General features: G+C 42.8%; 1 long non-coding RNA gene across 1 annotated transcript; it reads left to right on the top strand.

Moving 5' to 3' along the window:
• Positions 1-32722: 32722 nt before the first annotated feature.
• On the top strand, positions 32723-42348 carry LOC311515723. Its single transcript, XR_014710210.1, has 3 exons — positions 32723-32793; positions 34397-34571; positions 42032-42348. It is a non-coding gene; the product is annotated as an uncharacterized lncRNA (long non-coding RNA).
• The last annotated feature ends 29741 nt before the right edge of the window (positions 42349-72089 follow it).

Below are 72089 nucleotides of genomic sequence, written 5' to 3'. Positions count from 1 at the left end.
AAAACTCTCACTGAACTCAGAATTTTGATTGGGGACTTCAGCATTTCACCCACTTACCATTTACATACCAAGTTACAAGTTACCTTATAACTTCAAAGCTCAGACATTAACTGAAGGAGAGTAGAAATACACAGACATATACCCATGAATCAGAATAAGCCTACCATTGTCTTGGTAGTGTCTCTGTAATCCATACTATTTAAATTATCCATACTATTTAAATACTGGATCTGGTGAGTCAATGCATCTGATGAAGTGAGCTGTAGCTCACGAAAGCTTATGCGCAAATAAATTTGTTAATCTCTAAAGCGCCAGAAGTACTCCTTTTCTTTTTGTGGATACAGACTAACACGACTGCTACTCTGAAACCTGTCAATGGGTAGTGGTCATGCAGACTATAGGGCAACCACGAATGCTTCTTTCATAGAGTCCCTGTGCATTACTTTGGAATAATTTGGCCTAATGTTCAGAATTAGAATATCTATTAGAATAGAATAGAATATTAGAATAGAATATCTATTCGAATAAACTCCCAAAAGGTCAGAAGTTTATCTTACCTGTCTCAACTGCCGGAGGTTGCAAAACAAAATACTTTTCTAGCACCTCAGCTCTTCTACTTCTGGCCTCAGCCAGAAGCTAGACAAGCAGAAACATGCAAAAAATAATAATAATTGGGAATGAAGAGGGTGGGGAAGTTGGCTAAACATTTAGGAACCTTCAAGAAGGTCCATCTGTAGTGAATTGACTCTTCCCTAACTGTCACATGTGGGAGGCAGTGTAGCCTAGTGGACAGCGCACTGGACTGGGACTCACCACACATGGGCTCTGTTCCTGGATCTACCACTGACTGGCAAATCACTTCACCTCTGTGTGATCAGATTCCCAATCTGCAAAATGGGTATAATGATAAGACCTTTGAGAACTAGTACAGATAGAGCTAGACATTAATTATTATTGTGACCGACCTGGTTTTCAGAGCACTGCGGTTACCTTGTCAGACTGAAGAGATAGGAACAATCATCTGACCATTATCTCATACACTGCAATAATACATACATATTTCCAAAGAACAGTTCAACATTTCACATTGTTTTAACCACATAGATGAATAAATACAACAACTTAGAGAACAACGAAACGTCACTGAAATGTGGGAAATGGGTGAATTTTCCAGCGTTTCTCTCAAGAATGGTTTCTGGAGTGTTGACACACCTGGCTTCGCCAGGGAGGCCTGGTATTGAGAGTATTTTTCATGCTTAAAAGCTGAGTCATAAATTTAGCACACAGAAGCAAACCTAATGAAAGATTTTTTTCTGGCTACCCTTTACATGTTTCTGTTAAAATGCCCAGTTATTGGAACAACAAGTACAGGCACTGAGCATCCACTATCACACTCCAACTAATTAGACAGAGTTTGTGCCAATATGGGCTTTACTCAAACACATTTTTGTACCTGAACCATTTTGAGGAAGATCTGGGAAGCCTGATAACAGCAAAATTAAGGTTTATTCCTCTCATTCTTTCACAGACCTTATATTATGTCTTTCTTTCTCCTTTCTCTTGTCTGGCACACCCTGGGAATTGTAGTTCCTGAACCCAAAGCTACAGGAAACCCCTAGGAACAAATTTACAAACACAAATGGGGGTAGCTATCTGCAGTAGCTAGAAAAACAACACACTCCCCGTTCAGAATAATCATTGTAAAAGGTGAAGCGGTCTAGCCATCACTCAAGTCCAGTAACAAAATCTTCCAATCTTTTAGGCAGCCTCCTTTGTCTCACACTTCTACCAATACCAGGAGAGTCGGGAACAAGAGTAGGCAGTGGAGCAATTGCTACTACTATGGATAGTCCATCATCACTGTCGGTGTCATCAGTGTCCTCTGGTCCAAGCTGGAAACCAGACTCATTCCTAATTGTCTTTCATGTGCCAGGTGAATCAAATCATACTCTCAGAAGTGTAGGTACCACATGAGGTCAGTTCTCAAAAATCTATTCATTACAAGGGACAGCTCATGTGATATGTGTCTATGTGGCGGCAAGTGTTCTGGTATCATTGTCTTGTAAGGCATGTGTTGGCTATGTAAGTCTTTAGATCCTGAAGTACTTTATCTTCTCTACAATACAGATGCTGCAGAGGCCAACCCAAATGGCATCCATTTGAATTCCAACAAACCTTCTGGAGTGATGAAAGCAGTGTACTTCTGGGATTCTTTCATTAAGGACATCTAGTGGTAAGCTGTGGATAAATCACTGCTCATAAACATTCTTGCCTCCCACAAGGTGAGCAGCATTTCACTGGCATTGTGTGGAGGATGACAATCCATAACAATGTTGAAGTTTAGATCTCTCAAGTTCACATACATTAGGCTTCCTGTTGAGAACAGGAGAAATCCATTCTGAGGAATCAGTCTGTTCAATAGTACCTGCTCTGAACAGTTTCCAAATCTCCTCAAGCAGTTGTCTCGGTGAAAATTGGTACATTTCACAGTTTATGTTGTACAGGCACCACATTGTTTTTTAGCTGGATATTGTGCTTGAACTTTTTTTGCAACATCTGTAATACCGGTGAAAACTTCTGGAAAATCCTGGTTGTAGTCTACCCTCAGTTTACAGGGTAGGTTCTGTACTATTTGCATTTAATATCATCGTTGATGATTCCATCATAAAATAGAAACTCCCTTTGGGTTACATAGATTTTTTTTCCCTTGAGCATTACAGCCTTCATACTTGAGGGAAAATAGCCATTGATGGGGATGGGAGATCCACCATACCCTCTGACATATATGTCTGGAGGATCCAAGTCAGGTTGGGAGCTGGCAAATAGTGTAGAGTTGGATGGGAGTTATAGTGCAAGGCAAACCAGAATCTGCCAACATCCTCATCTCATGGGCATTGACTCACACTTGGCAATGTGGAGTGGTATGGTGATCTCCTGTCACATTCACAACACCATCAGGATTCACTTCGCCATCATTGTTATCTTTTAGAATTTCAAATACAACATTGATGACAGATTTATAGACTTTAGCAAAATGCCCTTTTTTGTTGCACTTCTTGCATACCGATTTCTTAGCAGGACACCCTTGAAAGCCTGTCTCATGAACAGGGTCATTATATCTGTAGCACTGGTAGCAATGTGGAGTGTGGGAGAGTAAAGGCACTGTGGATGTAGACTTAGGAGCTTTCTGGGTTGCAATCTTGTATCTGACTGCATTAACCTCTGCAGTCTGGAAGACATCTGATGTCATGGCAAGTGACTTAGCATAATGGATGGTGCTTTTCACTTGTGGGGCAGTTTCTATGATTTTCTCCAAGGTAAGGCCTTTTGCAGAGGTGAAAGTAAGCCAGTACACCCTGGTATGGCATACCGGCAAGAGCCGGTGCGCCGTACCGGGATGGATCGGCTTCCCCAGGCGCAATTTAAAGGGCCTGCGGCTCCCAGCAGCGGCTGGAGCCCCCAGCCCTTTAAATTGCTGCCAGAGCCCCGCTGCCGGAACCCTGGGGTGGTAGTGGCGGGGGGGCTGGGGCGGCGATTTAAAGGGCCCTGGGAGGTAGCGGCGACTGAGCCCTGGGCCCTTTAAATCATCCCCAGAGCCTCGCTGCCACTTCCCCAGGGCTCTGGCAGGCTCCAGGGATGATTTAAAGACCCCGGGGTAGTGGTGGCCGGAGCCCCATCCCCGGAGCCCTGGGGAAGTAGCAGCGGGGCTCCAGGGAGGATTTAAAGGGCCCAGGGCTCTGGCCACCGCTACTGCCCAGGGCCCTTAAAACCACTGCTAGAGGCCCCGGTTGCCGCTGTTACCCCAGGGAGGGGGAAGGAGGCACTTACCAATACAGGGTGGGCTGGAGCTGGCTCTGACCTCCCCCAGCCCTGCCCCTTCCGCCTGAGGCCCCGCCCCTTCCGGGGGCCAGAGTCGGCCCCAGCCCAGTCCCATACCGGTAAGTCCCAAGACTTACTTTCATCCCTGGCCTTTTGTCATGAGGAGCTGTTCATGAATAGGGCTCTGTATGTGTCACAGATTTCGTGGCTTTTGCAGGGGCCAGTGTGGCTGACCCCAGAGCCAGATGCTCAGGTGGCCCCCAGGACAGCAACTGCTGCTCCAGTGGCCCTAGGCAGTGGTCCCCAACCAGCCAGCTGGAGCAGCCGCAGTCCCTAGCCCCGGGCAGCTGGTGCTGCAGGCTCCGGCACCCCTCCAGCAGATTTAATCACAGGTATTTTTAGGATAAGTCATGGACAGGTCAAAGGCCGTGAATTTTTGTTTATTGCCCATGACCTGTCCATGACTTATCCTAAAAATACTCGTGACTAGATCGTAGCCTTATTCATGAATCTTGGAACCTTTGGTCTTCATGACAATTTGTTCACAGGTTATACCCAACTCACATAATGGTCGATGGGCTTGTAAGGCATCTGCACACAGGAACAGAACTTGAAGTGTTAGGCAACAATATTTAGTAGAGGATTAAAATGATTGTCCAGGGCTCAGAGAGCAGCATCATATGGAGCTGCCTCTTGAGGTAAGTTTATAACAGGAGGAAGATTCGTTGCCCTTCAGAACCAAGGCAATGAAGCCGTAAGGCTTCTGTTTTGCTGGAGTGCAAGAAGAAGTTTCTATAGCAAGGATATAGTTGCTGAAGTCAGACTTCCATTGTTTCCAAGGGAGCACATGATCTTTTGGGGTAGGCATGAAAAACGGTGGAGGCAGAACTTGCATCATGGTAATAAGTGTGGAAGCAAGCTGGAGACATCCGATGAATTGAGCAAGAAGAATCAGCTGGTAAGAAATGCTGCTTACAGAAATGGCTGGTTGGCCCTAGTACGGTTTGTAGTGCAGCTGGGATACTCAGACCTGCAGAGGAATGTGCTGGCTGGGAAAAAGGAGCACTGTGAGAAAAGAGGCATTGCTCCTTTAAATTTCTCTTCTCTGCAAGCTGTAGTTGCAGATAGCAGCAGGCACTGGGCCTATGGAGTCTCCCTGGGGGCAGCAGCAGCAGGTCACAGCAGCAGGAATCATGAGGCACATGGGTAAATTAGGTTTCTGTCTCTGTGGTTCTTTTATGCTCATCACCAATTTGTTTTGTATCTGAATCCCTTTGAGGAAGATTTGGGTAGTTTGATAACAGCAAAGGTAAAATTCATTCCCCTCACTCTTTCACAGAGCTCACATTCTTCCTTTCCTTCTCCTCTTTCTCCTCTCTCACCTCCCTCTTCCCCTGGCACATCCTAGGGACTGTAGTCCCTGGACCCAATGCTACAGGAACAAACTGACAAACACAAACTTGGGTAGCGCTGTCTGCACCTAGCTAGATAGCTAGTTAAGTGTTTTCAAACTAAATGTGTCAGAATCATATAATGGTCTCCGGAATAAAAGAGTAAGAAAAGTAATGTAATAAGAAGATAGGCATTGTTATCCTGGATCAGACCCATAGTCCATCAAATCCACTCCAGTTCCTGTCTCCAGCAGTGGCAAGCATGAGGTGCTTCCAAAAACAAAATTAAAGAATCCTCCCCCTCCAGTGGAAAGATTTGGGATAGTCTGCCCCTTACAGTGGTCTTGTCATGATTCCTAAAAGTCAGAGACTGATTTAAACCCTTTTAAAATTTGTTAGCATTAACTACTGCAACTCTGGATATTCTTGTTATCCAGATAAATGTCCAGTCCCTTTTATAATCCTGCTAAATCCTTGGTCTCCTTAGCATTCTGTAGCAATGGAGTCTCACAGTCAAATTACAAGTCTCTCTAGCTCTGTTACTCAACTCAGTACTGATACAATATGACAAGCAGAGAGTAAGGAGGCATAAACAGGTTAAACGTTGCCTGTAATACAAATGACTTCCTATCAGAAATGAATTCTGAGTGACTTATACTGTACCTAAAGCTTTAATAATGTATTGATATGGTAGGTGTCATTAGGTAGCACTGTTATACACAGGCTTCCAATCTTACAACCTTGTTAGTGCGCAAGCAAGTTTTTAGTCTTTGAAGAAATGCTTCTACTGTATTGTTTGTTTGGTTGTAAGGTTCACAATAAAAGAAAATGTTGCAAGCAGCAAGGTTTACTCTGCTTGAACAAGTTATTGGTGCAGAGTTGTTTCCTCAGTGTGCGAACAGAAAGCATCTGGGAGAATTTCCACAACTTGTGATGAAGTTGCATACTAGTCACTGTGGTGGAGGAAGAGAATCTGAGAGAACTGAATACAGGAGACATATCTGAATGTATGATCCTCTTCCTGCTGCTGCTGTCCCTTTAGTAACTCTGGGCTAAGAGATGCTCAAGAGTGCACTAGGCCTAAGGAAATTCTATTCTTGCAGTTTTTAGAATTAAATGCTCATATTTAGGAATCTGAATATTACCCAGAGGGTATGCTCCCCACAAAATGAATTGTGTCAGTCCAAATAATGGGCTAAATATGCCCATTATTTTAAAACGATCTCCACATGTCTATCTTACTTAAAACCCAACCATCCCCATGGTAACCTAGGCAAGCTTAGCTTCTTCTGCCACACCAGTGGGCACCTATCTCAGTCTGTACTCTGAACAACCTCCTGACCAACTCCCTGGTTTCTTGAGCAGGAATCCTGATTCAGAATGATTTTTTTTTAATTCCAGAGTTCTTGCACTGCTCTACTTACAACACTGCTGTTTAGCCTGAATGATAAAACTATTGTCTAATTTATTGTTTTCTTCTGATTATACACAAATATGATTTAATTCTTTTTGACTTTCTCCATGTTTTATTTATACTGTTTCTCCCACTTCCTTCTTTTTTTTTTTACCAATTTTGTGCTGTTCCAACTTTCTCTGAGACCTTATCAAGAGCCCCAATCAGCAAAAATATACATGCACACTTAAACTATGGTGTCTTACCTTCAGTTTTGCAAACTCAGATCAGACATCAGTATAATCATTTTCTAAATCTCTACCATGTCAGGAATTATTTGCCCAAAATATTACTTCCGTTACTCTCTTCAATTTACACAGAAACATTCCCAGAAAGATTAGGATTTAGTTTATTTTATTAAAGGTAAAAAGAATCATTGACTGAATAAAGCAGTCCATTTTTAAGTCAAGTCAACCTCTGCTGTTCAAAACAAGCCCAGGGATATGTGTGGAGGCCTTACAGTTCCTGAGCTATCATCAGTAATGTTGATCTATGGTTAGGCTATTTTTTTTATATATATATATATATATTTATATATATATATAACGTTGCTGCAGGCGGCATGCTGATGGGAGTTAGACTGCTTCTCAAGCTGTCCAGGTTTCAAGTCTTCTTTTTATAAATGAGACTCGTTTGTAGTTAGGGAGAGTTGGTAGTGGCAGCGCAAAACAATCCTGTCTCCTTTATAAAAGGAGTTTTCTGAAGAGAGCGGATAATGTTTGCAGAGGATGTTTCTATGTAGACAGCCCATCAGAGTCTCTGCAGCAAGCTTTAAACTAACACATCAAAGTGGACTCGCTGCTTTTAACAGTGTCTGGGACACTGGTGATTACAAACCTGCAATAAGATAAAGATTTTTCCTATGGGGTATGTTTCATCACATCTACTGTGTAGAGCTTTACGTTTTGAGCCAAATTTCAAAACAAGGTGGTCCTAAACCTATGTGCATAAACGTTAGTGCAATTGTGTTTCTTATGTAGGTTGTGCATTTTACTGATTTGTATGCACAGTTTTTGCATCTGTGTATACAATTTGTCTTTGGATTGTGTGTGCAACTGTAAGCACTATTTCAGTAAATGAGCATGTTAATTTAAGAGCACAGTTGTGTGTAAACTTTTTTATTACAAGTGTACCTCCACTCACTGAAAAATTTGCCCTCTAAATCTATGTGGTGATAATTATAGTGATCTATATCCTATCACCACTCTTCTTTTAACTCGATAACACTATCTTCAAACACTTCTCGTTCAGGCTGAAATTTTAGATATTTAATCTCAGGGCTTGTCTATGCTGACAGCACTGTAGAGATGCAATTGCACTGTTGCAACTGCTCTGCTGTAGTGCTTAGTCAAGACGCTACCTATGCTGACTGGAGAGCTTCTCCCATTGGCACAGGTACTCCACCTCAGGTTGAGAGGTAGGTGGTAGCTATGTTGACGGGAGAAGCCCTTCCATTGACATAGAGCTGCCTACAGTGGGAGTTAGGTTGGTATAACTGTGTTGTTCAGGGGTGTGGATTTTCCACACACCTGAGTGATGTAGTTATACTGACATAAGTTTGTAGATCAGGGCTCGCTTTCAACTAACTATTGTTTCTACTGTTGTTTCAATGTGTTGTTTTCTACTGTTAAAATAAGCACTTGGGTTTGAAGAAGGTTGTCTATTCACCACTGGTCATGGACTCCTGAAGGGAAGAAACAGGTGCCAAACCCAGCTGGACCTCCTAGGTAAGCATGGTTGATACAGACGGTACTGCAGCCCAGGGTACAGTCTAAATGTGGGAGAACAACAGAATTCCACCACAGAGAGCTGAAGACACAAGGCCTGACACCTAAGGCAGTACACTCAGAGAGACCAGAGTGGTACAGAGTGGCAGCTAACCCTGTGATTGTGATGGCAGGCTTATATTTTTATATATAACATTTTATAGTGCCTAAGAGAGAGGAAGGTTGGTCTTGTGGTTAAAACATCGTACTGGGAATTAGTAGATGTGATGTCAGTTCCTACCTCTGCCACAAATTTCTTGTGTGACCTTGGGTCTCAATTTCCTAAACTCTAAGATAAGAATAATCCTTGGGAGGTGAGGAAGTGAGTTGCGAGGATAAATTCATTAATTTTTGTGAGGTGTCCAGACAGTGCCATGATGTGAACATGAGAAAAGCCTATCAATAAATAATAATCCAAACCTTCTTAAAAACTGGAAAATTGAACCTGGCATGTCAAAATTTTCCAGGAGATGGCCCCTTTAAATGTTTATGTTGCTTTCTCAGAGCTCCTCAAACTTCCCTACTTTTATTTAAGTATCTATGGACCTCACTCCCATCTCCCCAGACTTTGGGACATGCACCATGCCACCACTAGCCTTCTTGCCCGTTCAAAGAAATGCGCAAATATCTCATTTGCCAATGCCCAGTGTGGCCAACTCTTGCCATTTTATCAGCAGTCTCATGTTATTTGATGTTTTTCTTAAAGCCTGAACTTCTAGAGTGGGGTTATTATACAGAATTCTTGGCTTTCATTTAAAAAACGCTTCTAGTCTTCATGGTTGCAGAGAAAAACTTAAAAACCAAGAACCTTAAAGACTCCAAAATCGGAAGGCAAATAGAAAGAATCTAATTTTTATTTTTTAAAATCTCATAATTTTTAAGCCAGTTAATGGGGAGCTCGTGAGTTTTGAACATTTGGGGTTGGTAATACTGAACTCCACTGGCTTTCTCTTAGTTCAGACAGGAGCCAGTTCAAAACTGACTTCCTTGTTTTAAAAATTCTCCATGAACTTGCTCCCACCCACCTGATAAACCCTGTCCCTCCCTGCTCAGCAAGCACTAGCTTCCTTTCTGTCCCTTCCCACATTCCTAGGTCTGGTGGTGCAAAAGCTTTCTTCTCCTCACTTTCCTGAATCTCTCTGCCTCATCTGCTCTCCATCTCCTCCTGGGTGTGCACGTAACTTCTCTGAAAATATCTCTTATCTCCCTAGTGCTTGCACCTCTTAATTTTTCTCCCCCTCTATTAGTGTTTATTATTTGCTTTTTTAACCCTATTCTTCAACTCTGGAAAGCATTTTGGGATACTTTGTGTGAAGGAAGTTATTTTAAAAGTTCTATTATCTAATTGTTATGCTGGAATATAGCAAAAAGACAAAATAGTAAGAATAGAGAGCACTAAGAAGGAAAAAAAACAGCTATAAAACAGAACATTTTAATGCTTCCAGAAAATGCTGTTATAATATCTTCTTCCATTGACAAAATGTCATCAGCACAAACCTGCAGTATGGGGAAGTAAAAGGCTGGCAGCTTTACTTTGTTAAAAATACTGAACTTTAAACTCCCAACTGAACACTGCTTTGTTTAACTATTTATGAGGTGCTGGAAAAATACTCTAGCAAGTTCAAAATTTAGGAAGTTTAAAAACTCTAGCAAGTTTACAATTGTGTGCTGGATACCTCAAACCCCTACCCGTGGCAGCTCAGTGCAGATCCAGGCCCAGAAAGTAGATTGTTGAGGATTGTAGGCAGTGCAGAGAGCATGGAACCTGTAGGGTTTGTTAGTAAACAATATCTGAACTAGCCAGCAAAAGATTAATTTCTTCTGCACAAATGTTACATTAGCAACCAACCTGTGGCTGGAAGAGGGCTAAGATATTGGAGAGTCAGCAGACAACAAAAGGCCCAACGTAAAAGCGAACAGGTTCTAGTACTTCCAGCTTTAAGACTGGCAACCCAGAGCATGATGGAAAACCTTACACTAGTTTCAAAAGCTTTCATGAAAAGGGTTACTGAGGCTGTTACCCTGTATTCAGGAAAACTGAGAATAAATGTATACAGTATAGTTATACGAAAGTGATTCTGTTATGATGATATTGTGGAATTCAGTGTTTATGGTCTTTCACTGACTTGTGCAATAAATGTGATCAGTTTACCTCTTAATTTAACAATTCCATGGATGATGCATGAGCTAGAGTAAAATCCACCTCATTCTCCCCCAGTTGACTCTGCACTACTCACAAAAATAAAATAGCTTATTTTTTCCAGTAAAGCAAACAGATATGATACACAGACCAACTGGATGAGCAAGAAGGTGCACTTTTTATATAGTTACCATTCTGACTACGACCTCTAAAGGAGATTCACTTTCCAGGAGGAGAAGTCTGCCCCAAAACAGCTTGATAAACCAACTTCTGAGTCCTGAATAGATGGTGTAGGATTATTTTTAATAATTTGTTGTTGAGGATTTTAATTTGAAGGTTTGTATCCTGTTTTCTTCTTCAAGACATTCTTCTTGCACTAGTATAAATGTATTTTGTGGCCAGTCTCAGGTATCTGATGTTTTCTGTTCAATTTGTATTCACCTCTAAGTTACACATTTCTCAACTGAGAGAGTATGTTAGAAAAAAATAGTATCTCTGTGCCCAGTGTAAAAAGCCTGCTGTACAGCTGTTGCATGAAGATATTTATAGCCACACTGCATACATTGACCATGGTCATAATTACATCATGTGCTGTTGTGAATACTGGTTGTTTAGTATTCATTATTGCAGTTAGTGATCCTGAGTTTTACCGGCCTTGTAGTTATTTCAAATACAAATTTACCACTCCCCCCACTAAACAGACATGGACATTGCTGTATAGATGCTTGTACTTTTATTTTCATTTCCTCATATATTCAATCAACAATTGGAATCAAAATAAATCAATCCTTAGGTCACACTACTATGGAGCTCACATGATGTGGGGGAGGGATAGCTCAGTGGTTTGAGCATTGATGCCTGCTAAACCCAGGATTGTGAGTTAAATCCTTGAGGGGGCTATTTAGGGATCTGGGGCAAAAATTGGGGATTGGTCCTGCTTTGAACAGGGGGTCAGACTAGATGACCTCCTGAGGTCCCTTCCAACCCTGATACTCTATGATGCCATTTCAAAGTCCCTTCCTGTCCCATCACCGTCACATCCAGCCATCATACTCAGAAAGGGCCAAAAAAGTGTCAACGTCTCTCCTCTTAAAAGCCACAGTCAGCTCTATAATCTCACAGAAGAAGAGGGAGAGTATTAGCCTCTATTTTGTAGGACTAGTTCCCAGGGACATTTTGCAGGGAACTTACATGTGGTTGGGAACAGGATACAGGACACTCAATAGCACCACTAAGGGGATGAACACAACATATGGGCTGTAGTGTGTGCCACCCTCTTGCTCCCCCTACATCAGGGTTTTTCTCAATTTATCTGCATAGGTACAAATCTGCTGGCCAAACCCTTAATCTTTTTCCAACCCATCCCCTTCTCACCCCCACCCGCACCTGTCTGTGGTCTTCTTCCTCTGCCCCTGCACTGCGGAAACTTGCCAGTTTGGGTGCCTTCTACTGCCCTGCCATGACTAGGGGGATGTCTCCACTCCTGTTTAGCACTGAGAACTTCTTAAGCAGAGGTCAGCCTGGACCAAAAGCCCAGATCTTAACACCCTGCACTTAGATGAAATTCCTATGTGGATCAAAACTTCACAGGTCAGGCCCATCTTTACTCTTAAGTATATTAAATATTAAAGTTAGTAACTTTTTAAACATAAAAAATTACAAACTTGGTACATGACTGTTAATCACAAAGAACTAACAAGGGGCTGTGTTCAGGTCATCTTCACAAACCTATGCACAAGCGCTCCTACTATGCCATGGAGCTGGAATAACTCCTGCTGGATCTGGACTGTCGGGAGCAAGTCTTCCTGTTGGAGGGAGAGGCCAACTCTTACTACACATGATAAAGGAGCAGCTAATCCATAGCAAGAAGGCATAGATGGCAGTTTGCCCTGTCCAAAGCACAAGAGATGTAACCGACACCAGTGGTGTAAAGAGAGCTAAGTGGGAACTGGAAAAAGATCTGTTGCACATATAGTAAGGTATGGCGCCTGGACACAGCGGGCACTTTGGTCCTGATTCAAGAAAGCACTTAAGAACGTACTTAGGTCCCTCCCTGTTCAGGGCAGCACATAAGCATAGACTCCAATGGCACTTAAGCTGTCCTGAATAGAGATGCTATTCTTAAATCGGTGCCTGAAAGCGTGCGCAAGGCAACGATTTGCCAGGTACACTTGCCTGGCGTTCTCAGGGCACAATGTTCCCGTTTGGCTCTGGGAATTTAGCAGCAGCTAACAGATGTGTATGTTCTAAACCATATTGACAGAACCAAGCACAAAGTGGGAGTTGCCAGGCACTATCCTCTGTGTATTTAGTTCCCTAACGTCTGCCTGCAATGGGGATTGCGGTGTGGCCATCCCACAGGCAGAATGGATTGGTTATCTACTGCAATGGTGCCCATGCTCGCACAGGGGCTATGGGAACACAGAAAGCTCTGTGCAGTTCCTCTTATTCCAAGTCACTGGTTGGTGTGACTTTTCTGACCAAGGATCCTTGCTACCCAAGAAATAGGGTGTCTGGTGCCTGCATTCTCTGTCTCATCTCATTTTCCTGCCTATAAAGGTAAGAGCACTTCCTTCTATCTAGGGGGTGCAGAGGTGGCTGTGTATTCCTGTGGTGAAAGTGGATTACGGTTATTTCACTGGTTTCAGAGTAACAGCCATGTTAGTCTGTATCCGCAAAAAGAAAAGGAGGACTTGTGGCACCTTAGAGACTAACCAATTTATTTGAGCATAAGCTTTCGTGAGCTATAGCTCACTTCATCTGTAGCTCAAGAAAGCTTACGCTCAAATAAATTTGATGGTCTCTAAGGTGCCACAAGTCCTCCTTTTCTTTTTGCGGTTATTTCACTGCCTTCCTGGAATAATGTGCATTTGAACAGCCTCAGGGAATGCAAAAGCTCGGCATCTGTGCATCTCTAAACTGACCTGGGCCCAAAGGTCAAAGAAAACAGCCTGTAAATAATTAGCAAAATCCTCTAAACACTGAGAGCATATGTAAAATAAGAAGCATTTATTTCTTTCCCTCTTCCAAAGAAAAAAGATAAATGATAATAAAGAGCCAACAATCATAAAAATTAATCCTTTGGCAAAAGATATTTTTAAAAATTAAAACAAAAATGCTACATTGTTTGCTGACCTGTCTCCAGCAGTATTACTGGAACAATCTCTTGCTACTTTCTTCATTGTTAGGTTTACATACTCTGTAATTGTAAACAAACAAGCCCGTTGTATGCTTTTAGATACTCTACATATAAAAAAAAATCAACAACAAATCATTAACTGAATGCAGAGTTAATAGCTTAAGAATATAAAGCATAAAATATTGCAACAGCAATAATAGAAAGGAAAAGATTTAAAGAGCATGGAACTATTACAACTAGTTTTGAGAGAGCTCAATGTGAAATCAACCAGAAAATGATCATTCCATGACTATAAATACCGAGCACTAAAACCAAAGCAAAGTCTCTCACATTGTGAAAATCCATAAATAAAAAAAACTTTCCCCAAAAGCATTTTAGGGGAAAGTATTTAATGTGGCTGTAAAATAAAGAATTTGTTTTCTTTATATTAAGTGTAGCTTTGATTGAATCTGTAGAATTAAGTACTAATGTTATTGTAAGTAAAACACAAAGAACTGGAATTTGTGTTTGGCAAAAAATCAAGAAATAAGTGAGTCACAAAGTCTAAAGATGTGATATGCCTTTATATGGCTTAGTTAGGGTTACTTTTGATACACTGTAAAATGAAAGTATTCCTTACGCAAAGAAACAAAAATCTTTCCTCTTTAAATACACACAAAGAGAGAGGCCCACACTGCAGTGATCTGTATACATAAATTCTCTTTCCAAGTACAAACAGATTAACATATGTAACACATTTTAGGTTGGGGGTCAACATCTTGGATAGGCACGTCCGACTGATAAGTAAGTTCTCAAGTAGCTTGTACTTTACTGTAAATATATATCACCTTGTTTTATTTTATGTAACTTTTTAGAATGAATCAGTTCAATAACGATGGCTGTCTTTAAGCAGTGGTGCCAACTTTCCCAGTTCCCAAGGGGTGGTCAACCCCTGCTCCACCCCTGCTCCCCCTCTTCCCATCCCCACCCTGCCTCTTCCCACCCCTAACCCGTTTCACTCCCACCCCCCGCCTCTTCCTGCCCCAGCTCCATCCCCTCCCACCCCAACACCTCCTGCACACCGCTGAACAGCTGATTGTGGCGGATGAAAGGTACTAGGTGGGGGAGGGGCTGATTGGCGGGACCCGCTGGTGGGCAGGAAGGCTGTGGGGTGAGGGGGAGCTGATCTGCAGGGCTGCTGATGAGTGCTGAGAACACACTATTTTTCTTCATGGGTGCTCCAGCTCTGAAGCACCAATGGAGTTGGAGCCTGTGTCTTTCAGACCTGTTGAGAAACTGACAGAACACAACCAGAGAGAGGCAGAACCCCATGCCAACGTTCACAATCGTATTATAAAAAGAACAGGACTACTTGTGGCACCTTAGAGACTAAGAAATTTATTAGAGCATAAGCTTTCGTGGGCAACAGCTCACTTCATCGGATGCATAGAATGGAACATATAGTAAGAAGATATATATAGAGAGAGAGATATACATACATACACACAGAGAGAGAGAGAGAGAGAGAGAGAGAAGGTGGAAGCTGCCATACAAACTGTAAGAGGCTAATTAATTAAGATGAGCTATTATCAGCAGGAGAAAAAAACCTTTTGTAGTGATAATCAAGATGGCCCATTTAGACAGTTGACAAGAAGGTGTGAGGACATTTAACATGGGGAAATAGATTCAATACGTGTAATGACCCAGCCACTCCCAGTCTCTATTCAAACCCCAGTTAATGGTATCTAGTCTGCATATTAATTCAAGCTCAGCAGTTTCTCGTTGGAGTCTGTTTTTGAAGCTTTTCTGTTGCAAAATTGCCACCTTTAAGTCTTTTACTGAGTGGCCAGAGAGGTTGAAGTGTTCTCTTACCGGTTTTTGAATGTTATGATTCCTGATGTCAGATTTGTGTCCATTTATTCTTTTGTGTAGAGACTGTCCAGTTTGGCCAATGTACATGGCAGAGGGGCATTGCTGGCACATGATGGTATATATCACATTGGTAGATGTGCAGGTGAACGAGCCCCTGATGGCATGGCTAGTGTGATTAGGTCCTATGATGGTGTCACTTGAATAAATATGTGGACAGAGTTGGCATCAGGCTTTGTTGCAAGGATAGGTTCCTGGGTTAGTGTTTTTGTTGTGTGGTGTTTGGTTGCTGGAGAGTATTTGCCTCAGGTTGGGGGGCTGTCTGTGAGCGAGGACTGGTTTGTCTCCCAAGATCTGTGAGAGTGAGGGATCATTTTTCAGGATAGGTTGTAGATCATTGATGATGCGCTGGAGAGGTTTTAGTATTATATATGATGTTTTACTTAAAGTCCGAGCTCCTGAAAACTAGACAAGAATACAAGAATCACAGCTTTCATTTAACAACAATAGTTGCAAAGAAAATCTGGAAAATGTGACCTAAGTGCCCCCTGAAAGTTTCAAAAACCAGTAAGGAAAGAAAAAGGACCACAAATTTACTATTTTTAAAGTCTCATATTTAAGCCCATCTCATACTTTTTGGGGGCCTGACTCATGATTTTTTAATCTTTAGGGTTGGCAGTACTGAGACCCGTACCAAAAGAGGAAGTAATAGCAACACAATGCTACCACCCAAGGTTCAGATCTTGTGTGGTGGTGACAGGGCCGGCTCCAGGCACCAGCGAAGGAAGCAGGTGCCTGGGGCAGCCAATAGAAAGGGGCAGCACTCTGTCAGTTATTGGGGCAGCACGTCTGGGTCTTCGGCAGCAATTAGGAGGTCCTTAATTCCCTGTCTTCCACTTCGGCAGCAGCTCAATCGAGGGGGGGGGCAGGGCAAGTTCTTTCTTCTTTTTTTTTCGCTGCTTGGGGCAGCAAAGAAGCGGAGCTGGCTCTGGGTGGTGAGCACACTCTCTTCCCTTTGAAGCTAACAGCAGTGGGGGGTGCTCAGCATCTTGTAAATTTGGGCACCAACAATTTACACTGGTAACACTGTACTGACCTTAGCAAAACAGCAGCCCACAAATTCCAGTTTGCTGAGCCTTTGGAATAGATCCAGTTTAATCTCAGTCTGCTAGCTCTCTCCCAAGCCATGATTCTCATTCAGACACAGGGTCATTTGTTCCATAGCAGTGGCAGGATTGGATATAATGGATACATAGAGTTGGATACATAGAGCATATTTGAGACACTGCAGTCCATGTCTCCTTCCCAAGTCTCCCAGCAGTAATCAACAGGATAGATGACAAGATGGACTCCTGAGGCACCGTACATAAGAGATCCCTATGGGGCAGAAGAGCAACTCCCCAGAACTATTTGCTGCGACATCCCATGTAAAAAAGGATCAAGTATATTTACAGGTTTCCAATACATGATCAGGTAATACCAGCACTAGAGCACTAACCAACAGGCTCTAGGCTATTTGGATGATGAAATACTTAACCAGTCTAAGTATGCACACGTATCACAGATGTAAGCAGTGTCAGGATGAGCTCCACCCTGACATCTGGTGGTGAGGTGTGGCAAGTTGTGGAAAAGAACTTCAGGGGCCGATCTCATTTGCATAGGCACACCCACCCCGCCTAGAATGAGGCCATAGCTGCCCAAATGGTCACTTTGGCTGCTGTGGGATCCCCAGTGTCTCTGTTATTGGGGCAGGAAGAATAAATTGTTATTACCCTGATTATGGGAACTGTGCTTGGAACTGTACGTGGCCTTTTGTTATGATGGAGGGACTCACCATCAACTAAGTAGCACTCGCTAGGCAAGGGTCATGGGTTCCAAAACTTTATGAATTGAGAGAGGCTGGGGACAAGTATTAATACTTGGTGGCATGAGCCCCTTGGTGAGGCCCTTACATGCTAATTGCACTTCCTCCTCTCGTCACTGTGGAATATCAGAGCTAATTTTGATTCCATTAGGAGTCTAGTTACAGGCTGCTGAGCTCACTTTGAGCTAATAGTGCACCAGCACTGAGTCTCCCCTACTACAGGCTGAATTCACCAAAGAGCTGAACTGACTAAGAGCTGAAATCACTGAGCGTTGTGTTAAGTAGTGGGGGAGCCTGAAGATCTATTGTGGAGCAGTTTATGGGACGGCTGGAGTGCCTTGGGGACAGGCTGGTGGAGCAGTTCATAGGACGGCAGGAGCTGCTGGTGGGATGAAGAGCAGTTTGTGGGACGGTGGGAGCTGCTGGTGGGCCGCAGAGCGGAGCTGAGCAAAGTAGTTTGTGGGGCGGCTGGTGGAGAGGAGCGAAGGCCTATGGAGCTGTGGGGCGGTCAGCTTCAGATCATGTAAGGTGCTTCTTACCCCCGCCCCCATCTCCACCCAGGTTGGGAGGTAAAGCTCCGCAGATAAACTTTTGAACTCTGGGGCTGCCCTGACCAGGGACAGAGACTTTTGGGTCATTGGACTTTTGGGACTTTGGGTGATTTGGGGTTGCTGGACTCAAGAGCCAAAGGGAAAGGGGCATGCCCCAATTTGCTTGGGGTGGGTTTTTTTGCTCATGGGATGTGTTATGAATCCTGTTGGTGGTGTTTCCCCAACATAATGCCACATTGTTTCTCTCTGTTATTAAAAGACTTTTTGCTACACTCAGACTCTGTGCTTGCGAGAGGGGAAGTATTGCCTCTTGGAGGCGTCCAGCAGGGGTGGTATATATTTGTCCCAGGTCACTGGGTGGGGGCTCGAGCCAGTTTGCATTGTGTTATTGGAATGGAACCCCTAGATATTGAACCCGGCCCTTGTTGCTGCCGACTCTGACGGGCAGAAGGGTTACACAGATGTACCCACAAATAATCAAGCAGCTAATTATCTTGATCTCAGAACCAATGCAGCTTCAGCATTTGATAAACCCAATTTGCCACCTGAAAATGATTGGGGATAAAATAAGGACTGAATTGTCTTTTCAGCATTCATGATCAACTGCATTTGCATGAAGAAAGGAAGTGAGGGAAGTAGAGAGAGGACAGCCACGAACCATTAAGAAACTGAGATGAAAGAGGAGCTACAACAGAAAATAGGCATCCTTAGTTTGTGCTGAGGACTCGTACTCAGTCTAATGGAACCATCTGTGAACTCAGTTCAAATAATCGACAAGTTGTGATGGATCAGGAGTGGCATACACAAACAAACATATAACTGTACTGTACCTACTCTATGTGGTGTCCTGGTGTTCACATTCATTTCTCCTCGCTAGGCATCCAGCAACTACATTTTTGCTTCAAAGGGAACATTGTCTGCGGCTGTTGGCACTAATTAGAATTTGAAACGTAAGTGACAAGGGTGCATTGGTAGAAAGCTTGTTGTTAAGACAGTTTTGGTTTGGTGGTGCTTTGTGTGGAGCTTTAGGAATCTAGGTGGATTGTTGTGATGTTGTGAATTCAAAAATGATGCCTCAGAAGTCTGTGCGGAGGGTTACAGATAATTAAACTATTTTTCTTTTAGGCTTAAGGGATGTGTAACTGACTGTGTTCTCAGTGCAGATAACTGTAAATAATGTAGTGTATTCAATGAACGATTCCTTCCTCGTACAGCTCTGATGCTAAAATAAAATCCTACCAAGCCAGGACAGCTCAGTTTTATTATTTTAAATAGAACAAGTGGAGGAAGGAAAGTGAATCACTCAGGATTATGAATCTTTCTGCTCCTGGTTACCTGATTAAATCCACCCTTGATTAGTAGCGACCAAACTCACTTTGCCATCTGATTGCTGTTCTGTGGCCTGTATGGAATAAATTGGTTCACTTTCTTCTGGACAGGTTGTAGAGAATAAGGAAGATAACATCTGTACCTCAGTTTACCTGCTTGAGATTATTCTGTCTGACTACATGGAGCTGAATCAAAAAGGGCTGTTAGAAAGAGCAAGCAGGAAACAAAACAATGGTCAGAGATAAAATATCTCTGGGTAAAAAACTTCAAGGGAGCTAAGGGAACAACGGGTAGGCCATTAATTGGAAAGGGTGCTCTCTTTCCAGGCACCTGCCAAAGGTTTCACGACTATTTTGCCAAGGCCAGAGACTAGAGATCTAAAGGACCATAAACAGTAAAAAGCACCCCTCAGAAAAAAGAAAGGGGAAAGAGGATGGAGTTGCAAGCAGCTGCCTGAGAGGAGATGCTGACAAAGAGAGACAGAGGGGCAGAGTAGGCAAGAGGGCAGTTGGGTACACACCCTGTGGGATGAGTCTGAGGCAAGACTAAGGCATGCAGACTTTTGCTAGTTCTGTTTAGTAGCACTGTTTGTTTTAACCCTTTTCTCTGCTTGCTATGTACTTGTGGGTGAATAGACAAGGTGTGTGTTTGGAAGGAGCTATTTTGAGTTACTTTAGTCAGCTACTGGTCACAAGCTCCTGGAGGAAAGTTTCTTGCAGGTACCAAATACAGCTGAATCTGTCCTGCTAACATGATTGGAGATGGCGGGCTGCCACCCCAGGACCCAGTCTAAGAGTGGTAGACCCACACATGCCCTAGATCAGTCTCATGAGCCCTCCAGACCAACAAGAGCTATTTAACACAGGCAACAATAGGATTTATGTTTACAGGGACTGGAATAATTTAGTTGTGCAGCTAAACATCATCAGTTTAGCTGTAGTACTATTAACTAAAATTAACGGAATAATATATGGTTTCATATAGCGCTATTCATGCCAAGTTATTCAAGATGTCCATTGGCAAGAGAAGGTGATAAGATAATAACAATGAATAAATAATTAAACAGATTAGATTAGATTGATCCCATCAAAGCTTGAAAAATTCAGTGATCCACTCACCTGTGGCAAGTAGGAAGCTTTTCCGGGTGATGGACTTCAACTTCTGCAGAATTTCATCTTTTATTGAAAAAAAGACACCCTGCCCCCCAAACACCCTGGTTGGAAAGAGAACTTTCCACATGTGAACTGATAAAGTGCTGGCTTCATTAATGTATAGGTGTGTCTGCTGCTACTCACAGAACAGCTGCTCTGGGCAAAGTCTTGAGAACTCCAAGGATTCTGGGGCAGTTGAAGCAGGGTGAGCTCGAACCTGGGATATTTTTGGAGGGGAAAGGAAGAAAAAGGGAGAAAAACTTATGGGGTAAAGCAAGTAGCAGCTTCCCCCTCAGAGCGCTGGTGTGAGCAGGCCAAACAGGCGGCAGTGGAAATGGCTGGTGGAGTCTGGAGGGAGGCTGCTCAGAACTGGGCGAGAGAGATAAGCCAGTAGCAAGCAAGGCAGCAACTAGCAGCAGAAAAAAAGGATGTAGTAAGGGGGGAGCCAGTGAATAGGAGCCCTGGTAACGGAGACAACACATAACTGTTGATAGTGGGGTGTGGGCACAATTTAAAGTTTCTGGTTGTATGCAGCAGGGTTCAGGGCAGGGCATATAAACCCTGGCAGAAATCAGGGGGGCACCTGACCTCAGGTATCCCTCCCACGCATTGGCCACTGCCTGGCAGTGGCCAGAATGGCACCAGGAACAAAGCTGAGAGGAAGAAAGTTCAGGAGGGAGGGAGAGCAAAGACCGATAGTAGGAACAACAGGGGTAGCCACAAAAGGGACAGTCTCTAGAAAGAGGAAAGACAGTGGTAGAGGCGGAAAAGAGGGAAAGTTAAAGGAAGAACAGTACAGTTAAACAAGACGAAAAATAACCAAAGAGTCTCTAAGTAATCTAAGAAACTATTAGAAAAATGTTAGAAAATTGTGAGATGAGTAAAGAAAAATGAAACGTGAAGAAAATAAGCTGCAATTAAAGAAACTGTAATTAAAAAGAGAAGCAGACTTAAGTAATGAGGAAGTGAGCTGTAGTAGAAGAAAGAAAATAGCAAGGATTGTAAAACAAAACATCCGGACAGCATCTTAAGGTACACCAGATGAAGTGACAAGAATAGAGAAACTGCCAGAGACCAAAGGGACTGTAAGCCAGAAAGGAGCAGGGGGCGATAATTGTTCAGTCTGGAAGCCAACACATTGCATCAAGGAATACGTGAACTCAGAACAATCAACAAAGATTGCACAAGAGGAATCCTCAAGAGACAACTAAACACCCTAAGACCTTTTCCTCCAAACTCTGGGCTTACAGAGGCTGAAAAGTGAGAAACTGAAAAGTGAATGTACAGCAAAGGAGTTTATGTTCTAGTGCGTTGTATTTTCTAATTCAAAATTCTGTATTTCAGTAAATATAGTTACCTATAAAGTGAGTTTAATTAATATAACAGTTGTTAATATATAGTAGATACCCATAAAGCTACAGTAATTTACTGTGTATGCCTAAATGGCCATTCCTGCTTAAAACAACTAACTGATTTACTTGTGATTATTCCCCACTTAATTGATTTCTACTTCACCCCAACTGATTTGAGATAAAACACAATTTTGCCTCTCCTTATTGTTCTGATTCAGAATGCCCCCTCCATCAGGCTCATTACATTAGCCTCCTAGCAAAACGTCCTGTTACACTGTCCTATAGATATAAGTTTTCACCAGTTTCAGTAAGCCAAATTCAGATGTTAGTCTAATTCTAGAGGGAGTCTAAACTGATATAATTTAAGACTTGTCTACACAAGAAAATTGCACCAGTTTCATCTAAAGAAGTCTTCTGGAAATAAGTTTAAAGCGAAGAAGTGAGTCAGTCAAACTGAAATAAGACTGTCCATTCAGGAGTTTGCACCAGTTTAAAAGTCAGTTCAAGTTAAAAACTGATGCAATTTTCTTATGTAGACAAGGCCTTACATTTTCTTACAGCCCCGCACACTGAGTATCTTACATCAACTAATACTCCCTCTACATACACAGACTAATTTACTGAGGGTAAGATTTTTAAAAATATTTAGGTGCCTAGGTGCTTATTGGGGTTTCCAAAAGCACCTCGGCGCCTAACTCCTATCGACGCATTTTTGTAAGTCCCGCGAGGCTCCTATCAGCATCTTCAGGCATCTCAATACATTTAAAAATCTGGCCCTTAGACTCACACCCGCTTACTATCATTTAATTTACAAACCTGTTTTCAACCACTTCTGAACTGGGCTGAGTCTAAGAGTATGTCTGCACTGCAGTTAGACACCTGCAGCTGACCCATGCCACCGGTCTCAGGACAAGGGGCTGTTTATCTGTGGTGTAGATGTTCAGACTGAGACTGGAGCCCAGGTTCTAGGACCCTGCGAGGTGGGAGGGACCTAGACCTTGGGCTGCTGCATGAGCCGGAACATCTGCACCACAATTAAACAGCCCCACAAGCCCGAGTCAGCTGGCAGAGGCCAGCTGCAGATGTCTAGTTGCAATGTAAACATACCCCAACAGTTTTCAGAATAGCAGCCATGTTAGTCTGTATTCACAAAAAGAAAAGGAGGACTTGTGGCACCTTAGAGACTAACCAATTTACTTGAGCATAAGCTTTCGTGAGCTAAAGCTCACTTCATCGGATGCATTCAGTGGAAAATACAGTGAGGAGATTTATATACACACAGAACATGAAAAAATGGGTGTTATCATACACATTGTAAGGAGAGTGGTCACTTAAGATGAGCTATTACCAGCAGGAGAGCGGGGGAGTGGGGAGGGAAGGGGGTCGCAAAAAGAAAAGGAGTATTTGCGGCTCCTTAGAGACTAACCAATTTATTTGAGCATAAGCTTTCGTGTGAAGGCATCTAAGTCTGAGTTAGCCACATGCCAGCAGCCAAGAAGCCACTGTGATGAATGTGGTATAGATGCTTATTGATTAGCATGGACTGGCAGACAAACAAATAGGAATTTGCAACTACTAAGGTTTTTAAGAATATGCAAGTTACAGGAGGTCTCCTCAGTTTTAGCTTACACTCTCTAACAGCTGCATTCAGCTACTCAGTATATAAGTTACACCAGCTGGAACTCTTTACACTCACTCACTTTGGGGCGTGTGTGTAAGTACACCTAAGGGAGTCTAACTTACATAGTGCCTCTGAATTTGTCCCAGTATATTTAACACTACTAGTTAAAAATATCTCAATAGGTAACAGATGCATAAGTACACCTTGAGATTCCCCAGTGTTCTCCTGACACCCTGCAGAATATTTATCATGATTCAATAGACCCAAAAGCTCAACTTGCATTGGATGAGGAAGGTGGGTCTTATCCCTCTGCAGTAGATCCAGTTCAGAGTGGGAATAGTTATGGCATATCACCTTAACTACAGGCACATAAGCACAGGACAGACAGGCGTTTCAACACTCTTGTCTAGGGATCCTGCCCTCAACACACATATTTGATGCTCATACATGGTCTCTTGGCTGCCTCTAGTCCTGCCCATCTGTTGGGATGGCATTACGCCAGCTGACAAGGTAGCATGCCAACTTTGCTAACACAAATGTGCCAAATAAAGATAGAATGTTTTAGATGTACTGACTTCATAATGCTACAAGTCAAGTGTCTTATGAAGAAAGTTCCTACCCATCTCCTGAGCCCCTCTCTACTAGAAATATTCTATATGTGATCTCTCCTATTTGTCATCGGTATTCTAACACACACACCCAAACCATGAATACTGAACACAACGTTTATGGGTATTCAAGGTTGCCAAACAAGGCAGGTGGCATTGTAGCAGACACACAGGTAGGCCCATTAAAAGTCCACAGAGGTTCCATGACCCAAAGAAATCTTTGAGGGGGGTTCCCTCCAAATCTGCACAATTTTTGCAAAGGGTTTTTTCTTTGTTTCTTCTTCTGCTTGGCTTCACTCCCTGACATTTTAATAACAGCTCTTATCATAAGACACAACTGAGGTTTTTCAAAATATATTTATTAGCTTATTAAATAGAACAGCATTTCCTGGTATCGGAATAAGCACATACAGTCCATCAAAATCCTACAGCTCCTATCATGTTTCTACAAACCTCAGTGTAGACGCAGTGCACATGGCCAACACTATAAATATAAAACCCAATTTTACCCCCACTAGCATATTCCATTATTATCTTAAGAAACTTTGGTATTTTTGTATTCAAAAGGGCAAGAATTTTTTTCTTCCTGTAAACTAATTCTGGACAATTCTGCAGAAATCCTCAGGCAGACCCTACGTTTTCTGAATTTATGGATTTTCCATGCTTACGCATTATATTCTCAGCTCTTCAAATCCATTAATAACCATGCACAGGGTGTCAAAACATATGTTAGGAACAAATCCATCCTATTGTTAAGCACTGTGAAAACAATAAAATCAGAGGGTGAACCCATTCAAAGAAGTCCAGGTGGTAAAGTTTAAACACAAGTTTGCATTTGCCCTGTAAAGAGGGCAATTGGCCAAAACTACATTTCACAGAAAAATGAGAATTTGCACAAGAAACTTCACTGAGACAAGGTTGGAACACAGAAAAGAAATCAAATGGTGTAAACAAAATTTAGTTTCTAAATAGAAGTAGTACAGATTATCACCCAGTAGGTTAACATTATGTCCATCATAAACCAGAGCCTGGATAGCAAAGGCAGACATAGAACAAAAACGCGTGTTCTCCTTTCAAGAGTAAAAGACTGTGACAATGCTATCAACCTGATTCAGAGCCTCTTTGCTGGTTTTTTCTCACAATGCATGTTCTGTTCACTGATTAGTACATCATTAGCATGGACCACCTTTTGTGTATTGGCATGAGTGTAATGTCTTTGCATTCCCGGGCACTCTGGTGAATAGCATTGGGAAGGTACAGAAAAGAGAACAGTGTGAGCCCTCACAGCAACTGAGCTATGCAAGCTGAATCTCCTTTATTTCTGTATGTTTATGGAGTTCCCAGAAACTTTACATCGGTACTAGACAATGAGTCATCATCATTTTCTAATGCTTGGAAGTCACTTGAGGGAGATTATACCCTCCAGAGGTTAAGTTGTTGCCACTAAGTCATGGAGGCTGTACTGAAGGCTGTGCTTGCCTCACTCTCTTATCTGCCTGGGTCACTCAGATGGCACTCTGTTCTGGATATTGGGGCACAACTAAGTTGGACACAGGTAGAGCCAGACAATGCCGCCTACTTTTTAACCCAATAAACCCAAAACGAGCAGTTGTTTTACCCCCATGGAGATTCTGTTCTAAGAAGAGTAAATAAGTGAAGAACCAGCTATGACCTCAGATTCTGGGATTTTATTTCACTTAATGTCCAAGGAAGGGACCAGGCCCTACAATCATTCCCTGAAGTATAAGTTCAGAGAGCATGTGTACCCGTGCATGTAGCACTGGGAAAGGTTTCTGGGAGTTATCACAGCCAAGATGAAAGTAACCATCTGTTGAGCGGTAATTCAGACAAACAAGATATCCAGCCAGTGTGACTGAAGAACTCCAAACACCTTTGGTTTGAAGAGGTTCCGTCTGTGGGCTGAACCCAATCAGGTCTGACCCCCTAGAAACTTTTATTTGAATTAGTGTCACCTTTTAATAACCTTTCACTGCACCTCCCAAAAGATAATGGGTTTCATTAAACGAGCTGTCACAACACCAATTTCTCTTCACACATCTATTTATTTTGATCTTTCAAGAGAAAAATAAATGAAATCAGTCATGTTGGTTTAGAGGGTGTCCAGGGACAATTACTTGATTGGCATCGCACACCAGTGTGTGAATCACCACAACACACTTGTAGAACAGAATATTTTCCTTGAAGTCTTGATGCTTTAGCATCTGAAAGGAATGTGTGTGTACATAGATTGACTTTTTTTTTTGGATGAACGATACTCTGTAAAATATCAGAGAGAAAAATGTCAGACATACATTGCATAGCAATCGAGGGCTAATGAAGATCCAGGTATTAAATCAATTAAGTAGTATCAAAAGCTACCTAATCATCAAGGAACAAAATTGGCACCACAATATGTAGTGAGTATGGGAAAGCCTAATTTACTAAACATACCCTGCAGTCACATAATTGCATGTAATTTTACCAGCATAATTAACTAATTTAATTACCACTTCTCAAGTGCATCAATTATTGACATTACAGAGTTTTCAGACAGCAGAATTACTGTGTGGTGCATTCAGAGAATGCAAAATGCTTTGTATGCCTATTTTCCAGTCACCGTCAATAACAGAGAGGGAATATGAGTGGCAAAAGGAAAAAAATTAAGTGAATCACACAGAGCACAGCTTGGTGGCCAGGTTTAAAAACTGAAACAGAAACCAATATGTTTATACAGGACTGAAATGTCAGAACAATTGGGCAAAGGTGAAGATTCAAGAGACAAAAGCTGAACAAGAAACTAAGACAGAGAGCTGCTATTTCTGAGTTTCTATAGCTGCTGCTGTTCCAGCTGAAGTCAAGTATGCCAGCCACCCTTCCTGGAATCTACTAGCAGAGTGCCTGCTCCTGCAATAAGCTCATGAGGATACCCACAGGGGTGCCAGGGTCCATCTGCACAGAGCTCCTGCTGGGATCAGAGCCAAGACAGGCCCAAGCCTTTGGGTCCTGATCTGAAGTTCCCTAAACTTCATAGGCGTTTGCATCCCGGGTTTTGGATCAAGCCCATCCCATCTTGTAATCACAGAAACACAGATGTAAAAAGATGAAAGATGAGCACAATGTATTAATTAAAAATTTAACGTTGTGGCATGGGATAATTATTTCAACATGATAACACACAATATTTATACACACTATGTAAATATTTGCACAAAACTATTTTGCTTTCGCTACGTGCTTTTCAAAGTCAAAAGAGATGTCAATGTCTGCTCCCTATGGAGTCCTAAGAGTCAGAGTCAGTAAAAAAAATGGACAGCGTCTGTAAAAATTACGCCTTGCGTCAGTAAATTTGTTAACAGGGTGGATGGAAACCCTGGGAGCTGTGGTATGATTTTCTTTTCACATTGCCCTCTTGCACTTGACCTTTGCACAGCTGTTTCACAGTAGCTGGAGGTGGCTGAACTGTGAAATAGTGATTACGGGAGAGGGGCATTTTAATGAGACAATACAATCTAGAACAAGGAGATGCAAGAAGAGGGCATTCTCTCTCATATGCCATCTGAGATCTTTAAATCCTGTTGTGTCAGAATTGCCCATTTTAAAATCTCATTCCAACATTTAAATACCTTTTTAAATAGAAATAAAAGCTTTTAGGGAATTTGCTATTGCAGCTCTTTTGAGTGGGTACACGGGGACATTAAAAATTTAAAATAAGTAATTCAACTAAATAATATGTCTGCAAGAAACCTAAAACAAATTAGAATTAGGAAAGAATTAGAATTATGTGTCAGATTCAACAGAAACTCTATGCTGCCTCAGTAGCATGCCTCTCCCATCCACGGTCTCACTAGTCCATTAGATCCATTTAGGCACAGCTGCCCTTTGGGAATGATGCACAGAGGCAGAATTCCTTCTGAAGTTCTCTGTTGTACAGGAGTGCAGCTGGTGCTACTACACCTGAAATAACCTACTCCCTCTGTGCACGCAGCTAGCTCTGCTGACCACTGTGTTTAGGTATGGGACCGTGGCCCTGCCTCTGCCTACCCTCTTTGGGGTGTCTTGCACATGGATCCCCATTCAGGAAAGCATTTAAGCATTTGCTTAAAGTCAAGCACTTGCTTAAGTCTCACTGGCTGAGATTTAGGGACAGTGCTTTCCTGAATCAGGGCAGAGGAGAGAGCAGTCCCATGCTCCAAAGAACATGAGGAATGTGGCCATTCCCAGGAGCATGAAAGAGTGCTCCTTGCACCTTCACCCTTCTGCAGCGCACCTTGGAGCACTCAGGCACAAAATATACCCCATTTGGGGGAAGGATTTGTGCCTGTGGTGCAGAAGATGTAGAGAGATTTCCCTATACCCTGCCATAAAAATCCATGTTGATATATCATTTTTTTAAAATGCCATCACCTAAGTTGCCTCTAAGTTGTGCAGTCTATTAAGCCCCGCGCAGGGGCTCAGGGCTGCGGCGGGGAGAGATGCCTCTCCCCCACCACGGACCTGCTGCGGCGGGGAGTGGAGTCTCTCCCTGTCAGCCCCAACACGGACCTGCCCTGGACTTGCTGCTGCTGGGGGAGAGGTGCCTCTCCCTTCCCTCCCCCAGCCCAGGTGCTTCTGCAGGGAGAGAGAGCTGGGGGGGAGTCCTCTCTCCCCACCATAGCCCCGGGGCAGCCTGCACCCCATACCTCTCATCCCCGAGCCCGCACCCCCAACTGGAGCCCTCAGCCCCTGCACCACAACCCTCTGCCCCAGCCCTGAGCCCCTCATCCCCGGCCCCACCCCAGAGCTCTCACTCTCTACCCACCCCAATCCTCTGCCCCAGCCCTGAACCCCCTTCCACATTCCAAACTCCTTGGCCCCACTCCCACCACATGAATTTTATGTGCACCAGTATGGAGGTCAGTGGCCTGGGGGCGGGAGGGGAAAAGGGGCAATGACATTAAAGCACTGTCGCAGCAGTGCTTTAAAGTCAGCTGGGTACTGGCGGCCACTTTTTACCGGTATGCCGCAGCGGCCCATACCGGCTTACTTGCACCCCTGGTGCTACCGTAATACAAACAAAAAATAAGAATAAACAATTATTGGCCAGCATGTGCCAATCACTGCTTTGATCACATTACTTGTATCTTTTCCCTCTAACCTTAGGCTGTTTTGTGTTTTCAGACTGTAAACTCTTCAAGGCAGAAACTGTACGTCCCTGTGTTTTGTACAGTGCACTGCATATTTGGGTGCTAGTTGAATATAAACAATAAGATAGATTGTAAGCCCCTTGGGAGAGGGACCAGCTTTTTGCTCTGTGTTTGTACAGCACCTAGCACACTGGGGTCCTAGTCCATGATTAGGGCTCCTAAGCTTGAAGGCAATACAAACAGTAAATAATACCAACACCACCCAATGACTCTTAATGTCACATGTAAATTTGACCCTTACTATTGGTTATATGCCTCCAGGGTATACAATCAGATTATGGAAAAATCCTATAGATAGAATTTACTGCTCTCTTACAAATATTTACAACCCACTAGCTATCTATGTATGTATTTTGTGGTCTATACCTGTATAGGATGAATCCAATTGTGATCTGGAGAAATTTTTCTAAAAACCTATAGATTGTAATAGAGAATGACAGAGAAGCACTTAGAGGCTGCAGTGACAAGCGCTATAGAAAACCCAAAGTTAGACAGATAACCTCCCAGTAGGATTTTTTAAAACCAGTCTATAAAATTCCATAGTAGAGGTAAACTCCTTATTAAAATTCAATATGATGGCCCAAAAACTCTAGAGAAAAGTTATGATTTTCCATTATATTCTCTACAATTTTCCCATAAAGGAATGGGGAGGTTTGGGACCAATTGTTTATCAGTCTATAATTTTCTTCCTTGCCCACTGTAGGAGCCACTTTTTCCTATGACTTTTAGACCAGGTCTGTGCTCAAAAATTAAATCAACCCAGCTATGTCACTCAAGGGAATGAAAAATCCCTACCCCTGAACAACATAGTTAAGTTGATTTAACCTCCAACATAGACAGTGCTTGGTCAATGGATGTTCTTCCATTGACCTAGCTGTTGCCTCTTGAGGATGTGGAGTAACTCTACCGAAAGAAGAACCCCTTCCATCACTGTAGCGAGTAGCTACATTGAAGTGCTACTATGGCACAGCTGCAGCGTTGCAGAATAGTAGATCAAATGAAGTATAAAACCGATCATCAGAAACACTTGTCATGAAGCTCTCCTGGCCTAGGGATTGGTCAATTGGCTAGGAAACAATAAGACAGGTCTCAAATGCTTTCCCATTCCGCCCCTTCTAAGTCCTCAAACAAGTTGCCCCCCCCCTCACTCCCCAGCCTCTTTTCTAGTTCAGATTGTTTTGGATACACCCTTCTTCCAAAGCCCCACTTATAGTTTTGGTAGGGCCTACGACCTGCAGCAGTCCCTCTCTGGTGGGCCTTAGTGACAGTCTGAATGGAAATCTCACACTTTCCCCACTTAGGAAATCTCACACTTCCCCAGCAGACTGATCATTGTTTGCAGACGCCACACCAGATTGATCACTGTTTGCCGTCTTTAGGCATAATTACACATTTCATATAACAAATTACTCTGATTTTTTCACTGTTATGTGTGTGTGCCTTGTAGATGCTTGGACACCCACTCAAGCATATCTACACATCTACAGTATTAGCACTGCACTCTATGTATTAAACACACAGCAGTTACTGCTGGGAACTCTGCAAGAAGGACAGCAGCATCAGTATATGGCCCAAGAACAATCCTGCTAGTATAGGATAGGACACCAGAGGGTGGGTGGGAAAGGAAAGTGTTGCCATGTGTGCCTTACTGCTTCTCCTAAAAGGAGGAGTGTGTGAACATGCTTCTGCCAGTTGGAGGCCTAGCTCTGATCCCTAACCAGAAGACTATGCCCCTGGGGCCATGATGGCCAACACCTCTCGCCCTCCTTCCCACCTTAGCATTTTCTTAAGTGCTAGATATAAATCTTGCCTGCTACCATATGAGAGCACTGCAGGATTCTTCATATCTTCTTCCCCCTGACCATTATACCCATCAAGCACACGGCAGGATTTGGCCCAGAGCATATAATGAGTGGTTAACAGTTAGCTGGCTAGCAGGGTAACAAAAAGTAACCCGAGCTCTGCTTTGATCTCTTCTAAAGTGCAGGGATCTTGGAAATTTGACTGCTACCAGTTCACCAGAATGGTGCAGCCGAGCACATCAGGGAATAGCAGACTGCACAACGCACACGTCTGCTACACAAAGTAAATAACAAGAAGAGACAATATTGGGTTTGCCAGCATTGACAACGTCTTTCAACTAACCCAAACCACTGCAGTTTGTTTTAAAATGAGCTTTATTTGGCTTTAGCAGGGAAAATCGCAATAAAATCAACTTTCCCCTTATCCTGTTCTCAAAATATTTGCTGACTAATGTGGGCCAAGGAGAGGATTTGACCCTACATGTTTGGGATCACTGTATTTTATTCCCATTCCTGCTTCCTTAAAAGAAAGATGGGGGGACTTAGAACTGTTTCCAAAGGTGCAGTCCTGCTAGAGGGACGGCAGTATTGGCAGGACCTTCTAAGTACTGGGTCCACCACACACCCCCTTGGCTCATGAACCTACTGCCAGTGAGACCAGCGGCAGGAGAAACAGTTAGGAAGCTTCTCATATGCTAGTCCAGACGTTTCCTTTTCACTACCAATTAACTACCCGCACCACAGAATGCTTATCAGCTATGTCAAAGAATGCATTCCTCACAAACACACACACTACGGCAGATAACATCTCTGGCTGCATCAGATTTTCTAATTAAATGTGTTGGAGCGGAGGAAAAATGGGAGGGAGAGCAGGAAACAAAGCACAGAGAGCATTTTATTTTTTGTTAATACTTTGTACTTTAAACTGAAATATAGGTTCATTAGCAATTTGCTGTGTGCTGAGCTGCATGGCTGTGGGTCTTCCAATCCACTTTGCCTGTGTGCCTCTCCGGCCTCATGGAAGAGAGAAGTTAACATATCGACTCTCTTTTAATGACAAGGTCAAAGAAGAACAGCCCATACACTACAGAGAAGGTGGTCTCATTTCCATACCTCCCATCTCCTGGCAAAGATTGTAAAGAGATCAGCAAATGGAAAGATATTGATTCTTGTAACAAATATTGCTTTAAAAACAAAAACCAAGGGGAAATAGCAGAAACTAAATCCAGTCAAGTAATAAGCTACACTAATGTTATAAAGGGTTTGTTCAATTCCTAGTCTAATTATGGGATCCAAATAGAAACAGAGCTGAGCACATAATTCACAATGAGCCATTTACTGGATGAATTTAGCCTCTTCTGCTCATGGAAATTCTATGAGTGAATCACAATTCCTTCAAGTTCTTCTGTAAGCACTCAACCAATTTTAGGGCAACATTTTTTAACTCTATGCACTGTCCAATAATTGCTATTCTGTTGGATAATTGTGAGTGGTCATCTGGTATTATTTCTATTTCCAGAATGAATGAGTGCACAATCACTTGTGGCACAAATAATTGCGCGTGCAGATTCAAAATTTGGCTCCTCAAATGGCATGTGCATCTTTCAAATTTTCTTCCAGATGATATTTGTGCTATCAAAACTTGATTGCAGGAATGTTCACAGAAAGCGCACACAGAGGACATGACCATGGATGATGGAAATCAATTTAAAAATCTGAATCTTTGAGGAAGACTTTGGCCAGCTGGAGCGAGAATATGATGCTGAGGTGTGAATGGTAAGAAATGCAATAAAAGCAATCTATGTAATGCTTGCAGTACAAGCCAGATCCTTAGCGGGTGTAAATCATCATACCTCTCTTGACATAAACAGCTATGTTAATTGCTCAGGCCCAGGTCCTTATAGTGTAAACTCTTCTCCAAAGAGACTGAGATTTCTCTTATTTCTGTAAGGCTCCACAAAAACTGATGGCTCTATATAAGTATTAACTAATTATGACCTTTTCCCACTCTTTCAAAATCATTTCTGTTGAACTGATTTTGGAACTGATAACATTGTTTCATTGTTAGATGTAGGAGCTCTGGCATGTGCTGCTATTTATTTTCTTTTTTAAAAATTATGTTAATATTTAACTAATTTGTTTGTATTTGCATGCTGTTATGTATGTGATGAAAAAAAAATCAACAAGAAGCTGTTAAAAACCTAATCCAAGCTGATTAATCTTTTGCCATCTTGGGACTTCCAGTGCTGTGTTCTGTATTACAGCATCAGCTTTCTAAACAGCAGTGGATTTGTAAAGCAAACTTTCCACAACACTGTCATCTAAACACTGAATTGGTTCTACTGCCTCCTCCTGCTGTTGTGATCATCTCTTTTTTGTCTCTCTCCTCAGTCTCTTCTTGGATGTACTCCAGTATCCACAGATATACACAGGTGGTGCTTAGAATCTGCAGAAGTCTGATATCAAGCTTCGGGATATGTATTTTTCCCAACCCCGGCTGTCAGTTTACATAGCTTCCTGGGTGGCATAAGCAGCAGAAAACATGCCTTTTAGGAGTCAGAATACTGCTATACACTGTTTTTCTTTGAATTGTCTTTGATTCACGGAAATTAAGACGTAATGAATGTTTGGGAGTCAAACTCTACATCACTTCCTTGTTATATCTGTGTTTGAGAGTCATAAGTGGTAAAATATACATAGTTCCAAAAATCTGTTTTTAATGTGGAAATGTGCATTCTGGGTTTAAAGCCACTGATCTGTCAGAGCTATATCCTCCGGCCAATTTACACATTGAAAATGGGTATGGAAGCACCACTCAATCTGGCTATCCACTAAGCCACCCAACCCTGAGGATAGTCAGGCCATGTGCAAATGTATGTCGAAGGGATCCACACCATCTGTGAAGACAGGAGCCACAGAGCGTCCCATCCACCAGCCCTTTATGGTTCCATGACCCGCTCTCTTTGTTGTGTACTAAAACTATTGAAGACAAGAGTTATGGCAGCCCTAAGGGGTTAGAAACCCTTATGTGATTGTAGGAGCTAGAAGGATCCCATCCCTTTCCTGTCAGACAGGCAGGGCAGTCTAGAGGAATGATCAATGGGTTGGAAGTAAAGAATTCCCAAGTTTTAATGTTGGCCCTCCCCTTAACTTTCTGTGTAGCTTTGAGCAAGTCACCACACCCCTGTGTTCCAGACTCCCCATGTGGATAATGGAGATAATTATATTTATCTATGTACATCACAGGGGAGTTGTGAGGATTAAGAACCGCCCTTTGCACATTGTGCTATAAAAGTGCTAAGTAATTTTACAATTATTTTATCATATGGAGCTCTTTTTTAAAACAAGATGTGAAAGGTACTTTTTTTTTCTATTTCAGGCCACCATCTTCTTTCTTTGGATAAAAGCACTTTTCAGAGCTGTTCACCAGGATAATGTTTTCAGACAGTCTCTGTAAGGTTCCCCAGGCTGCCTGTCACTCATGTGGAGGAGGAAATATGTCCCTTTCCTCACAGACCTTGGGGAATATGAGAGCATCTAGAAGACTACATTAGGTGGGTTCCTTTTTTCCCCAGAGAATGTGTATTAGTTTCCATGGCTGCAGAGCTCTAGTGGATCCAGAGTTCATGCAATGGCTCCACATAGCGAACATAGATGAGATTATTCCAGAAATTGGAATCCAAGCATCCATTGCCTAAATTTGATTATTCCATACTCCTGTATGTGGAATGAACCAGGTCTTTATTGCAAACAAAGAAAATCCTTTAAAAACCCATGTTTTTTGTTTTCATTCATTCTCAAAAACATTTCAGAGTTCAAAATATCATTTCCTTTCTACAATTTGAGGTTGTGCATATAGTTGATTTAAAAAAAATAAACAAACAGATCACAGCAAATGCATCCAACATTTGTGGAAAGTTACTAATTTTGAAGTCACACTGTGTGCAGAAAAGGGTGCTAATGGATGCTATTCCTTCCACCTGAAGCTATAATCAGAATCACTTCAGTGGAGGCCATTAAAATCTGAATATGAATGTCTTTAAAAAGTCACAGACCAGCTCAGAAGATTATCAGTCATGATATTGAACACTCCAAGTACATTCACTTGCAAAAAGCCAGCACACCTGTCCAATATTTTTGTACATTAACATTTGATGGACATGCTGGGTCTGTTAAATGAGTGACATCTCTGATTACACAGTTTTATAAAATCACTAGAAAGGACATGGCATAGTGTTGTAGTGACGCTCAGACCTCTTAAGCAGACATCTGATTACTATATTCCTGTATAATGTCTCTTTAAACAACAGCTTACCGTTGTAATAATTGTCTTGTTTCTGATATTTACATGGCAAGGATTTGTAAACCTGTTAATACTTCCAAAAGAATGAACAAGACTTTAGCCACTTGAAGTGACTAAAATTCAGTCCCGTCAAAATAATCACTAATGAAAGGGATGAACTAACTGCTAAACAAGCACAGAGTCTCAGATAAGCATCCAGAAGTTAGAATGCTTATCTAAAACTTCTATAAACATTTACAGGCCCCTAACATCCATTCCCTGCAAATACTGCATCTCTAATGGGCCTAGGTTTCTAGGTTATGTGATTGAACTTCTATGTTCAGTCCTCTTTGCAGGGCCCAGAAGATAGTTGGCTACCACTCCCTTTTAGTGTTGCTGTTCTGTTGCTGAAAGTTGCTGGCCCAAGTCCACATATGTGTGCTGAAGAATTTGAGAATTGTCCATTCCCGGCTCTGTCATTGACCTGCTATTTGACCATGGGTAGGTCAATTCACCCTTCTGTCTCTCCTTTTCCCACTTTCCTTTGTCTGTCTTGTCTATTTAGACTGCTAGTTCTTTGGGGCAGAGACAGTCTCTCACCACGTGTGCACATGGTACCTAGTGCAATGGGACACAATCTCACAGTTGGGGTGTCTAGGCATTACTACAGTACCACTAACCACTCCACCTGGCATAATATGTGGCAGGGGTGCTGGAACAATTTTTATAGTGGGGGTGCTAAGACCCATTGAACCAAACTGTAAACCCTGTATATAATGGAAACCCCATCAAGCCAGGGGATGCTGCAGCATCCACCCCCTTCCCTCCCTCCCGCACCCCTAGTTCCAGCACCTATGATATGCGGTCTCATATAGCTATGGGGGGCATGGATCAGCATTCACGTAGCACTCCCAGTCTGTACCCGGTCCAGACCACGGTAGCTTAATGGTCCAACCAGCAGACCAAATACGGTGATGAATCCTGGTCTCGTGCCACCTGAGGCATGTTGTGCATACACTAAGAAGAATATTTAGCTATGAATTTTCATAAAGCCTGCAAACCATGGCCAACAGTAAAATCAAAGCATCTCTATGAGGGTATTTTACACATTCCACTTTAACGGTGTCTTTGGGCTGGAAAGGGTGAAAAGAGGTGTCCTTGGCCCAGGACCATCCTTAGGCATACGTGGCATACGCAGCTGCCTAGGGCACCCGAAAATTTTGGGCACTACTGGGACAGCAGGTAAGAGCAGGTCAGCTCCCACACACTCAGCATGCACTGCAGTCTCCTTAGGTAGGGGCCATATTCATAGAGCCGAATGTGCCAGCATGGGGCATTCTACATGAGGGAGAGGGTAGCAGGTGTCTCTGTGGGGAACTGTGACTCTCCGCTGCCATGAGGCAGGCCGGGTGGCTCGGTATCCTTTGCTGCCTCGTCCCTCTCTCCCAGGCTGCCGCAGCGTCTGCTGCACACGAAGTTCGGTATGTGTCAGCAATGGGGGAGATCTTTTGGGGCTCCGCAGGCAGGGGTGTTGGCTGTACTCCAAGTTGGGCATAGGGGCACCGTTTAGTAATACTGCATAGGGCCCCATAAATCCTAAGGACGGCCCTGTCTTGGCCTGTTCACAATCAATCAGTTTACAGACACATTACAGTCTTGGAACATACTGTCAACTGTCTCTGCTGCACGATTGTGCCTGTGTGTCATGATTACAACCACAGCAGAGACAGCGGGGGGGGGAGGGGGAGGGGGGAAGTGACTGAGAATAGAAGACTGTGTAAAACCCCTCAACTCACATGTGGCTGACCACAAAGCTCCTAACTCCAGGAAGCAAGAGCTCCCTTGCCAAATATTGCATCTTGGGTCTGTGGCATAGAATACTCCTACGTTCTCAGACACCTAGAACACCCACTGTTATAGAATCTAAATACGTTTTATTATGCAAAATACGATCTCTATCTTATCAGCTTTAGTTATGGTTAAGTTGAAGTCATGATCTTTCCTCAGAAACCCTCTCCATTTCCTCCCTTTCTTTCCGCACACCTGCAGACATGGACTATATCTTACCAATTCTGCTTACACTATGTTCCTACGCTCCAGCTTATTCTCCCTGTCCAAAGGCAATACTCTAATCCATGCCCTCATCATATCCTACCCCAGCAGTTCTCAAACTGTGGTCTGGGACCCCAAAGTGGGTTGTGACCCCATTTTAATGGGGTCACCAGGGCCAGCATTAGACTTGCTGGGACCCATGGCTGAAGCTGAAGCCTGAGCTCAACTCCCACCCAGGGCAGCGGGGCTTGGGCTGCAGCCCCCTCTCCCCCAATCCGGGGTGGCAGGGCTCAGGCTCCAGTCCCCTCTCCCTCCACCCGGGGCAGCAGGGCTCGGGCTCAGGCCTTTCCCCTGGGGTCATGTAGTAACTTTGTTGTCAGAAGGGGGTCATGGTGCAATGAAGTTTGATAACCCCTATCTGATCCTAATTACCATGACCACCTCTCCTCTCTGGGTTCTGGACACTCTAACTGTCCCACTCCTATCCATATAAAATGCAGGCACTAAAATCATCTTCTGCTCACAGATCTGAATGTATCATGCCCTTTGTTGAACACTTTCACCGGCTTCCCATACTCCACAACAACAAATTCAAGCTTCTTGACATAGGGGCCTTCCTACTTATCTAGCTTCATTCCTTTTCATGTCACCTTGCCACTGATGCCAACCTTGACATTGTCTTTACCAATTCTCCTCACAACCATCTCTGTCCCTTCTTCCAAGCATGGAACTTGCTTCCTGAGTTGTTCCACAAGGCCACAGTCCTCTCTTCTTAAATCCCCCTGAAGGGCCACTTCTTCTCCAATGCCTAAAGGAAAGTCACCAGCTCAGTGTAGTACTTATGCATTCTATCAATTTACCTCATTACATAAATTCTTGTGCCATCATGCTGAGCTCTAACCTTTGCTGAATAACCAAGTTACCACTGATACTATTCCTGTCCTACTACACACCTCATTTAGCCACATTCAGAATTAGTGTATAAACTCCTCAAGGTAAGAATTATGTCTCATTTTTCCTATACTGGGAGGTGTCTAGCACATTTTTGGGCGGTGTTAAAATAATAATCACTCATTTCTATTATATGCATACACGCAAATACACAAAGAAAGAATTCATTTACCAGAATGAGTCATTCATGTTTGCTGTGAATATGTGGGTTTTAGCCCCAAACCTCATAATCTACAAAAAAAAATGCATTATATTTTAAGGGTAATATTTTCACATTTGTTTGTTCTTTTTATTTGGTTTACCAGTTTGTCATTCATTTTGTCTTTCATTATGGAGATCAAAATGATTGGCATTAAAGAAAGCTCTAATCTGGGGGAGTAAATTCAGACTAGTTTTCAGAATGGGAAAAGAAAAAATGTCTCTGCAGTACAGCATAAAGGGCACCACTATCTTATCATCCTTTGTGTTAAGTGTGCTACTTATGCTTACCTCATCTGCGTTTAATAGGTTGCCTTCATACTCCCTCCACGGAGCCACAGATTCTCATGTTAAACAAGGGAGCTCTTGACAGCTTCTCCTTCCCCCGGGCAAGATTGCTCAACTAACAATAACTAAGATACCTTTTGACAAGTGTAGCTAAGAGCTGGTAAAGCTTAGTCAATCTCCATCAGCCTGGATGAAACCTTTAGATCTGAAACTGAAAGAAACTCTCCTAGATGCCAAAATATGCTTGCAATTATCATAGAAAATATAAAAATCTAGTGCAAAGGAAAAATGAATGCAAAAGCAGCAATCAGTGATCAGTTAAAGGAAAATACTTTTTCAACTACAATTGTGGCTGAAACCCATAAATTAGATGACTGAAGTAATAAGACACGTGAAATGGCTTTTAAGTCCACTACCAGCTCTGTGCAATAAATTTTAAATGACATCCAGGCTTTTAGTGGACGGGATGATTTATTGCTGTCTGCAGGAAGAGAGTTTTCATGGATTATCTCTAAAGTGGCAAAACTCCATTCTGAATTTTTCAAAATTAGTGCAGCTCATGAACGTTACTGACAAGCAAGCAGAAGAATACTTTTTAAAAAGACTTCTTCTAACAAACAGTGCATGTACTTCACAATATCCACATACCGTGATAGGCAAGAGGACTACTGTTTTATCTGACAGGTTTCAGAGTAGCAGCCGTGTTAGTCTGTATTCGCAAAAAGAAAAGGAGGACTTGTGGCACCTTAGAGACTAACCAATTTATTAGAGCATAAGCTTTCGTGAGCTACAGCTCACTTCCTCAGATGCATCTGAGGAAGTGAGCTGTAGCTCACGAAAGCTTATGCTCTAATAAATTGGTTAGTCTCTAAGGTGCCACAAGTCCTCCTTTTCTTTTTACTGTTTTATCTGTTTCTAAAGAAAAGCTTGCTTCAGGTGTTTCTTCACCTTGGCTTCCAATGTCAGCTATATTTTACTGGTAAAAAATGTAAGGTAGTGATCCTCAACCTGTGATTCTAAAGCTGTCTGCCAAATTGCTGCACACAACATGAAGCTCTTGCAAAGTCTACAAGTTGGAATGGATTCCTTTAATTGTACTTGGCCTCAGGTACAGTGATTGGAGCATTGGTCACAGAACTGCTCCCCTTTCTAGGGGGCCTAAGTAACAAACTGGAGTCAGTAATTGTCATGTTCCCTCTCCTTTCAAGAATCCATAAATCGATTAGGAGGGAGAGAGAGAGAGAGACAAAAAGTACACCTCCTGTTGTCTTTCCACCTAGGAGGAATGGGGAAGGGCGATGTATCCCAAACGGAGTCACAGAGAGCCATAACATAAGCATGCCACGGCATCCTGATGTATGATGCAATGTTTGTGCTGTGGCATTGCGTCACAGTGATGTCAGGATGTTTCACCATGTTTATTTTGAGGCACTCTGCAATTCTAAAGTGATGCCCAGCTTCAAATTTGAATATTACTTTTCTCTGTTAAACACTTGATAGTGCCTGACGTGCTGCCAAATGGGCACCCAAATTTATATGCCATCATAGACTGTTATTCGCAGCCTAAGAGATGTTGGCTGTGTCACAGAAAAGATACTTCTAAAGTCCAGAGGGGGAAAATTTGAGGATAGGAACTCTCCTTCCTGATAAAACAATGGCTTACACATGACAAAAGCTCATAGAAGCGACACTCCAGCGAGACCACTAACTGGCCTCTTTGCCAACGGGTGAGTCTCAATGCATGGGTCTTTGCCTTTGTTAATGTCCATAGCAATAGTTTTTAAGTTAGAAAACTCTGTATGAATTCGTAAAACCTTTACATGTATAAAAAACAGTATCTTACATTTCTGTAGCGCCTTTCATCTAGAGTATTCCCAAAGCATTTTTCAGACTACATATAGATACCCTTATGCCATTGTTTAGGGCAGAAAGTGAAGATTAATGTCTTGTCCAATTAAATTACTGGGGAAATTTATGCCAATAAAATTTAATTATCCAAGATGGAATTTGATGAGGACACAGAGACTAACACCTCCATTTTTATATGCAAAGCGTGCCATGTGATCTTTAATGACCACAAATGGATGTGGCCTTGATTTGACATCTGTACCAAAACAGTAACCTCTACTCAGATGATGAGATATTAGTTAAGTACTGAGTCAGTAGGAAGAACAGCACACTGACTCATCATCCCCACTTCCTATAGCCCCTAAATTGTCCTAGGCAGTCTATCCAATTACTACCCAGGCCCAATCTTCCTAAGTTTACAAAGTAAACAGGCAAGACCACAGGGAATGGTGAGATGGCTGCAGAAATGTTAATATAAACTAGTTTAAAAATATTTTAACTGAATTATATCCCACTTTTAAAAATTAAACTGGAAATTAATAATAGCAATAATAATACCACCTAGCTGTTATGTAGCATTTTTCATTAGCTGATCCCAAAGTGCTTTACAAAGGAGGTCAGTATCATGATCCTCTAATTTATTGAAGCATGGAGAGATGAAATGACTTGCCACGGGTCACCCAGCAGGCCAGCAGCCTAGCCAGGAATATAACCCAGGTTTTCTGAGTCCCAATCCAGTGCTCTATCCCCTAGGACACACTGCCTCCCCTATTAAATACATTAAGAGATTCTAAGGAAAATATTAACATTCTGGGAGTGGTAAAGCAATGCCAGGACTAGAAAGTGATCCAATATAGAAGACATCTTTGAATTTGACATAGGATTTTTACAGTTCTTCTAATTAGATTCAAGTGAGGCCAGGCACTTTTTACTCCCCGCCAGCACCATGTCTCTCTAATCCAGTCTTGCTCTGCTCTCTGTAGCACAATCCACACAAGCACACTAGGGCTCACTCAAGTAATGGCAAATTGCATCATAAATACGGGCCTTTGTATTTAGGGAGAAACAACATGTTCCTCTCATTAGAATAATGAGTACATGTTTGTAAATATTCACACTTCAATGTATAGGACTCATCTCTATCCCTATCTGGCTAATTAATAGTCTGCAGAAAGCACACAAGACATACTTTTGCTGCATAAACAAATCTTATACTTTTGGATATCAGCTGATCACTATACATTCAGTAGCTTGAATATCTAAGGTGTGTTTTCCCCTGGACTGAGGCCGCAAGAAATTTTAGTTCCTCAACCCACCGTTGTCCCCAGCAATAATACCAGCCGTGACCACCCATTTGTTCCCTTCTCAACTCTCTTCATTCTTTCTTCCACACAGCCCCAGCCATGGAACATGCTCCAGGAACAGATCAGCAATGCAACTACCCTCTCCTCAAGACCCATTTCTCTTCTGTGAGGCCTACAAGAAGCTAGACCAACTAATGACAGACCATCTGAGGGCCAGTCAGTTGAAGCAGACATATATTTAATTAATAAAAAAAAAAAACCAACCAATGTTGCACATATTTTGATTGTACCCCTCTGGGAAGAGTCTTCCCATGTACATGGACTGTGCCCAGCTCATTCTGGGCACAGCTTGAGTAGATGATAGGTTAGATAGATGAACCCTTGTATCCTTTTCACCCCTGGCTGCGTGTGGGCTCCATGCAGATGTGTTTCATATAAAACTGTATGAAGATATCTGTGCTGGCTAATCAGAAATTTTCAAATACAGCAGAAGCATGCACCATTTGCTCTTCTAATGAAAGAATGTGTTTATGAATGACAGGCAGAGAGATGGAGAAAGTACCTGCCTAAAGCTTAGGTGCATTGTTCTGAGTATTTACTTAATTGGTCTGGTAGCTAAAGCATGTAATAGTATTCCCTTTAATGTTATTCATCCAGTCCAAATGTTCCCCAATAAAGTACAGGAGATTAATGTGTGAAAAGATCCATCTTTTAGAGATACCCAGAGGAACCAATTGATATGGTGTATTTCTGTAGTGGTCTTGCTACACAAATTTAATTCTCCAAAACATATTAACAAAATACTCACCCACAGTCTTATTCGGTAGGTGGGACTGCATCTGCAGAAACATTACAGCAAGCAGACAATAGAGGGGTTTTGTTTGACACATGCGTATAACTCCTTTTACCGTTAATAGGAGATATGCCTGCTCCAACAGAAAAATATGCCTCAAAGTCTGTGATAAATCAGTCAGATGTGATCTACTCTATGTAAAATGCACTGCCAAGGCTGATTAAATGAGCAGTGTGGTGCTCTTTCAATAGTACATCAATGCCTTTCAGCACATAGGCACAGACAGCCCAGAGCTCCAGATAAAGGAAAATCATGACTTACATTTTCAGTCACCAGAAGAATTCATTGTAAAACATTAATAGAAAGAAGAGGCATCTTTCCCCATTCCAGCAAGGTTGGTAGTAATGTTACTGTGTAAAACAGTTTCAGCTGTAGCGAGTTTTACATGCAGTTGGTGTGTCATTTTGAAATGCTTTTTCAAATGAGGCTGGGTTACAGTACAGTACTATAGTTCATTTTTAATAAAGATTAAAAGTACTTCAAAAATAACAAGGGCTCTATCTGGATCCTATTATTTTCCCCTACAAAAATAAAGCTTGGTTAGGTTTGAGTTAAGGTTGCTCAAATGCATTTCCTTAAAGTTCACTCAAACTAAAAATCAAGAAAGTATCCAGCTGAGGTTATATTAACATCCAGGGCAACCTTAATTTATAGGCCTGACCACCCAATCATCATAACAGAAAATCCATACACACTCACAGACTTCGCCATCACAAACTTCTTATCACTTCTAGCCACCCACAATGGACACATCCAGTTTTTCTAACTCACACAGTGTCTCCCTCATCTCCCACTGATCTCATATAGTGTGATCATTAGACATATTAGCCTGAGAAACTTCCTGTTCACTCCTCTTCATCGGAACAGAGCTCCTCCTCTGGCAAACACTGGAAAATTCACCAGCCTCAGCAGCAAAGTTCAGAGTCCCATCTTTAAGGGCAATTTCTCTTTCTTTTCCCTGTCCTCACCACCTTCCCCTCCTTTTGCTGTTAAGGTCTAGGATATAGGGGATAAGGGAGAGAAGGAAACTTGCAAACGAGCTCCCCTGACAAATGGAGCTCAAAGCATCATAACTAAGGCAGCATGTGTTTGACAAACTTCCCATGTTCCCCAAAGGGGGAGCTCTGCTCTGACAAGCCCAAGGGGGCTCGTAAGACAATGACTTTTGGCAAACTTTACCATGTACTCAACTGGGAGAGGGCCATGGCTAGGGGTGGTCATAAAGTCATCTCGAGTCAGGGGATGGCTGAGGGTCACTACATAACGAGTGGAGGTACAGAGTCCAACTGTGCAGTGCAGACAAGGAGGCTGCATCAGACAATGGATCCGAGTCGTTCCACCAGCTAATCTTGGAGGAATTCAGTTAACTTATCCTCAATAGGAGGAATGTGTTTAATCTGAAAATTTCCAGAGTCTCCTGTGTCTGGGAAATTAATCCACAGAGTCCTCCCTACCAACACTACAAAAAGAAGGATTCTTGGTGGACTCCTCCTGAAGGTCGAGACAGCAGACTGGACTTCTACATAGAGTGCTTCCGCCGACGTGCACGGGCTGAAATTGTGGAAAAGCAGCATCACTTGCCCCACAACCTCAGCCGTGCGGAACACAATGCCATCCACAGCCTCAGAAACAACTCTGACATCATAATCAAAAAGGCTGACAAAGGAGGTGCTGTTGTCATCATGAATAGGTCGGACTATGAACAAGAGGCTGCTCAGCAGCTCTCCAACACCACTTTCTACAAGCCATTACCCTCTGATCCGGCTGAGAGTTACCAAAAGAAACTACAGCATTTGCTCAAGAAACTCCCTGAAAAAGCACAAGATCAAATCCGACACACCCCTGAAACCCTGACCTGGGATATTCTATCTACTACCCAAGATCCATAAACCTGGAAATCCTGGGTGCCCCATCATCTCAGGCATTGGCACCCTGACAGCAGGATTGTCTGGCTATGTAGACTCCCTCCTCAGGCCCTACACTACCAGCACTCCCAGCTACCTTTGAGACACCACTGGCTTCCTGAGGAAACTACAATCCATCGGTGATCTTCCTGATAACACCATCCTGGCCACTATGGATGTAGAAGCCCTCTACACCAACATTCCACACAAAGATGGACTACAAGCCGTCAAGAACATTATCCCCGATAATGTCACGGCTAACCTGGTGGCTGAACTTTGTGACTTTGTCCTTACTCATAACTATTTTACATTTGGGGACAATGTATACCTTCAAATCAGCGGCACTGCTATGGGTACCCGCATGGCCCCACAATATGCCAACATTTTTATGGCTGACTTAGAACAAAGCTTCCTCAGCTCTCGTCCCCTAACGCCCCTACTCTACTTCCGCTATATTGATGACATCTTCATCATCTGGACCCATTGAAAAGAAGCTCTTGAGGAATTCTACCATGATTTCAACAATTTCCATCCCACCATCAACCTCAGCCTGGTCCAGTCCACACAAGAGATCCACTTCCTGGACACTACAGTGCTATAAACGATGGTCACATAAACACCACCCTATACCGGAAACCTACTGACGGCCATTCCTACCTACATGCCTCCAGCTTTCACCCTGACCACACCCCACGATCCATTGTCTACAGCCAAGCTCTGCGATACAACCACATTTGCTCCAACCCCTCAGACAGAGACAAACACCTACAAGATCTCTATCAAGCATTCTTACAACTACAGTACCCACCTGCGGAAGTGAAGAAACAGATTGATAGAGCCAGAAGAGTTCCCAGAAGTCACCTACTACAGGACAGGCCTAACAAAGAAAATAACAGAACACCACTAGCCGTCACCTTCAGCCCCCAACTAAAACCCCTCCAACGCATTATCAAGGATCTACAACCTATCCTGAAGGATGACCCAACACTCTCACAAATCTTGGGAGACAGGCCAGTCCTTGCCTACAGACAGCCCACCAACCTGAAGCAAATACTCACCAGCAAACACATACCACACAACAGAACCACTAACCCAGGAACCTATCCTTGCAACAAAGCCCGTTGGCAACTGTGCCCACATATCTATTCAGGGGACACCATCACAGGGCCTAATAACATCAGCCACACTATCAGAGGCTCATTCACCTGCACATCTACCAATGTGATATATGCCATCATGTGCCAGCAATGCCCCTCTGCCATGTACATTGGTCAAACTGGACAGTCTCTACGTAAAAGAATAAATGGACACAAATCAGATGTCAAGAATTATAACGTTCATAAACCAGTCGGAGAACACTTCAATCTCTCTGGTCACGTGATTACAGACATGAAAGTTGCAATATTATAACAGAAAAACTTCAAATCCAGACTCCAGGGAGAGACTGCTGAATTGGAATTCATTTGCAAATTGGATACAATTAACATAGGCTTGAATAGAGACTGGGAGTGGCTAAGTCATTATGCAAGGTAACCTATTTCCCCTTGTTTTCCTAACCCCCCTCTCCCACCCTTAGACGTTCTTGTTAAACCCTGGATTTGTGCTGGAAATGGCCCACCTTGATTATCATACAGATTTTAAGGAGAGTGATCACTTTACATAAGCTATTACCAACAGGAGAGTGGGTTTGTTTGGGCGGGGGGTGGGGTGGGGGTGGGGGAGAGAAAACCTGGATTTGTGCTGGAAATGGCCCACCTTGATTATCATACACATTGTTAGGAGAGTGATCACTTTACATAAGCTATTACCATCAGGAGAGTGGGGTGGGTGGACAGAAAACCTTTTGTAGTGATAAACACCCATTTTTTCATGATTTGTGTGTATAAAAACAAACATCTTCTGTATTTTCCACAGTATGCATCCAATGAAGTGAGCTGTAGCTCACGAAAGCTTATGCTCAAATAAATTGGTTAGTCTCTAAGGTGCCACAAGTACTCCTTTTCTTTTTGATATTATCACAGTATCTGTGTATGTACATGTGTGGAAGAGAGAGACAGAATTTTGGAGTTGATTGGGACTGTGATTGTTTAACTAGAGAATACTAAAGAAATGAGAGACAGTCAGAGCAAAATTTCAGGAGGGAGCTTGCATTTTTATATGTTATCTCTGAAAAAGTTAGGAAATATTTTGCCCTAGAAAATGCAATTGTCCCTTGAAAAGATACTGTACCAAATTCAGAGACTAATTTCCTTCAGAGATTAAAAGAGGGATTTAGTCCTGCTATAAGTGGAAATCACAATTCAGCCTCAACTACAGAGTTGCTACCAATACCTCCATAATTCAGATGTTCTAAATTAAGTTTCTCAGGAAATAGGTAGTAGGCAACACCTGAGAGACAGTTGCATTATCTTTAATTATACAATGTGCCCTTCACACAACACAAACTCTGCACATACAAGCTACGTGTTATTGTATTCAAATATCCTTGAAAGAAAACACATTTGATCAGAAGTAAAATGGGTCTCAATAAGGAAGAAAAGGTGCAACAAGTAAAATATATATATACTTAAAACAAAACAAACAAACCCACAATTCTAAAATTAAAATCTACTCACATGGTAATAAAATGATGTCTTTAGATCCTCATGACTTCAAAGTAGCATTCTTCAACTTCTTTGACCAAACAATCCAGTCAAGATTTGCAAACATTGTAATAAGTAAAGAGTTTTTGCATGTCAAAGCCCAAGACAGCCAAGCCATGGATTAGTGCAGGTTCTAGAAGAATAAACTGGTTAAAGTAGAGGTACGGAAGCTTTGTGATTGCCTTGTTGGTATTGTTCAATAAAGACCAAGTTCAAAACACAATATACTGATATGAAAAAGGGAAGATGTTACAAAAACAAAAGAAAAAAAACTCTTGTAATTTGTTCTATCTGGATGTTTGTTTTCCCCACCACTAATACCCCTACCTAACAAACCTTAAACCTCATAAGACATGTATGTACTGATTTAGGGTTATGAAAAGTTCCATACAATATCACCTCTGGAAGATCCTCCAGGGTCGCTGTTAATGCTGAATCCCAACTCTGTCACCCCGAGTGCAGAAGTGGGGCCCACAAGGATTTTAAAAATACTGGCCACTCCAGGCTTGTATTAAACTCCCAAGGTTACAGCTTTTCTCTGACCGCAGCTTGGTAAATGCTGCCACCACCCAAGTGCCACAAAACTCTCTTTGAACCTAGGAAGGAGCACTTGGGAATTCCTCCCTGTGGGGTACCCTTAAGCCCTTTCACACACACCCCCTCTGGGGAAGAACTGAGAAAGGAAACAAAGGAAATTAGTTGTGGCTACCAGCTAATCAAACAACATGCACAAACCTCTTAGAACACCAAAAATCCAATCCTGTTCTTAAAAAAGGTAAATTTCATTAAAAACAAAAAGAAAGAAAATATATCTGGAACTTAGGCTTTTGCTAGATTTTAAAAGAGCAATTCCAAAAATCAAGCACCCAAAATAGCTTTCTTGGGTGTTCAGCTTAAAGGTTACAAGCAAACAAAAGCATCTGGGGTTAGCACAGAGGAGTCCACAAGCCAATAAAAAATAAAAGAAATAACCCTAATCGAGTCTAGCTAAACATTCTGATCTACTTACACATCTGAAGTTCAGATAAGTAGTTTTAGGCATGATTTGATAATTTATGATATACCTGGCTTAAGCTGCTTATAGCATGGCTATTCTCTCCCTCCAGCCCAGAGAACAACAGAAAAAGGGAAAGTTTCTTTCCCAATTTTAAAAAGTTCTACCTTCCCATTGGCTCCTTTGGTCAGGTGCCCACTTTTATTTTTTCTTTACCTGGGTGACTTTTTAACCCTTTACAGGTAAAGCAAGTAAAGAACAGCTACCAAGAGGGACTTTACAGCTAACTGACTGGCTGGGTGTCCATCAAAGGGAGCTATCCCCCCCCCCCCACTTTATATATCACAGTCACTCACTGGGAATGTTATATTTGGCAAAAAGCTTGAGATTCCCAGAGGCCATGCTAAGTAGACTGAAAGAAATGCAAAGTTATCTTCCACCATCTGGGAACAGACTAAAGTGATACAGTAGATACAATTATCTTGTGTATCATATCCAGGGTCATAATATCCTTCTTTTTAGACAGTGACACGGTGATGTGCCACCACCCCTGTGTTGTTCAAATCTTATTCCATATTTTGGAAGCTGCCTCAAGTTTTATGCAACCACTCTCCCTCCCTTGCCTCTGGAAACAGCATTTCATCATAATAATGCTTTCAGTTGATACATCCAGGATCACGTGAGCCCAGCACAAGGCTAGCTAGTGGAAGACCACTGAAAATAAATTATCTATTCCCTCAACAAGTAAGAGTTTAGGAAGGATCCAAAGAAAGGCGGAAGAGAGAAAATAGTCAAGAACAGGGAAAACAAATTATTTAGAATGGTACAACAGAAGGTGTGGCTCGGAGTAATGGCGTGAAATTAAGAAAAAGAAAAGTTAGGTTGAATAATCAGGACAAATGGCCTGAGAGCAAGGTCTATTAGGGTATGTCTACACTACAGAATAAGGTCGAATTTATAGAAGTCGGTTTTTTAGAAATCGTTTTTATACAGTCGATTGTGTGTGTCCCCACACAAAATGCTTTAAGTGCATTAAGTGCATTAACTCAGCGGAGTGCTTCCACAGTACCGAGGCTAGAGTTGACTTCCGGAGCATTGCACTGTGGATAGCTATCCCACAGTTCCAGCAGTCTCCGCTGCCCATTGGAATTCTGGGTTGAGATCCCAATGTCTGATGGGGCTAAAACATTGTCGCGGGTGGTTCTGGATACATATTGTCAGGCCCCCCTTCCCTCCCTCCCTCCGTGAAAGCAAGGGCAGACAATCGTTTTGCGCCTTTTTTCCTGAGTTACCTGTGCAGACGCCATACCACGGCAAGCATGGAGCCCGCTCAGGTAACCGTCACCATATGTCTCCTGGGTGCTGGCAGACGCGGTACGGCATTGCTACACAGTAGCAGCAACCCATTGCCTTCTGGCAGCAGACGGTGCAGTACGACTGGTAGCCATTCTCGTCGTGTCCGAGGTACTCCTGGCCACGTCGGCTGGGAGCGCCTGGGCAGACATGGGCGCAGGGACTAAATTTGGAGTGACTTGACCAGGTCATTCTCTTTAGTCCTGCAGTCAGTCCCATTGAAGCGTCTTATGGTGAGCAGGCATGCGATACGGATTGCTAGCAGTCGTACTGTACCATCTTCTGCCGGGCAGGCAAGAGATGAGGATGGCTAGCAGTCCTACTGCACCATCTTCTGCTGAGCAGCCATGAGATGTGGATGGCATGCAGTCCTTCTGCACCGTCTGCTGCCAGCCAAAGATGTAAAAGATAGATGGAGTGGATCAAAACAAGAAATAGACCAGATTTGTTTTGTACTCATTTGCCTCCTCCCCCGTCTAGGGGACTCATTCCTCTAGGTCACGCTGCAGTCACTCACAGAGAAGGTGCAGCAAGGTAAATCTAGCCATGTATCAATCAGAGGCCAGGCTAACCTCCTTGTTCCAATAAGAACAATATGCACCATTTCTTATTGGAACCCTCCGTGAAGTCCTGCCTGAAATACTCCTTGATGTAAAGCCACCCCCTTTGTTGATTTTAGCTCCCTGAAGCCAACCCTGTAAGCCGTGTCGTCAGTCGCCCCTCCCTCCGTCAGAGCAACGGCAGACAACTGTTCCGCGCCTTTTTTCTGTGTGGACGCCATACCAAGGCCGCTCAGCTCACTTTGGCAATTAGGAGCACATTAAACACCACACACATTATCCAGCAGTATATGCAGCACCAGAACCTGGCAAAGCGATACCGGGCGAGGAGGCGACGTCAGCGCGGTCACGTGAGTGATCAGGACATGGACACAGATTTCTCTGAAAGCATGGGCCCTGACAATGCATGCATCATGGTGCTAATGGGGCAAGCCGCCGAGTACATAAACCGCAAGGGGTACTTTTCAAAAGTGCTGCAAGCTCTGGTGGATCACAAGGGACGTTTCACCAACATCAACATGGGATGGCCGGGAAAGGTACATGACGCTCACATCTTCAGGAACTCTGGTTTGTTTCAAAAGCTGCAGGAAGGGACTTTATTCCCAGACCAGAAAATAACTGTTGGGGATGTTGAAATGCCTATATGTATCCTTGGGGACCCAGCCTACCCCTTAATGCCATGGCTCATGAAGCTGTACACAGGCAGCCTGGACAGTAGTCAGGAGCTGTTCAACTACAGGCTGACCAAGTGCAGAATGGTGGTAGAATGTGCATTTGGACGTTTAAAGGCGCGCTGGTGCAGTTTACTGACTCGCTTAGACCTCAGAGAAACCAATATTCCCACTGTTATTACTGCTTGCTGTGTGCTCCACAATATCTGTGAGAGTAAGGGGGAGACGTTTATGGCGGGGTGGGAGGTTGAGGCAAATCGCCTGGCTGCTGGTTATGCGCAGCCAGACACCAGGGCAGTTAGAAGAACACAGGAGGGCGCGGTGCACATCAGAGAAGCTTTGAAAACCAGTTTCATGACTGGCCAGGCTACGGTGTGAAAGTTCTGTTGGTTTCTCCTTGATGAAACCCGCCGCCCCTTGGTTCACTTTACTTCCCTGTAAGTTAACCACCCTCCCCTCCTCCCTTCAATCACTGCTTGCAGAGGCAATAAAGTCATTGTTGCTTCACATTCATGCATTCTTTATTCATTCATCACACAAATAGGTGGATGACTACCAAGGTAGCCCAGGAGGGGTGGTGTAGGAGGGAAGGAAAATGCCACACAGCACTTTAAAAGTTTACAACTTTAAAATTTATTGAATGCCAGCCTTCTTTTTTTTGGGCAATCCTCTGTGGCGGAGTGGCTGGTTGGCCGGTGGCCCCCCCACCGCGTTCTTGGGCGTCTGGGTGTGGAGGCTATGGAACTTGGGGAGGAGGGCGGTTGGTTACACAGGGGCTGTAGTGGCAGTCTGTGCTCCAGCTGCCTTTGCTGCAGCTCAACCATACACTGGAGCATACTGGTTTGGTCCTCCAGCAGCCTCAGCATTGAATCCTGCCTCCTCTCATCACGCTGCCGCCACATTTGAGCTTCAGCCCTGTCTTCAGCCCGCCACTTACTCTCTTCAGCCCACCACCTCTCCTCCCGGTCATTTTGTGCTTTCCTGCATTCTGACATTATTTGCCTCCACGCATTCGTCTGTGCTCTGTCAGTGTGGGAGGACAGCATGAGCTCGGAGAACATTTCATCGCGAGTGCGTTTTTTTTTCTTTCTAAGCTTCACTAGCCTCTGGGAAGGAGAAGATCCTGTGATCATTGAAACACATGCAGCTGGTGGAGAAAAAAAAAGGGACAGCGGTATTTAAAAAGACACATTTTATAAAACAGTGGCTACACTCTTTCAGGGTAAACCTTGATGTTAACATTACATACATAGCCCATGTTCTTTCGTTACAAGGTCGCATTTTGCCTCCCCCCACCACGTGGCTACCCCCTCAACCCTTCCCCCTCCCTGTGGCTAACAGCGGGGAACATTTCTGTTTAGCCACAGGCAAACAGCCCAGCAGGAATGGGCTCCTCTGAGTGTCCCCTGAAGAAAAGCACTCTATTTCTATTTCAGGTGACCATGAATTATATCTCACTCTCCTGAGGATAACACAGAGAGATAAAGAACGGATGTTGTTTGAATGCCAGAAAACATACACTGCAATGCTTTGTTCTACAATGATTCCCGAGTACGTGCTATTGGCCTGGAGTGGTAAAGTGTCCTACCATGAAGAACGCAATAAGGCTGCCCTCCCCAGAAACCTTTTGCAAAGGCTTTGGGAGTACATCCAGGAGAGCCGCTAATGCCAGGGCAAAGTAATCCTTTCACATGCTTGCTTTTAAACCATGTATAGTATTTTAAAAGGTACACTCACCAGAGGTCCCTTCTCCGCCTGCTGGGTCCAGGAGGCAGCCTTGGGTGGGTTCGGGGGGGTACTGGCTCCAGGTCCAGGGTGAGAAACAGTTCCTGGCTGTCGGGAAAACCGGTTTCTCCGCTTGTTTGCTGTGAGCTATCTACAACCTCATCATCATCTTCTTCGTCCCCAAAACCTGCTTTCCGTATTGCCTCCATCTCCATTGAAGGAGTCAAACAACACGGCTGGGGTAATGGTGGCTGAACCCCCTAAAATGGCATGCAGCTCATCATAGAAGTGGCATGTTTGGGGCTCTGACCCGGAGCGGCCGTTCGCCTCTCTGGTTTTCTGGTAGGCTTGCCTCAGCTCCTTCAGTTTCACGCGGCACTGTTTTGGGTCCTTGTTATGGCCTCTGTCCTTCATGCCCTGGGAGATTTTGACAAAGGTTTTGGCATTTCGAAAACTGGAACGGAGTTCTGATAGCACGGATTCCTCTCCCCATACAGCGATCAGATCCCGTACCTCCCATTCGCTCCATGCTGGAGCTCTTTTGCAATTCTGGGACTCCATCATGGCCACCTCTGCTGATGAGCTCTGCATGGTCACCTGCAGCTTGCCACGCTGGCCAAACAGGAAATGAGATTCAAAAGTTCGCGGTTCTTTTCCTGTCTACCTGGCCAGTGCATCTGAGTTGAGAGTGCTGTCCAGAGCGGTCACAATGGAGCACTCTGGGATAGCTCCCGGAGGCCAAATACCGTCGAATTGTGTCCACAGTACCCCAAATTCGAGCTGGCAAGGCCCATTTAAGCGCTAATCCACTTGTCAGGGGTGGAGTAAGGAAATCGATTTTAAGAGCCCTTTAAGTCAAAATAAAGGGCTTCATCGTGCGGACGGGTGCAGGTTTACATCGATTTAATGCTGCTAAATTCGACCTAAAGTCCTAGTGTAGACCAGGGCTTAGACTGTGGAATAATCTCCCAAAAGAACTGGAGGGGGAAGGCCTATCACATGGAACAATTTTGTTCAGATGTCACTGTGATGAGTGCATTATAAAAGGGACAAACATCAAAAACTAACCTGGACCATAGCATTGGAGAATATACTGTAGGGAGCAATACTGCACCAGTGGAGTTAATGACTCCCTTTGACTTTGGATCAGGCCCTGTATGACTGTCTTTTCCATGTCTCATTTCTACTATTAGAATATAAATTAACAAAGGTGAGGAAGAAAAAGGACAAACAGCAGCAAGAGGAACCCATCTCCCTTTACATGAAGCAGTGAGTCTATTTTTCATCCTGCAAATGAAATATTGAAAATCTGTTCGAGCTGGTTAAATGGCATCCATGGTTCGTACTATGTTCTACTGAACAAAGAGATCCAGGTTCCATTTGCAGATTTAGGGTCTTAGTTTCTCATGAGCCCAACTCAGTTCCTACTGAAGACAAAAAAAGACCCCCATTGATTTAAATCCAAAGTGGACAGGACCCTAGTAGAAACCAGAAAAGGAAGGGAGCAATCAAGAGCCTCCTATTTCTCTTCATTGCTTACTCTGTTCAGTTTGGAGAAAAGGTGGTGGGCTCCAAAGAGAGTCAGATCCAGCCTTCTTTGCCTAAAGGACAGTCATGTAACATAGAGGCTTCATCAAAATGGTGCAAGTCAAAGGGGAAGAATTGGGACCCTATGTTGGTGTGTGTGACACTGATTAGAGCCCTGCAAATCTGTGGATATCCACTTTATATCCACAGATATCCACATCCACGGATGTGGATATCTGTGGACAGTTTATGCGGATCACAGCTCAGACCCGGAAAAAAATTTTTCTATCTATGCAGGACTCTAGCACTGACCCTCACAAAAATGAAATCTTGATTTTAGAGCTTCCCTCCTCCCCCATATCAGTCTTGTCCCACAAAGGGATACTTATTTCTGCTGAATTCAGACAAAAGAGCAGCAACAGCATCATTGAGGCTGGGAGAGTACAACCACCTTTATAGTAATGCACTACATTCACATTTTACTTTGTGATCCATTCTAGGGGGAAGCCACATGCCAGAGGTCAAATTACCCACAGCATAAGACAAATAGACCATTTTTCAAATATCCCACCAGGCACAAACATAATAAAATTTAAGAAACCAGTCCACAGGAAAGTAACAGTCACAAAATAATGACCTGCAGTGCATTAAAAAGAAACAAAACCCTCAAGAATAAAGCCCAATCAGAAAACAGAATCCTGCCTGAAGGTGATGAACAGGAACTTGGAGGGTAATAACAGAATACTATCTAATCACACAATGCTGCCTCCTCCTTGAGTTTTCCAAGCTACCAAAGATCAACATCCTTTCCCAAATGAAAGCAACCCGCAAAAGCATATTCACAGCAACACAGTCATAAATGGAAGGTTTTTAGACCTGAATCAACTAAATGAAAAACTAAGTTACACAAACCGAAGAAAATTCAAGAAGTCAGATCTTTCAGAAAAGAATAAGGACTTATCAGTTGTTCTGCATTAGATACAAGAAAAAATAATCCACCACAGATTTGATGCCATATACACTGTATTTATCATTACTTTGTCATAAATACAGCAAAATATAGTGGAAGAAGAAAGTTTTTAAAACAATGGAAAAAGAGGTGTGCAGTGTAACAAGAAGGGTCTTGTCTGGGTAAGATACTTCCAGTAGCTCTAGTTGGGGTGTTAGCTATTGCTTTTTCATCCCACTGCAGCCTCAAAACTGCATTATTCTGGAGGTCTGGAAGAGGAAAGTTATGTGATACAGGAGCATAGTATGTGCAGAGTAAGTAGTTGACTAGGATTACAGCTACTTTAATTTACACAGTCTTGGACCTTATTCTGGCTCCTTAGTGTAAGTTAGATCAACTTAGACTCCTTAACGATGGTACAGTATACATAAATCTAAGTCAATTTAACAAAGTGTAAGGGAGTCCAATCGAGTTTAAATGGGTCTCACCTGCAACACTGTACACATCACCTCCGAATTTGACCTAATGTCCTCAAGACATGTTTGCAGAGTGAAATCAGCACCTTCAACAACAATATAATTCCAAGGACAAAACAATGGCAATGTGACTGCTTATTGTTTACAGATGAAAGTCCATAGTTACATGCTAGGATCACATTGTTTTTTATGTGATTTACATTAGCCAAGATATCAGAAGCAAGTCATTTTAGTCAGTGGAGATCTAAGTGTCTAGGGAGGTTATGCCTTAATGGAGGAAAACACTTTCAGAATGAAAATCCTATCGAACATCTTCGACCTTTCTTAGGCTTTTAACAAGGAAAAAGAAGGGCATATTAACTGATCTCTTTTCCTCTATTGATTTAACAGCCAATCCTGACTTGACTGCAGTTGGAGAAACTAGTGGCATTTTTGTCTACTTGACCTTGTTTAGTTTGGTCTTAATATTAAATGGATTTATTTTATTTTTCTATGGGTAGTTCCTGCATCGTGTGATTTAATACCAGGAGGCTTTTAGTCAGCCAAATCCTGCTGCCCGTGCAAAGGTGATGAGTGCCCTAGACACAAAGAACTAGTTGTTCTTCAACTGAGTGGGACCCAGGGTCCTCACCATACAGAGATTACACAGACTGTTCTTCCTGTTCACTGTGGAGCAGTGCCTTTTTCTGAACCACCAAGCCAAACCAAGGGAGTTTGGGGTGCAATTCAGGAAATGCAGCCAGTTAACCTGTGACTATATGGACCAACTGCCCAAAACCATCCATAGATGCAGCACACCAGTGCCACTGCTGCCTTGAAGCTAAAGTAGCAACTGCTGAGCGGTTCCACTGGTTCTTAGCAGCCAGGAGTAGTGCGGGGCTAGAAGACATTCTGTTCTCCCTCAAATGAAGCAGGAATTGACATAAGAGTTAGGATTTAGCCTGAAATGGAATACATTAGACGTATGCAAATTGTTTTAAGTTTATCTGCTGTTTTGCTATCTCTGGAATATCAATAACGTAACAAACACTCCTTCCAGACCTGTGCTCCACCTCTATGCTTTCCTTTCAGGTGGTTTGCACTATTGGCAAAAGTAGAATAGAGTCCTAAGTGCTGGGACCGTGATAGTACCCTGTGGGAAGGAATATAGAAAGGCTCCTTTGCCCCCTATCTTCCATCTCAAGGAAGAAGAATGTAACCAGACATGATAGGACACCAGTGTTTTGTGACAACTTTTCATCATGTGCATGTTTTTGTTCGTTCCTTTTGAATTGTGTGGGAGACACAGTAAAAGAAGATTTTCAATCATAAATAATGTTGCGGCACCAGAAGGCACCATAGAGAAAATTAGGCAGATTTCTCAGGCAGAAATTGCATTTAAATTTCTGGGAGTTTGGATGAGGTAAATCTTGTACAGAATTGGGTGAATAAAAAAAAATCTGTAAATATGTCTTTACATTTTTAAATGAATTCATTCCAGCTCTGTCTGTGTCCTGGTTATATTAATTTTATTCTAATGTTCAAGCAAATAAGTTCCTTAGAAGGAATGTTTGTGCAGAAAAAAAAGAAGTTCAAAATAATATTAAGGAATATTCACAGAAGTAAATTTTGAAGAAAAATTCCCCATCTAAATGAGTTTCACTCATACAGTTGTGCAACAGAATAGCACATACAGTGCTGATTGGAAATGTTTTGTCAAAACTTTTCTAATGTAATTTGTGTTCTCAATTAAATGAAGATTTCATGCACTCTGCTTTTCCTTAAAAAAAAAATTTTATATAGATTTGTTGGAAAAATGAAAACCTGAAACTAAAATTTCAGCTGAAAATGAAAAATTCTCATTTACATCTAATTCTCCAAGGGAAAACAAATTTCTGACCAGCTCTCGCCACATGTCCCATACATCCAATCAAAATGAAATCTCACAGATCCAAGTTCCAGACATCTAATGCTTTCAAAGAGCTAGTCACAAACAGCCTCTGGAGTAAAAATTATTTGCCTAATTTATTAAGTGAATAATTTTGAATAAAGTATCAGTTCAACAAAATCATTAGCTGACACTGAAATTTGGCAGAGGAGAAAAAATTTATCAAATTTGCTAAAAATTATTCTCCAAACTACTAGGCCCTATATATGTAGAAGATTTTAAAGCACACATCAGTATTAACTTGTGCTTCATGTGATGAATATGAGGAATAGATTAAGGCTTGCCAGACAGAAAAGGACAAAATTGTATAGGGGGGAAATGGTCAGGATTCCAAAAGGGTGCTACAATTAATGGAGTTTAAAAAAAAATCTCTACCCCCTTCCCCTCCCACATTATATATATATATACAGAGAGAGAGAGAGAGAGAACGAGAGACAGTGCAAGCTAGAGAGAAAGTGGATGATGTACTTTTAATTTCTCATTATGGCACCATTTATACCTCGTATATGTTTCATTGATTTCCCTCCATACAATCCACAATCAAAGCTACTGAGAAGGGGGTGTTGAGACATAACACATCAAAATTAAAACTTAAAGTCCCTAGTCTACCAGTGATAAAACCATTTATTTTTTTCATGTTAAAACTTTATGGGTACCTTGCACCTAGTAGTGGAGTGGCAACGGAAGAGCAGACACTGGTTCTCGCAAAACTAAAGTACTCTTTTTTTGTACCAATCTAACTATATCCATTTAGGAGCCACTATAGATAACTCTCCTGGTTTGGATGGATTTATATCAGTGTAAAGGTGTTTATAGCGGTAAAGCTTATTCCCATAAATTTACTGAAATAAGTTATACCAATATAAGTACTTTTATACCAGTATAACTGTGTCCACACAGAGGATTACACTGGTTTACTTATAGTGGTTTCTAAATCGATATAGTTAAATCAGTACTGAAAAACGTGCAGACAAGCGCTAAGGCAGTATCAGGAGAACTTGAGGAGGGCAGGTCACTGACTGGGTATGAGGCAGCCCTACAAATATTTAATTTAAAACTAAAATCTAAAAGCTTTGTCATATGGGAGGTTAATTTTTAATCTTATTGGGTTTGTTTCCTGGGGGCAGACAGGAAGGAGACAGAAGAAATTGGAGCGATACATGTGGCTATGGCAAAGGACTCCAAGCAAGGCTATATTCCGTGCTTCCAGAGTTTCTCTTAAACAGGTCTGCCCATAACTGACCATGGTAAACTGTAGCAGAAACATAAAATGCTAGGATGTGAAACTGCAGCACACAAAACTTCCCTCCAAGTTATTCAGCTGACTGACTTTTCAAGTACAAGGGCACTCATTGTAATATAGCTGCTTATAAAGCAATACCATGATGAATAAGACATCCAGATTTTTTGCTGTTCAGCAGACAAAATCTTACTAAACTCAGTCATCCTAGCTTCTAGTCTTAGGAGTGATAAAAAATAGGCACATACCAGATCCTCTGTCCAGCTAAAAAAAAAAAAAAAAAGGTTAATGGCTTGGATCCCTATTGTAAATCCATTTTTTCTAGCATTCAGATTAAGCAACGTAGAACAACTCAATTTTTTAATACAGCGGATTTCATCCCAAATAGTCCCAAAGCACTTTACAAATGGATAATGCTGTTATGGGTTTGGTTAAACCTTGAAACTGGTGGATGTAACCGCTGCCCTTCATTTGGAAAAAACATAAGAAACAATTAAACTCCTTCATGGAACCACACAGCTGAAACAATAGCAACCTCTAACGAAAGCACAGGCATGTCACCACTGAAAACAAAGGCACATGCAAAATATATGTGAGTGGAGGGGTTTCACTGGCTATTCTTTTAGCAGCTATGTGCACGAGACCGAAAGCAGCAGCAAAAAACCACCACAACACAGAGAAGGAACAGAAAGTGAAGGACACAGCCTGGACAAGCTCTGGGAGTGTAGGCCTGAGAAAAAGCCTCCCAAAAGCAAGCTTTTTGGGCTGAGTGCTGGCTGATGGAGGCTTGGAACTGTGAACAAAGAAACTGCCTCATGTTCAGGGAAACAGGATTTATACGTTCTTCGTAAATAAACAGGATTGCATCAAAAAAATACCTGACTCCACCATTCATTTCTCCAAACCAAAACAACCCCCAAGACCCCAAATGTTGGCTAAATCCATGGGTCAAAAAGTAGGAACAATACTAGCTATTTTATAAAAAAACACATTAAGAGAATTTTAAGCGTGTGAAAAAATTAAACACTATAGTTAGGCACACCCAGCTCTGTCCCTCTGGTGCATATGCATTACATTATATCTTTTAAACATACTATAATTACTGCCAGGCCTGTACCTCACTCACCTTTGGCCACACTGAGCACTGATTGAGAAACGAGTTTTGCAGAAATAATAGCATCTGATTATATAAAAGACTATTGTAACTTGTGAACCAGGGGACAGAGTTCATGTGGTGCATGTTGCCTTATCCTCCATATTTTCTGACTTCTGATGCTTCCACTTCCATCTCTAACAGAGTCTTTAGATACATTTTAAGTGGAATTTGCTGGGTTAATTTTTTTTAAAATACTCACTGGAACAAATGAAGTGGGAGCTAGATCAAGCCCTAAATGAGGCTAAAAAAAGGCTGTTGCTGAGCTCTGCCTTTTAGAAATGCACTTTTGCATACACTCATAGATGCCCGTGGGTATGTCTACGCTACGAAATTAGGTCGAATTTATAGAAGTCGTTTTTTTAGAAATCGTTTTTATACAGTCGATTGTATGTGTCCCCACACAAAATGCTCTAAGTGCATTAAGTGCATTAACTCGGCGGAGTGCTTCCACAGTACTGAGGCTCGCGTCGACATCCGGAGCGTTGCACTGTGGGTAGCTATCCCACAGTTCCCACAGTCTCTGCCGCCCATTGGAATTCTGGGTTGAGATCCCAATGCCTGATGGGGCAAAAAACATTGGCGTGGGTGGTTCTGGGTACATGTCGTCAGGCCCTCCCTCCGTGAAAGCAATGGCAGACAATCGTTTTGAGCCTGTTTTCCAGAGTTACCTGTGCAGACGCCATACCACGGCAAGCATGGAGCCCGCTCAGCTCACTATCACCGTATGTCTCCTAAGTGCTGGCAGACGTAGTACTGCATTGCTACACAGCAGCAGTAACCTTATGGCAGCAGACGGTGCAATAGGCCTGAAAACCATCGTCATCGTGTCCGAGGTGCTCCTGGCCGCCTCGGTAAGGTCGGTCAGGAGCGCCTGGGCAGACATGGGCGCAGGGACTAAATTAGGAGTGACTCGACTAGGTCATTCTCTTTAGTCCTGCAGACAGTCCTATTGCACCATCTTATGGTGAGCAGGCAGGAGATGAGGATGGCTAGCAGTCCTGTTGCACCATCTTCTGCCAGTCAAAGATGTAAAAGGTAGATGGAGTGGATCAAAACAAGAAATAGACCAGATTTGTTTTGTATTCATTTGCTCCCCCCTCCCTCCCTCTCTCTGTGAAATCAGTGGCCGACAATCATTTTGGTGAGGTCTGTCAGGGGCACCTTGAAAACTTTAATGAATATTCAGTCCTTCCTGAAATACCAGAGGGAGGGATAGCTTAGTGGATTGACCATTGGCCTGCTAAACCCAGGGTTTTGAGTTCAATCCTTGAGGGGGCCATTCTGTGAAACATTTGTTTTTGTTTCTCCTTGATGTAAAGCCACCCCCTTTGTTGATTTTAATACCCTGTAAGCCAACCCTGTAAGCCATGTCGTCATTCGCCCCTCCCTCCGTCAGAGCAACAGCAGACAATCATTCCGTGCCTTTTTTCTGTGCAGATGCCATATCACAGCAAGCATGGAGCCCACTCAGTTCACTTTGGCAATTAGGAGCACAATGAACACTACGCACATTATCCAGCAGTATATGCAGCACCAGAACCTGGCAAAGCGAAACTGAGCGAGTAGGCGATGTTAGCGCGGTGATAAGAGTGATGAGGACATGGACACAGACTTCTCTCAAAGCACGGTCCCTGGCAATGCGGGCATCATGATGCTAATGGGGCAGGTTCATGCGGTGGAACGCCAATTCTGGGCCCGGGAAACAAGCACAGACTGGTGGGACCGCACAGTGTTGCAGGTCTGGGATGATTCCTAGTGGCTGCGAAACTTTCGCATGCATAAGGACACTTTCATGGAACTTTGTGACTTGCTCTCCCCTGCCCTGAAGCGCATGAATACCAAGATGAGAGCAGCCCTCAAAGTTGAGAAGCGAGTGGCAATAGCCCTGTGGAAGCTTGCAATGCCAGACAGCTACCAGTCAGTCAGGAATCAATTTGGAGTGGGCAAATCCACTGTGGGGGCTGCTGTGATGCAAGTAGCCAACGCAATCAAAGATCTGCTGATCTCAAGGGTAGTGACCCTGGGAAATGTGCAGGTCATAGTGGATGGCTTTGCTGCAATGGGATTCCCTAACTGTGGTGGGGCCATAGACGGAACCCATATCCCTATCTTGGCACCAGAGCACCAAGCCGGCGAGTACATAAACCGCAAGGGGTACTTTTCAAAAGTGCTGCAAGCACCGGTGGATCACAAGGGACGTTTCACCAACATCAACGTGGGATGGCCAGAAAGGTACATGATGCTCGCATCTTCAGGAACTCTGGTCTGTTTCAAAAGCTGCAGGAAGGGACTTTATTCCCAGACCAGAAAATGACTGTTGGGGATGTTGAAATGCCTATAGTTATCCTTGGGGTCCCAGACTACCCCTTAATGCCATGGCTCATGAAGCCATACACAGGCAGCCTGGACAGTAGTCAGGAGCTGTTCAACTACAGGCTGAGCAAGTGCAGAATGGTGGTAGAATGTGCATTTGAACATTTAAAAGCGCGCTGGCGCAGTTTACTGACTCGGTTAGACCTCAGCGAAACCAATATTCCCACACTTATTACTGCATGCTGTGCGCTCTGCCATATCTGTGAGAGTAAGGGGGAGACGTTTATGGCGGGGTGGGAGGTTGAGGAAAATCGCCTGGCTGCTGGTTACATGCAGCCAGACACCAGGGCGGTTAGAAGAACACAGGAGGGCGCGGTGCACATCAGAGAAGCTTTGAAAACCAGTTTCATGACTGGCCAGGCTACGGTGTGAAAGTTATTTTGTTTCTCCTTGACGAAACCCCCCGCCCCTTGGTTCACTCTACTTCCCTGTAAGCTAATCACCCTCTCCTCCTCCCTTCGATCACTGCTTGCAGAGGCAATAAAGTCATTGTTGCTTCACATTCATGCATTCTTTATTAATTCATCACACAAATAGGGGGATAACTGCCAAGGTATCCTGGGAGGGGTGGTGGAGGAGGGAAGGACAAGGCCACACAGCACTTTAAAAGTTTTAAACTTTAAAACTTATTGAATGCCAGCCTTCTGTTGCTTGGGCAATCCTCTGGGATGGAGTGGCTGAGCGGCCAGAGGCCCCACCACCTCGTTCTTGGGCATCTGGGTGAGGAAGCTGTGGAACTTGGGGAGGAGGGTGGTTGGTTACACAGGGGCTGTAGCGGCGGTCTGTGCTCCAGCTGCCTTTCCTGCAGCGCAACCATATGCTGGAATATATTAGTTTGATCCTCCAGCAGCCTCAGCATTGAATTCTGCCTCCTCTCATCATGCTGCCGCCACCTTTCAGCTTCAGCCCTTTCTTCAGCCCTCTACTTACTCTCTTCAGCCTGCCACCTCTCCTCCCGGTCATTTTGTGCTTTCCTGCACTCTGACATTATTTGCCTCCACACATTCGTCTGTGCTCTGTCAGTGTGGGAGGACAGCATGAGCTCAGAGAACATTTCATCACGAGTGCGGTTTTTTTTGCCTTCTAATCTTCACTAGCCTCTGGGAAGGAGAAGATCCTGTGATCCTTGAAACACATGCAACTGGTGGAGAAAAAAAAAGGGACAGTGGTATTTAAAAAGACACATTTTATAAAACAATGGGTACACTCTTTCACGGAAAACCTTGCTGTTAACATTACATACACAGCACATGTGCTTTCGTTTCAAGGTCACATTTCGCCTCCCCCCACTGCGTGGCTAGCTCCTCCCACCTCCCCATGGCTAACAGCGGGAAACATTTCTGTTCAGCCACAGGCAAACAGCCCAGCAGGAACGGGCACCTCTGAATGTCCCCTTAAGAAAAGCACCCTACTTCAACCAGGTGACCATGAATGATATCACTCTCCTGAGGATAACAGAGAGAGCTAAAGAACGGATGTTGTTTGAACGCCAGAAAACATACACTGCAATGCTTTGTTCTACAATGATTCCCGAGTACGTGCTATTGGCCTGGAGTGGTAAAGTGTCCTACTATGGTGGATGGAATAAGGCTGCCCTCCCCAGAAACCTTTTGCAAAGGCTTTGGGAGTACATCCAGGAGAGCCGCGAATGCCAGGGCAAATTAATCATTAAACATGCTTGCTTTTAAACCATGTATAGTATTTTAAAAGGTACACTCACCAGAGGTCCTTTCTCCGCCTCGCGGGTCCGGGAGGCAGCCTTGGGTGAGTTCGGGGGGTACTGGCTCCAGGTCCAGGGTGAGAAACAGTTCCTGGCTGTCGGGAAAACCAGTTTCTCCACTTGCTTGCTGTGAGCTATGTACAACCTCCTCCTCATCATCATCATCTTCCTTGTCCCCAAAACCTGCTTCTATGTTGCCTCCATCTCCATTGAAGGAGTCAAACAACACGGCTGGGGTAGTGGTGACTGAACCCCCTAAAATGGCATGCAGCTCACCATAGAAGCGGCATGTTTTGGGGCTCTGACCCGGAGCGGCCGTTTGCCTCTCTGGTTTTCTGGTAGATTTGCCTCAACTCCTTAAGTTTCACACGGCACTGCTTCGGGTCCCTGTTATGGCCTCTGCCCTTCATGCCCTGGGAGATTTTGACAAAGGTTTTGGCATTTCGAAAACTGGAATGTAGTTCTGATAGCACGGATTCCTCTCCCCATACAGCGATCAGATCCTGTACCTCCCATTCGGTCCATGCTGGAGCTCTTTTGCAATTCTGGGACTCCATCCTGGTCACCTCTGCTGATGAACTCTGCACTCATCTGCAGCTTGCCATGCTGGCCAAACAGGAAATTGAAATTCAAAAGTTCACGGGCCTTTTCCTGTCTACCTGGCCAGTGCATCAGAGTTGAGAGCGCTGTCCAGAGCAGTCACCATGGAGCACTCTGGGATAGTTCCCAGAGGCCAAAACCGTCTAATTGCATCCACAGTACCCCAAATTCAACCCGGCAATGTCGATTTCAGCACTAATCCCCTTGTCGGGGGTGGAGTAAGGAAATCAATTTTAAGAGCCCTTTAAGTCGAAAAAAGGGCTTCGTGGTGTGGACGGGTGCAGGATTAAATCGATTTAATGTTGCTAAATTCGACCTCAACTCCTAGTGTAGACCAGGGCTATGTGTGGACCCACTCACAGAATGTCCACCCGAGCCTCAGAGTGTGGGGTGGATGATCCAGCTGAGGTGTCTGATCTCCCTTTCACCTGGGGCTCCTCCAGGCAGAGATCTTGGAAAAATGATCCCCCACGAGCTTTAGGAAAGACACCGCAATTCCTCATAGATTATTTTTTTTAAATGTTCAACATGTTTCAGTTTTTGTGCACACATGCATTTACACAACTTCAGATTGATTTTGAATTCATTCTTTTCATTGATAGAAAAGGAGGCAGCTCGAGAACTGCTCCCAGCTCTCTCCCTAAGTTCCCTGAGAAAAGATCATTTTAGGACCAGATCCTACACAGCCTCAGGCCCTTTGAAAGTGACCATCACCATAATCTTTTGCTACAATTCCATCTCACCCCACACATACTTGGAATAGTGCAATCAAATCCATATTAAAAAGGGTCATGAGATTTAGTCAAATGTTTTGGGCTCTCTTGTGATTTTGGAAGTAGACTTGTGCACATGTATGCAGTGTCAGGACATTCCCAATCAAGTTGGGACAGATACGGGTTTGATCATTCACTACCGATATCCTGAGTTCAGACTCCTTACATTTATTTTTGTGAGACTGGAACCATAATTATTTCATACAGAAGTAAAAAGTTAGTGTGTGAATAGCAAAACAGATACGTGAAGCAGTGAGTGTGATAATGGCTAATATTCAAGGTCAGCAGCACTCAGCAGCATTATTCACGCACCAGTTTGCTGATTTATGGGCATTCAAATCAATGGTACTTACAATTTATAACAACAAACCTTTCATTCTTCTGAACTAGAGAATGGTATTCAAAAATGTTCAGATCCTTCTCTGATACCCAACTGGATACCATAAATTATTTAATTTCTTGGTTCCCTTTAGCTCCTTAAAAAGAAAACCACTAGTTTTCTTCCAGTTTGACAGCTATATCGTACTGTATTTTTTCCCCAAAGCCTTCATGCAGTTCTTGACGTAAAAGCTTAGCTTTTTGTAGACAACTGTTATTCCAAATGAAAAGCAGCATGGGTTTTGTCAATATCAGTCTTACTCCATTAAATTTTCACTTCATAGTTCACAAAATGGCTATTCTAGAATACATTCCATGTTATTTCATAGAGAAGATTGCTTCTGCAGTATATACCCATATAAGTCTTCTTTCTCATCAACAAAACAAGTCGTTTGTAGCAGCCACACATCAACAGAACTTCTTCAAGCCTGTGACTGTTGCTTTTTCATAATTATATTTTATAATCCTCCTTTACACACGAGAGCTCAATTTACTTCCTTCTACAATGCATTAGCATCCTCTTCAAATCCATTAGCAGTATCACAAGCTTCACAGCATCATTCCCTCTTCAGAATATTTCATTATTAAGATACTGTACTGCAAGCTGAAGACTATGAATATTTAAGTGTACTATACGTACCATGTCAGGGAAATCAATCCTACTCTTTTACCACATTGGCAACATTTTGAAAGCTGCTCTGTGCTTTGTTAAATATATATAACTTGCACAACAATATACAATACTTTTAATGATAAAGTTTAGCATGAGTTTGCATGGTGACAATGTAATTTTGCAATTATGTTTCAAAACATAATATTGGGAATTGTGGGGTCTCAGCAGCTCTCAAGATCAGACAAATGGCTCAAGTTTGTACAGTGGGACAAAATGGCATTATCATGAGCTCTGACAAGACCATACTATCAATATAATAAGATCTTGTGACAATATTACAAGATTCTCCATGTCACTAATGTAGCCCAGAAATGGACTGATTTATATGCTTTGTGGATATATTTGCAAACCTATTTCAAAACACTCAAGATATGTAACTTGAATTACGTAACTTGAACCAGTGCAGAAGCAGGCTCTAGCCAATCCCAGATTCCCCAGGTTCCACAAGGTCATAGGTAGGCCGCATGGTCATTTTCAATGGATTATAACAGATCTCCTCCTAGGGTCCCTCCACAGAAGGTGTGATCAAGGTCCAGAAGACTATTTACATAAGAAATGTTCTGAACAACCTAAGTAAGGGGGGAGGGGCAGAATCAGCTCCTATTAACATTTACTCCAGAACATAGTGCCTGTTACTACAGGGCATAGTCCTGTTTTGCTACAGGGGACTACACTTGGTAGTCAACACTACTCATGTAGTACGTATTTACAGATCAGGCCCCAATATGTCTTTCTAGAGGTAGAGCAACATTTCTCTCCAGGTTTGCAAGTGTGAACAATGTGAGAACCAGATCAAGAACGTATGCTACAGCATGTGGAATTTGTCCTTTGACCTTCATCTCCTCCCACCACCACGACACCTGTCCACTTCCTGCTTTATCTAAATATTGTCAGATCCAAATGGCTTTTACTGCAACTAGTAAAAAGCCACATTTTGTTGTTCATTTGAAATATGCTTGCAAAGCTCTAAATATGAAGCAAGCAAATATTTCTCTAAAACCTGCTTAAGCAGGACAACTCATCTTCAGGTGCAGAATCTATTTTTCAAAGCAGTCCTACTTTTTACTTAGCTTACAGCCAAGTTGTCTGAGGTAAAAGAAAATCGAAGCTATTTGTGATCATGGGCAAATTGCGTCTCTGGCTGAATTTGAATAATCCGGGTTTCCAGATGTCTGCTGTAACCACTAGTCCACATACATGGATTCTACATTCCTAAGGTTCCTGAAAAGCCGCAGTGCTTTTGCTGTACAAGAAGAACATTAGAAAAACAGAACTTGACATACTAAAAACAGCAAGAGTGCCTAAACTAAGAATAGCCAAATGATCTCATACAGAAGTTGCCTTCACAATGTTATCCTTCTTCTTCCTTGGCCTATAGCTTGAAGAAAGCTGATTTTGTTTATTCCCCAGTCTATTTATTTGGCTAGAAAAGTCTTTCATATCATATTTCAAATTATACTATTAATTGTATCTCATACTGAAAATAATTACTTAGCTGTGTAACATGATGTGAAACTCTTACCCCTTTATTAGCAACTTAACGCTATATCATTTAGGAAAATTAACTGTGTGGAATAATGTAGCATATAGAGCTATAATTTAGAGAATCCACTAAGCCATAAAGTTAGAATCCAGATCCAGACTTTCCCCAGAAAATGTTTGGCTCCATGGTTTGCCTGAGCTCATCTCCACTATAATTTACTATGACAATTCCAAGTCCTTTCACTGATCACTTCTGAAAGGGAGAAGAAGAAACTAATATAGGTGTGCAGTGCTTTTGTAATCAAGAACTTCCCAGTAACCATGAAGAACAGCCCATATCAGCTGCTATGAAAGCCTGTCTACACTATCTCCCATGTTTTCTGCATGGGTGCTTTTACAAACCCATATCAAGACAGGAGTCGTAACAGGAGCATGAATCTTATTAGTTACTATTAATAAAGATCTGTGTGGAGAAACAGCTTCTCTTTCCCATCTCCCTAGGATGAAGACAAGAACCTTCACAAAGGAACTCTCCTTATTCAACCCCTAACATGTTACACAAAAGCAAGAAGTTAGAGAGTTAGAAGCAGTGAAGAGGAATATAGTGACTTCGGTTGTTTTTAGCAATGAGTTCTCAAATCCTTCTTAATAGGTAGCATGAGAGCCAGGTGACTCTTCAACTTTTAGTGCAGGGACTATTATGCTCATTGTGTTTCTGCATGTCTGTACAGAATACAGTAGACCTACTGCCTTCATATGTGCTAATGACTAGTGTGCTGTTCACAAAAGAACACCTGTTATTTTTATTTCTCTAATGTTTGTCTTTTATTTACAAACAACCTGCACCAGGAGAAGAATTAACTCACCGCAGTAAAGTGTACAGACAATTTAAGTAATAATTCAGACAGGATACAGTCTGACAAAGCTCCCACTGATTTCAATGGAATTTGGGCCAGTTAAACCAATGCTGAATTTGGTCTATACATTATTCAATAGACTATTGTTCATAATTTCTTAATGCTGCAAGAAGGAGCAACATACTGTAACATCATTTTGCACTTTGATTTGATCCTTTCATACTCTTTATTAATACTAATTAATTAAAGTTCACACCATTGTTTTAAGGTAGATAAATATTAACCCCATATTACAGAGGGGTAAAATGTGGCATGAAATCACTTGCCCAAGGTCACTGCAAGTCAGTTTTAGAGCTGGGTATGGAATTCAGACATTCTGATGCCGTCTCCACTACTGTAACCCATAAATAATACTCACCTACTGCTCACTTATGGATACTGTACATTATTATTCCTAAAGACATGTAGTAGGATTCTAGCTAGAAGAACTTGTATCATTTAAAGAAAATCTGGCCTGGATCTATGAATTCTTGTTTTGTTTAAAAATGAATACATTTATTTTTACCCATACACTCTCCTGCTCTTGTTGCTAAGCAGATGAGTCATATTACTATGTGACATTTTGCACAATGACTTTTGATAATGACCAGAGGTCATGAAAACACAATTAAATACATGACACATAATGCACTTCTCTTTTTCAGGGGAAGTTACTACAAATGCAGTAAAACCATGTGTTTTCTGAAATAAATACATACATTACTTTTTGTCTTGTAGGCTGAAAAAAAAATTAACTTCTGAGTGACTCAATGGAGTGGGGAGATATTTTATATTCCTATCCCTTGATGACATTCCATGACTTTAGCAGAAAGCTGGACAGTTCTTTTTTCAAAAGTTTAGAATGTCTACAGGTCTCGTGTACATTCTCACTCTCTCCGCATTCTGTGTCCCTTTTGGACTCTTCTCAATCTCTCCTTTCTCCTCCCCCCTAGGTCTTTCCTGTGCTATAAAGGCCCTCTTCTTTTTACAGATTCACCACCACTCATTGTCTGCACCCTGCTGTCCCTCCTCCATTATTGTCTCTCCTATTTCCTTCTGTAGTGCTGCTTGGCCTTCTACTCTATTCAAATTGGTTCGTATTAATAGAGAAAGGGAAGTCACTTGTCAATCAAAATGTTTCCAATTTCCAAACTATCCTGAAAACAGACTCCTAAAAGTTTCAAGTGGGTTTGAAATTTGGGACAAAATTCTCTCCATCCTGCAGTGCATAATTTACATTCATTCAACATATAAAGCAAATGAAGTTATTTGATGAATGGTCTAGATGATAGGGTTCTAGACAGGAAGTCAGGAGACCTGGGTTCTATACCCAGTTTTGTTACTGATCTGCTGCTTGGTTGGCTTGACTGAATGCTTGAGCAAATCACTTCACCCTCCACTTTGCTCCAACATACCCTTTGTCTTGTCTAGACTGTAAGCTCTTCAGAGCAGGGACTGTCTCTAATTGTAAGTTTGTAAAGTGCCTAACACTGGGACTCTGATGTTGGGTGGGGCTGCTAGGCAATACTGTAATGCAAAAAATATAAAAAGAACACAACCCTAGCTATGGATCTGAGAGAAAAAACTTTGACAGATGGAAGCTGGCTAGATCGTCGGGCTCAACAGATAGTGATCAATGGCTCCATGTCTAGTTAGCAGCTGGTATCAAGCAGAGTGCCCCAAGGGTAGGTCCTGGGGCCAGTTTTGTTCAATATCTTCATTAATGATCTGGAGGATGGCATGGATTGCACCCTCAGCAAGTTTGCAGATGACACTAAACTGGGAGGAGTGGTAGATACGCTGGAGAGTAAGGACAGGATACAGAGGGACCTAGACAAATTAGAGGATTGGGCCAAAAGAAATCTGATGACGTTCAACAAGGACAAGTGCAGAGTCCTGCACTTAGGACGGAAGAATCCCATGCACCACTACAGACTAGGGACCGGGTGGCTAGGCAGCAGTTCTGCAGAAAAGGATCTAGGGGTTACAGTGGACGAGAAGCTGGATATGAGTCAATAGTGTGCCCTTCTTGCCAAGAAGGCTAATGGCATTTGCGGCTGTATAAGTAGGCGCATTGCCAGCAGACAGAGAGACATGATCATTCCCCTCTATTTGACATTGCTGAGGCCTCAACTGGAGTACTGTGTCCAGTTTTGGGCCCCTCACTACAAGAAGGATGTGAAAAAATTGGAAAGAGTCCAGCAGAGGGCAACGAAAATTATTAGGAGGCTGGAGCACACAACTTATGAGGAGAGGCTGAGGGAACTGGGATTGTTTAGTCTGCGGAAGAGAAGAATGAGGGGGGATTTGATAGCTGCTTTCAACTACCTGAAAGGGGGTTCCAAAGTGGATTGATCTAGCCTGTTCTCAGTGGTAGCAGATGACAGAACAAGGAGTAATGGTCTCAAGTTGCAGTGGGGGAGGTTTAGGTTGGATGTTAGGCAAAACTTTTTCATGAGGAGGGTGGTGAACCAGTGGAATGGATTACCTAGGGAGGTGGTGGAATCTCCTTCCTTAGAGGTTTTCAAGGTCAGGCTTGACAAAGTCCTGGCTGGGATGATTTAGTTGAGGATTGGTCCTGCTTTGAGCAGGGGGTTAGACTAGATGACCTCCTGAGGTCCCTTCCACCCCTGATATTCTATGATTCTACGAAGAACATGCTTTTTTCCCTATGTATTTCAGCAAACTGTGTGTGAGAGAGGAAGAGGCATATTCTAGTTGAATTCACATAGGTTTGTGCCCAAGAATTCTAGAGTTCTAATTCCTGCTCTAATACAGACCATTTTCAGCCCTAGTGTAAATCCTTTAACTTTTATCTCAGTACTCCCATTTGGAAAATAGGGATAATACATATTTATAGGGATGTTGGGATGATCATATAGGCCAGTGGTTCTCAACCAGGGATACACGTATCCCTGGAAGTACGCAGAGGTCTTTCAGGGGGTACGTCAACTCATCTTGATATTTGCCTAGTTTTACAATAGGCTGCAGAAAAAGCACAACCGAAGTCAGTACAAACTAAAACGTCATACAGACTATGACTTATATATACTGTACACTGAAATGTAAGAACAATATTTATATTCCAATTGATTTATTTTATGACTATATGGTAAAAATGAGAAAGTCAGCAATTTTTCAGTAACAGTGTGCTGCGGCACCTTTCTATTTTTATGTCTGATTTTGTAAGCAAGTAGTTCTTAAATGAGGTAAAACTTGGGGGGTACACAAGACAAATCAGATTCCTGAAAGGATACAGGAGTCTGGAAAGGTTGAG

The sequence above is a fragment of the Lepidochelys olivacea genome, assembly GCF_965140295.1.
Source record: "Lepidochelys olivacea isolate rLepOli2 genome assembly, chromosome: 2".
In the NCBI taxonomy this organism is placed as follows: Eukaryota; Metazoa; Chordata; order Testudines; family Cheloniidae; genus Lepidochelys; species Lepidochelys olivacea.
The sequence above is the reverse complement of the archived record's forward strand: the minus strand, read 5'-3'. Positions and strand labels throughout refer to the sequence as shown.